Source organism: Triticum aestivum, chromosome 7B, assembly GCF_018294505.1.
Source record: "Triticum aestivum cultivar Chinese Spring chromosome 7B, IWGSC CS RefSeq v2.1, whole genome shotgun sequence".
Lineage (NCBI taxonomy): Eukaryota > Viridiplantae > Streptophyta > Magnoliopsida > Poales > Poaceae > Triticum > Triticum aestivum.
In genome coordinates this window covers 687,656,599-687,727,095 of record NC_057813.1, presented here as the reverse complement: position 1 = coordinate 687,727,095, position 70,497 = coordinate 687,656,599, and the positions used below count along the sequence as shown (strand labels likewise).

Below are 70,497 nucleotides of genomic sequence, written 5' to 3'. Positions count from 1 at the left end.
ACCACGGCGGCCACCGCCGGCCACTCAGCCGCGCCCCCACAGCGCCGCGCCGAGCAGTCGTCCACACAAGCCGTCAGCTCGAATTTTTACCGGTCAGCACCCCGTCCACAAGGACCAGCAGCCACATCCGGCAGCCATGGGGCTAGAGCAGGGGCAGCCGATGCATTTAGACGGCCGGCAGCCGTAGCCAAGCAAGCATGGAAGCAGGAGGCGTGGGGAGGATTTTGGATCTGAGGGAGAAGGAGAGAACGCAGCAGGCTGGAGAGGAGGCTGCACGCAGCCTCGCCGCCGCCGTCCGCCACGGGGCTTCGCCCGGCGGCCTCCTCCGGCGACGGCGAGGGGAGGGGTGGTCTAGTGGAGGTCGGCCGGAGAGTGGCGGCGGGGACCTCCGGAGTCGCTCGACCCGGGAGGCTCGGTATCTCCTCCATTATGCTATGTCTGCGTCCCTCTCTCGGACTCCATAAAGTACTAATAGTTTTATGCTATTTACTCCCGTGGTGATCGAGCTTGAACTCGGGCATGGAGGTGGTGCTGCGCCACGACGAGCGGACGGCGCGGCAGCGGCCGACGTCTTTGGGCGGCAGCAGCATGAGTATCTTGTCGACGAGGATCTCCTCGCACAGGTCGTCCAGCTTGGTCCCGTTGTCCCCTTCCATCACCGCCGGTGCTCCGGCCGGCCGATTGGGTGAAACAAACGAACGCGTCAGTGCCCAGGACCGGCTCGGAAGATGGACACGAGAGAGCACGAACGTGTGCTCGCCCGCGTAGCGCCGGGATGATATACGGCGGTGCTCCGGCCGGTCAGGCGAGAAGTTGATATCCAGGCGAGTGAGGGAACCAGAACAGCAGCTACATGGGCTTCACTCAATGGTAGTAACTGACGCGGACGGCGATGGATGATGGGCGGCCGACACGCCTGCGCCCGCGCGGTGCACGCCGCCTCGTTCCCATCACCGAATCATCGCCGCTCGTTGCAGATCGTGCGGCGGCGGCGCAGCGCACGGGTGCTGCGCGCGCCGCCGCCCTCCTTTGCTTCGCCACTAAGCACGCGCGCGTCGGCCGTCCACGTGGAGGCCCCAGGGGGCGCCAGCAGAGCATATTCCCGAGCCCACGTGGCGCGTCCAGATGCTGGTACCGGGACAGCGCATCATACGCACCGGCGACTATGTAGTGCAGCGTACACGCACGCCTCTTCCTCTCCTGTCCTCCTGCCTCTTCTCTCGTCTTCTCGTAGTAACAGCGCAGGCAGAAGAAGCTAGGTAGCAAACCTCGGGCGGTGAGCATGGAGGGGGACGGGAGGAAGGAGGGCGAGACGCCGGCGGCGGCGGTGAGAGGCGTGGCGTCGTTCGGGGCGTCCGTGCAGGAGTGGGGGCAGCACATGAAGGCCAGCGTGGTGGGCGTGTGGCGGAAGGCGACGGCGAGGAGCGAGCAGGAGGCGGCGGAGGCGGACCTGCGCGCGGCCAAGGAGCAGGTGGAGGCCACCGACGAGGCCGAGGCCAAGAAGAAGCGCCTCGCCGGCTGATCCAGGTCACCACGGCGCAGATAGCCCGTTTTTCAATCCATCGCTTTCGCCTGCTCTGCTCCGTCATCTGGGCTTTTTCTTTCTTCCAATCTGCTGTCTGTAGCCCTTCCTTCCACTTTGTAGTAGAGTGGACGTGTAGTTGTTTTACCCCTGATAAGACTAGTTTTATACTCCTTCCGTCCGAAAAAGTTTGTCAAGTTTCTTCGGACGGAGGGAGTACATGTGTATATCTGAAACTGCAGCATGTATGTATTGATGATCCAGGCCAATCTCAACAGCCGTTCTACTGTATGTCACGCACCTTCAGAATTCAGATGCAGAAATAGTAACTGAAATTTCTGCATGTAATGCTCATGTTGCATGTAATACTGTCTAGCCGGGTTACTTTCTGACTAAACCAAGCCAGTAGGGCATATATCAGTGCAGATTATTTCAGAAAGTACCTAGGCTGATAACACTGTATCTATTTCAGAAGTAAACAACAGGATAACAGATCATGAATTGCTTCTTGGCTGCAAGTTTTCCATGGCCTTCACCATGATTTATTGAGTTTTTCCAGCAACACCCGAGATAAGCTGCACTGGACAAACCGAATATGTTGCACGCATATCCACCGAAAATGGTCTAAAGTAGCAAAATTCCATGAATACTCGATGCAGAAGTTTCAGAGATCACCTGTAAAATCATTTAGGATACCCGGGAAGACGGTATTCTACAACAATGCAAGATTTCAGTATTCTACAACAATGGATACAGAACACAACCCAACCTTCCCGAGCGGGATAAATCAGTAGAGAATCGTCAAAACCTTCACTTCATTTGCATGCAATGTTACAACTATATGAGCATTTTCGCCTGACATTTCATATCAGTCATTCCTTCGCTTTCATCAGGATGCTTGTATACTCTATATGCCTTTATAGATTACTGGCTAGTAAACTATTTTTGGAACCTAGTAAACTTCACACTGAGCTCTGACTTTTTCTTTGTAGAGGAATTGGTCACACCTCCAAAGAATGAGAACCTAGAATCACCTTTTACTGAAGAAGAGATAAAGAAAGCAGACTCCTACCCTGATGGTGCCCCTGGACCAGATGGGATTCCTTTCTTCTTCTATCAACACTTTTGGGAGTTGATTAGGGTGGACCTAATAGCCTTGTTTAATGATTTTCATAAGGGAGAGTTGGACATACATAGACTTAACTTTGACATGCTTACTCTCGTCCCTAAGGAACCTGATGCAACTTCCATGAAAAAGTTTAGACCCATCAGCTTGCTTAACTGTGGTTTTAAATTTTTTACTAAGGTCCTCACCAACAGGCTGACTAGGATCCTCCAGAGGCTGATTGCCAGTAACCAATCTGCCTTCCTCAAAGGCAGATACATTCTGGAGAGCGTGGTCACTGCCCATGAAGTAGTGCACTCAGTCCATTCTGGGAAAAAACAAGGTTTGGTTTTGAAACTGGATTATGAAAAAGCCTTTGATAAAGTAGACCTTGGTTTCCTCCTGGACCTCCTCAAAAAAAGAGGCTTTGATGATATTTGGATTAATTGGATTCAGCAGATCACTCATAATGGCTCGGTTGGGGTCAAAATTAACAATACTGAAGGTAATTTCATTTTAGCTGGTAAAGGGCTCAGACAAGGGGATCCTATTTCCCCATTACTCATCAATTTAGTAGTACATGTGCTGACCAAGATGTTGTCCAGAGCAGCTAGTTGTAACTTGATTGCTGGAATATGTACTGAAGTCTGCAATGGGGGAATTATTTGTCTGCAATATGCTGACGATACCCTTCTCTTTTTAGATAATGACCTTACCCATGCCTCCGACCTCAAGACTATCCTCACTTGTTTTGAGCAGGTTTCTGGCATGAGGATCAACTACTCTAAGAGTGAGTTGATCCCAATTAACATGGAAGACTCTGATTTCATGCATTTTCTTACTATCCTGGATTGTAAAGGGGGGTGCTTCCCTATTAAATACCTTGGCATCCCTCTGCACCATGACAAACTTAGGAAGGAGGATATCCAACCTCTCATAGATAAAATTATGAAAAGAATTGCTGGTTGGAGAGGTAAGCTCCTCTCTTATAAAGGTAGACTCATTCTGATCCAGGCTTGCCTGACCAGTATTCCAATCTATCTTTTATCCTTCTTCAAGTTCCCTAAATGGGCCATTGAGATGATCAACTCTCAAATGGTCAACTGTTTGTGGAATGATTTTGAAGGCCATAGGAAACTTCATCTAGCCAACTGGAAGATGGTGTGTATGAAGAAAGAATTTGGAGGCTTGGGAATCCCAAACCTCCAAGATGTCAACTTGTGTTTACTAGGTTCCTGGGTGAAGAGATACTATGAGAGTGAAGGAAAACCATGAAAAATGATCACTGAGCACAAGTACATGTCTGGTAAGATTAACATTTTTGCTCCTAACCTATCCCCCAGTGCCTCCAGAATCTGGAAGGGGCTAAAAACCATTATCCAAGCACTGAAACTTGGTTATAGGTGGAAGGTTGGGTCTGGTGAAAAAGTTAGGTTTTGGGAAGACACCTGGTTTGGTACCTCCCCCTTAGCAGTGCAATTCTGACCTATCTACTCTATATGTAATGAACAAACCAAAAGTGTCAGGGAAGTATGGGATGGTATGCAACTTAAGCTCACTTTTAGAAGGAATTTTGATGGCAGGCTCATGGAACAGTGGTATCAGGTAGTGGAGATAACTAGCAGCCTGACCCTTACCAATGAAACTGATGCCCTTGTCTGGCAGCTAGAGAACAGGGGAGTTTACTCCACTAGCTCACTCTACCATGTGATTAATTTTAGGGGGGTGCAACCAGTCTTCATCCCCTCGGTGTGGAAGCTAAAAATTCCACCAAAAGTTCATGTCTTCCTGTGGCTCCTTGCCAACAACAAACTAATGACCAGGGATAACCTCAGGAAAAGACAGATTATTAAGCCACTTGAGTGTGTGTTCTGCTCTGAGGCTGAAACATGCTCGCATTTGTTTTTGACTGTGTGGTCTCTAGACAGATCTGGCCTCTGGTCTCAAATCATTTCGGGGTGGATACTGGGACTGATTTCGAATCAGTGGCCAGACTCTGGATTGCTAACAGAAAACACTCCGCCCTCAACACAGCTAACGCTGCTGTACTTTGGTGTATTTGGAAATATAGGAACTCTATGATTTTCAATAACACCTTATGGACGTCCATTAAGCAGGTGATGAGGCTGATTCTAAAAACTATCAAGAACTAGGTGATCCTGTCCTCGGATGGGGCGGCAGAAAGGCTGGAGGCCTTCACAACACACCTCGCGACCAATCTGAGACAACCACTGATGATCAGTGGCTGATCATGAAGCACGCTGGAGCACCGTTGGTGACTCCATGGGACAAGCTGAAGATCTCGGACGACGCAGTGGGCTTCTCGTCCCCCTCCAAGAAGCGTTCAGAAGCTACATCGATGCCGAGTCCAACCTCGACCCTGGTGGCTGCCTGGTCCCCTCAAGCGGTGACTGCACCGCCGCTGAAAGCGTGCAAGGCATCCCAGGAGCTGATCTGCATTTGATACTGCGTAGTGCCTGTGATCCGGTTGCGTTAACTCTGTACTGGCTTAAGCCATTGTTTTCTTTCTGAACTGCTCCTTTTAGTGAGCTGATGTAATAACTGAATTTGGTTTCATTAATATAATGGAACCGGGGAGGGCTCCCTGTTCTTCTAAAAAAACCTATTTTTGGAACGGCTATTGGTGAGCGCATGCTGCAACTACTAAGAAAGAACAGCTTCAGCACAACATATGAAGAAGTAAAGCTGAGCCTTGACACCTAAAACAACTACTCCAGATTGCCATGGCGTTCACTGGGTTTAGAACCTGCTGTGGCGTTAGTAGTAGATAAATTCCAAAGCAAATTTAGTTTAGAAGCTGCTGCAAGATTGCCATGGCGTTCACTGGGTTTCTTAGCTACCATGATTATTTATAGGTAACACTTAAGCTAAGCTCCTGTGGTGAAACTGTTGAGAGCATGTCCAGCAAAAATGATCTAACGTCGCAATATTCCATGAATAATCACATCTAAAATAATTTATGATACCTAAGAAAGTCATATTCTACATCAAAAATTTCACTACCAATATCTCACTAGTAACATTTTATTTGACAAGACTTTTGGCATTGATATGGTTCACAACCTGCCCGGACACTGAATCAGCCAAGGATCATCGAAAACCTATGTCTCATTTTAAGAATTTTACAACTTTTATTAGGAGAGTTCTCACTGGTAATTCAAATATGTCGGTTCTCTCTTCATCAGGATGCTTGGATACCCTATATGCATCTACAGATTACTGGTGAGTACATGCAGCAACTGCTACCAAGTTCCCATACAACATAGGCAAAAGTAAACTTGATGCATCACACCTAGAAGAACTAGATAAATTCAGACTAGGGTCAGGTTAGCACCCATGGAAACCCTATCTCGCAAGTAACATCGTATTTGTTTCTAAAATCTCACATGGATATAGAACACAACCTTCATTTCTCATGGAATTTACAACTATATGCACACTATCACCTGATATTTCGTATCTGCCATTTCTTCTATTCATCGGGATGCTTGTATGCTCTATATGCCTCTGCAGATTACTGGTGAGTAAACTCTTTTTGGAACAGCTATTGGCGAGTTCATGGGTACATGCTGCAGCTACTCGAAAGCACAACTTCCGCACGGCATATGCAGAAGTAAACCTGAAGTCTGACACCTAAAAGAACTAAATAAATTCCAAACTAGAGTCAATTTAGCACCTGTGCATTCTCGAGAGAAAAAAAAATTAAGCACGGTCGATGTTCATGTTGCATGTCTAGCTAGGTACATTCAAAGCAAGCACAAGCTAGTAGGGCAGATACGAGTCTAGATTATTCCAAAGCTAGCTAGGTACATTCTCTCTTCATCATAATGCTTGAATACCCTACATGCATCTGGTGTCTCAGCTGTTCCACGTTCTACCTGGCCTATTTGGGGTACACATCCAGAATTCAAGCTGGACCAGGTAGAACAGCTGAGCAATTGCTGAGACACCGGAAGTCCGGAACTCTTGCCTAACAGAAATAAACAGCAGGGCCGCAGATCATGTATTGCTTCTAAGCTGCACGCTGTGCCGTCCACTGGGTTTTCTGATATCCCCTGATTTATTGTGTTCTTCCAGCAACACCTACGCTCAGCTGCTGTCAACGAACCTGTCGAGAGAGCATATCCAGCAAAAATGGTCTAAAGTCGCAAATTCCATGATTTCTCGGTGCAGAAGTTTCAAAGATCACCTCCAAAATAATTTATGGTGCTCGGGGAGGTCATATTCCACATCAATGCAAACTTTCAGTACCAAATATCTCACAAGCAACATTTTATTTGATACTGAATTTTGGCATGGGTATGGACCACAACCTTCACGAACTCAATAAATCAAGCTAAGGATCATCAAAACCCACACCTCTTGTACATTAGTTTTACAACTTTAGGAACATGTTCACCTGATATTTCATATCTGTCATTTTCTCTCTTCATTCCGATGTTTGGATAGCCCATATGCCTCTAATCTCTATATATTGCTGGTTGTACACTCTTTCTAAAACTGCTATTGGTGAGTACATGCTACAACTACTCGAACGAACAAATTTTCACACGACCTATGCAAAAGTAAACCTGAGCCCAGACACCTAAAAGACCTAAGTAAAATACAAACTAGAGTCAGGATAGCACCCAGAGAAACCCTACTCGTCACCAGCTCAACCCATCTCACCTCAGCACATTACATGTAAACAGAGGACGACAATGAAAACTGGATACAAGTACCACAGAGGCAGCTAAGGTATAGTTCAAAGTGGGGCATTCTACATAAAAAAACTTAATCTCCATGTCAAAGACATGTCCAAAGAGTAACAATAACACATACTCCAGGGAGCAATGCTTCTCATGGAAAGTTGCTTAGATACTAGTAATCAAGTTAGATACCTTAGAAGCCATGTATGGCACTGGATTCATATACTTGTAAGATTCCTGCCTTGATTACCAGTATCTAAGAAACTTAACAAGAAAACATTGCCCATATGCATTATTGTTACCCTATAAACTACTCCCTCCGTAAAGAAATATAAGAGCGTTTAGATCACTAAAGTAGTAATCTAAATGCTCTTATATTTCTTTACAGAGGGAGTACATGCCGGATGGTAAGAGAGAATCCCACATCTGATGATGAAACTGAGCTAAGCATATGTTCCATGATAAGATCATGTCCAACGAAAGGGTAGAAGCGAGAAGCTTGGGTAAAGAGCAGGTATACTGTTACTCCTCCTTTGGCTCGACTTGTCACACATCATTTGTCATGTCTGTGCTTTCCTTCTTTGTTTCAACTGGAGTTTCAACAGGGTTATTTTCATGTACTTCGGTAGCCATGGTTATACTTTCTACTTCGGTGGCGATGCTTGTGATTTCTTTCCCAGCTGGATTTTCTACAAGGCTACTTTCATCTACACCACTGGTCATATTTATGCCGCCATCAATTACCGCTGGAATTTCTACTTCGGTGGCAATGCTTTTGATTTCTTTCCCGGCGGGATTTTCTGCAGGGCTACTTTCATCTACTTCACTGGTCATATTTATGTCGCCTTCAATTACCGCTGGAATTTCAGTACAGTCGTTTGTATTTACCAGACTTCCACAAGAAGGCAAACCTTCCTTAGTATCAGTATTTGTCCTCACAGCTTTTATCGATGTCCAAACCTTGTTTAATTTACTGTGCTTTTTGCTCCGCAGATGACCAGCCATGATGACGTTGCTATCACACCTGACTCTGCAGCGATCACACCACAGATAGTTGTTCTTCTGAACAACTTCATGCATTTCACCGTCTACTAGCATGTGTACTTTCTTAGGTGCATCACAAGGATCTGTGCTGTTCTTATTCCCAGTGGTCGCCTGCAAGCAGTTTTTGTCATCTTTGATTGCCTTGCTGGCGCCACACTGTGCCAACTTGGCCTTATGTTTTCTTCCTCCGAGATGCTCATTTAGACCAGCTTCACATGTTGCACTAACCTGGCATAGTGCACAGCTCCAGTCCTTGGCTAGTTTCTGTACTTTCTTTGGTACAGTAGCTGCAGCATTTGCAGCTGCTTTCCTCTTCATCTTTGGAACCTTCAATTTTGGTGAAAGAGCCTGAGATGAACATTCAATGCAATAGTTAACGGATGTGCATATCTACCAACATCCTGCAGCTCAAGAATAATAGCATGTTACGAGGTATTCAGATGGTTGCAAGCTGAAACTATGTCTCATGACTGAAAGTATCTCTCTACAGATACTGATAGCAATCAAATGAATAAATGGAGACAAGTAGCATCAATGGGAAATCATCAGCGTCCTTTTAAACTCTGACTCTGATCTGAGCCTTGATGCACCCAGTAAGCAATATCACCACCAAAATAACTTCATAACTTGCTGACAAGAATCAGTATGTTCACCTGTCACCCTTTTCTACAACAGGAATACTCTCTTTGCCACTCAAGTTCACACCATCTGCCTAAATCATACTCCCTCTGTCCCAAAATATAAGAATGTTTTTGACACTACACTAGATATCAAGAATTGCCGACTTATGCATTACTTGATGAGAAATCTTCTACTTCCTCTGTATCTAAATATAAGACATTTTGCAGTTCAATTTGAACTGAAAAAACGTCTTATACTTAGGGCATGTACAATGCATAGCCTCAAGGTGATGCCTCGCATGCCATGTAGGATCGGATATGACGTAAAGTAGGTTCGGATAGAGAAGCGGGATCCTCTTCAGGAGGCGGGTGCTTGAAGAGAAAAGGTGTGGTCCGGTGACAAAAGCTAAAAAGGTTGGAGTGAAAAGTAGAGATGCATGTGTACTAGAATCTTTATTTTCTATTTCTTAATGAGGCCCACTAGTGGTAGCTTGCATTGGGGAGAAAAAATAAATGTAGATGCCTCAAGTTACTTTTTGTCATGGGGCATATGTATCCATATGCCACCATTGTACATGCCCTTAGATACAGAGGGAACAAGAATTTGCTGCTAAAGTTAAATCTAATAGGACAAGTGAAATAAACGTAAAACGTACAGACAGTGTGCAGAACTCTGAAATGACATAACAGAAATGCCGAATCTGAGAAAGATTTGTGCCCACATACCACGGGTGTCCCGGAGGGCTCGATCTCAAGCAGCTGGAGCTTATGCTTCGGCTTCTGACGCGGCGGAGACCACCTCCTCTCCTCGCAGGGGAACGGCATCCTTTCCCCAAATCCCGCGTGCCGGCGAGGCACAAACCCCTGCCAGGCACCAAACTCGTCGAAAGGCACCGGCGGCGGCGGCGCGTACGGGGGCGGGCGCATCGGCATCGGCATCGTCGGCGGCGGCATGAAGCAACCGGGGGCGAGGAAGGGGTCGGGCCCCCAGCCCCCGCGGGCGAAGGCGAGGTCGCCCTCGGCCTCGAACTCGCGGCGCACCTCCTCCTCGACGAGCCGCCGCCTCACCTCCTCGCGGATGAGGTGCTCTCGCCGCGCCGCCTCCCACTCGAGCGGCGGCCGCGGCAAAGGCGAAGGCGAAGGCCCTGCTGCGCGGAGCGGCGGAGGGCGTCAGGGATTCGGGCGCTCCGGGGAGTGAATTCTGTTCCGGCGGTGCTTACCTTGCGTGCCTTGCGCACCGGCACCGGTGTAGCCGTCGCGGGGGAGGGAGAACCGTGCCGGCGGGGAGCCTCCGGGGGCTGGCGGGGAGGAGCCGGGCGGCCCGCGGTCCCCGGCGCGGAAGCGGAACTCCATTGACCGCCGCGGCGGGAACGGCGAGGTGGGGTAGATCCAGCGGCGGCGCAGTGCAGAGTGCAGAGCAAGACTGCTCGGCTTCGTCCCGGCGTGCTGCGGGGGGTGTCCACTGTCCAGGCTCTCTCGTTGGGTTCCCCTGAAATCGGGCCCAACCGAACATTTTTTTTCCTTCCATTAAGCCCTCTATTAATTTTTTTTCTTCAATGAATTGTGCATGGCTGGGGGGCCACAGCCCCCCCCCCCCAACACTACACTAAGCTCCGCCAGTGGTTGGATCCCCCCCCCCCCCACACACACACACCCAGCGGGTAACAGCGGCATCGCCTCGTCCTCGCATCACGGGTCGTCAGCGCTCGCCGAGGTACCTCGGGTGCGATAGTTGCTGTGCGGTGGGCCCTTGATTGTGCGCCGGGAGGAAGATGGCTCGCGGTTGCAGGTTCTCGGCCATGCGGGGGGCTAAATTTCGTGTTTTGACCCTTTTCCCAAACCTATTCGAGATCTGACCCTAGGTTGAAAAAAAATCGAGATCTGACTCTTTTGCTACCGCCAGAGTCCATGGCGGCAGTGGCGGAGCTTGACCCAGAAAGCTGGGCGGGCCGACTGTAGAAAATAACTGCAGGGAATATGTTCCATGGCCCAAAACGAAGTATATACTACAGAAAATAGCATGGGCTGGGCGGGCCATGGCCCATTCGGCCTTGCCGTAGCTCCGCCACTACATGGCGGTAGGGTCTAATAGCCTACCGCCAGGGACTTTGGCGGTAGGAAACATCGTACCGCCAAACGGGCTGGCAATAACCTGCATAACCCTACCGTCAAGGTGCTTGGCGGTAGGCACGAGCACGCACTGTGTTCAATACTTAGGAGGTTTTTGGCGGTAGGGCATGCAACCCTACCGCCAGGGTCCTTGGCGGTAGGCTGTTATACCCTACCGCCATGGTCCCTGGTGGTAGCAAAAGGGTCAGATCTCGAAAAAAATTCAAACTAGGATCAGATCTCGAATAGGTTTCAGAAAAGGGTCAAAACATGAAATTTAGCCCATGGGGGGGGTAGAAGACGTGTTGCATGCTATTGTTTGCGCATGCGTGGTGGGCCATAGTGTTTCAGCTACGATGACAAGGTGCGGATGCTTCGGCAAAGTGTCCAACATGGACGGTGTTGCCGCAATCCGGCGGGCGGGGATAGAGGATTGCTACAAATGGAAGTCCTACATGTCTTCGGTTGCGCCGCCGGCGCCTGTGGGTATCCTTCCCCTCCTTGGAGGCGTCGATGAGGTGCCCCCCCCCCACCACCACCACCCGCGACATTTGTGTTTGGTTCTTATCTCCGGGCGAAAGCCTAGGTTCGGTTTCGAATCAACGATGATGACATCACCGACGTCATTCCGTAGTTGGGAGCATTATGTACGCAGACATGGTTGGGAGGTCTTGTGTTGCATTCCTTTGGTGCTCGTTGCTGCGAAGGTCATGTGGTGCATTCTTTTGATGCTCGTAGTTGTCCTAGGTCGATCTTCATGGGCGCTATGTATGTTGTCGCTTATGCGTAGGGCTGGACCAAAAGCTTGTGGTTCGCAAGCTTAATGAGTACTCGATAGTTCAGCTCGTTATGCTCGTGGCTCGTTTCTTAATGAACTGAGTCAATCATCAATTTCAGCTTATTAAGCTTAACGGGCTTGATGAATGAGCTAACGAACGAGTTTCATGTGTAGCTCGTTAAACTCGTTAGTAACAACACAACACAACACATATTTTCATCTCACGTGACAAAAATTTTGTAGCACCTCAGCCCATCTATTAAATCTAATCAACATAAAGAGGCAACAAAGTAGATGGGCGAGATTAAGTTTCAAACAAACCAAATCGAGCAGGATTTTTTGCTCATTAAGCTTAACGAGCACGAGATTAACGAGCCGAGCAGCTCGTTGATCCACTCCTTGTGTGCCCAAGACGATGCCTCCGTCAAGACTAATCAAGTCCTTCCACCTACTCGCCATCCTCTTTTTAGGCACTCATGGGTGGATGAGTTTCTGTTGGCTTCGCCGGTGTTGGTCGTGACACGCTTTGTCTTTCTAATAACTTAGGGTAGGCCCTATGTGTTGTGGCTGTGAATTGCAACGTATGTGGTGGCTAGTCAAATTTGTAATACACTTGTTGCTTGCAACAGATAGTCTTTGGAATTTGTTTTCTGCCATCTATAAAAATATGATACACCTAGACGTACTCTAAAAGAAATAGTCACACAATTCCATGAATACTCGGTGCAGAAGCTACAAAGACCACTTCAATTTACAATACTTAGGAATACCATATTCCACATCAATAAAAAAACTCCTAGCAAAATATCTCACAAATAACATTGTATTTGAATCTCAAATAGAACACAACCTTCCCGAGCAATATAAATCAATGGAGAATCATCGAGACCTACACTCTTTTTTTTTCATGGAAAGTTACAGCTATATGAGCATTCTCATATGATATTTCATATCTGCGTCAGTTTATCACCTGTTTTGTGTAACATTCACAAGGTCACAATGCGGTCAGTGTTCATGTCCCATTCACAAGGTCACAATGCGGTCAGTGTTCATGTCCCATGTAATGCGCAGACAAGAGGTGTATCGAGCAACTCTCTCCGTCCGGAAATACTTGTCCGAGAAATGGATGTATCTAGACGTATTTTAGTTCTAGATACATTCATTTCCATCCATTTCTATGCAAGTAATTCCGGACGGAGGGAGTACTTACTATCTGTCTAGCTAGGTATGTTCTTACTTCTTAGTAAACACAAGCTAGTAGGGCACACATCAGTATAGATTATTTCAGAAGATATAACACCAGACCTACATGGGGTACAAATTATAACAATCCGGAATTCAAACTCGAGAAGGTACAACAGCAGAGAATTGCAGAGACATTGGAACTCTGGCCTAACAGAAATAAACAGCAGGACCACAGGACATGGATTGCTTCTTGGCTGCAAGCTTGCCATGGTGTTCACTGAGTTTTCTGATCTCCCATGATTTGTTGCGTTTCTCCCAGCAACACCTGAGATAAGCTGTTGCGGACGAAACTCTCGAGGGTATATATATATCCAGCAAAAAACTGTCTAAACTCACAAATTCCATGAATACTCGGGGCAGAATTTTCAAAGATCATCTCTAAAATAATACGTAAGATACCAAGGAAGCCCATGTTCTACATTAATGCCAAATTTCAGTACCAAACATTAATGCAAAATTTCAGTACCAAAATTTGACGTTGAAATTTGGCATGCATACATATCACAACCTTCCCGAGCAGTATAAATCAGTCAAGAATCGTCAGAACCTACACCTCATTTTCATGGAATTTGCAGCTTTAGAAGCATTTTTGCCTGATATTTCATATATGCCGGTTTCTGTCTTCATCAGGATGCTTGGATAATATATATGCATCTCACAACTATATATTAATGCTGACCACAGTCTTTCTGAAACAGCTATTGATGAGTATGCGCTGCAACTAATCAACGAACAACTTTCCACACAACATATGCAAAAGCAAACCTGAGCCACACCTAAAAGACCTAAACAAATTACAAACGAGTCAGGTTAGCACTCAGGGAAACCCTACTCATCACCAGCTCAACCCGTCCCACCTACTCACATTAACTTAAACAGAGGGCGACAATCAAAACTGGCTAAAACTACAACAGAAGCAGCTTAGGCAAAGTTCAAACTGGGCATTCTACATAAATAAGTCATCTCCATGTGAAAGACATGTCCAGGGAGCAATGCTTCTCTTGCAAAGTTGCTTAGACACTAGTAATCAACTTAGATACCTTATAAGCCATCTGTTGAACTCGATTCGTAAACTTGCAAGATTCCTACCTTGATTACCAGTATCTAAGAAACTTAACAAGAAAACATTGCCCATATGGTGGCCATTCTTTGTATTTCTTTCTGGACTGGATTTTCTACTGGGCCACTTTCATCTACTGCGGTGGTCATATTTATGTCGCCTTCAATTACCACTGGAATTTCAGTAGAGCCGTTTGTATTTACCTGACTTCCAAAAGAAGAAGGCAAACCTTCCTTAGTATTGGTATTTGTCCTCACAACCTTTATCGATGAACAAACCTTGGTTAATTTACTCTGCTTCTTGCACCGCAGATGGCAAGCCATGGTGGCGTAGTTACCACAACTGACTCTGCAGTGATCACACCACAGGTAGTTGTCCTTCCGAACAACTTCATGCATTGCACCGTCTACTAGCATGCATATTTTCTTAGGTGCATCACAAGGATCTGTGCTGCTCTCAATCCCAGTGGTCATCTGTGAGCAGTTTTTGCCATCTTTGATCGTCTTGCTAACGCCACACTGTGCCAACTTTGCCTTATGCTTTGTTCCTCCAAGATGCGCATTTAGAGCAGCTTCACATGGTCGACTAACCTGGCATAGTGCACAGCTCCAGTCCTTGGTTGGTTTCTGTACTTTCTTTGGCACAGTAGTTGCAACATGTGCATCTGCTTTCCTCTTCACCATTGGAACCTTTGGATTTGATGAAAGAGCCTGAGATGAACATTCAATGCAATAGTTAATCAGGTGCGCATATGTAACAACATCCCGTAGCTCTAGAATAATAGCATGTTATATGGTTATTCGGATGATTGCAAGTTGAAACTATGTCTCATGATCGAATGTATCTCTCTACAGCTAGCAATACCAATCAAATAAATGGAAGGAGACAAGTAGAATCAATGGGAAATCATCAGCATCCTTTCAAACTCTGACTCTGATATGAGCTTTGATGTGCCCAGTAAGCAATATTACCACCAAAAATAACCTCATAACTTTCACCAAACAGTGGTGACAAGAATCAGATTGTTCACCTGTCACCCTTTTGCTACAAAAGGAATACTCTCTTCAGATTACTGCTGCGTGCACTGTTTTTTAAATAGCTATTGGTGAGTACATGCTGCAACTACTAAGAAAGAACAACTTCAGCACAACATACGCAGAAGCAAATCTGAGCCCGGACACTTAAAACAACTAAATAAATTCCAAACTTGAGTCAGTTTATCACCTGTTTTGTGTAACATTCACAAGGTCACAATGTGGCCGTTGCTCATGTCGCATGTAATGCACAGACAAGAGGTGTAACGGGCTACTTACTATCTGTCTAGCTAGGTACATTCTGAACAAACACAAGCTAGTTATCTAAACGCTCTTATATTTCTTTACAAAGAGATATAAGAGATCTGTTGAACTGGATTCGAAGACTTATAAGATTCCTACCTTGATTACCAGTATCAAAGAAACTTAACAAGAAAACATTGCCCATATGGTGGCCATTCTTGTGATTTCTTTCTGGACTGGATTTTCTACAGGCTCGCTTTCGTCTACTTCGGTGGTCATATTTATGTCGCCTTCAATTAGCACTGGAATTTAAGTAGAGACTTTTGTATTTACCTGACTTCCACAAGAAGGTAAACCTTCCTTAGTATCGGTATTAGACCTCACAACCTTTATCGATGTTGAAACCTTGTTTAATTTACTGTGCTTCTTGCTCCCCGGATGGATTTCTTTCTTAGTATCGGTATTTGTCCTCACAGCCTTTATCGATGTCCAACCATCGTTTAATTTACTGTGCTTCTTGCTCCCCGGATGGATTTCTTTCTTAGTATCGGTATTTGTCCTCACAGCCTTTATCGATGTCCAACCATCGTTTAATTTACTGTGCTTCTTGCTCAACGGATGGATTTCTTTCTGGACTGGATTTTCTACAGGGCCACTTTCATCTACTTTGGTGGTCATATTTATGTCGCCTTCAATTACCGCTGGAATTTCAGTAGAGCCGTTTGTATTTACCTGACTTCCAAAAGAAGTCAAACCTTCCTTAGTATCGGTATTTGTCCTCACAGCCTTTATCGACGTCGAAACCTTGTTTAATTTACTGTGCTTCTTGCTACGCAGATGGCCAGCCATGATGCTGTTACTATCGCACCTGACTCTGCAGAGATCACACCACAGATAGTTGTTCTTCCGAACAACTTCATGCATTTCACCATCTACTAGCATGCATATTTTCTTAGGTGCATCACAAGGATCTGTGTTGTTCTCATTCCCAGTGGTCGTCTGCAAGCAGTTTTTGTCATCTTTGATCGCCTTGCTGACGCCACATTGTGCCAACTTCGCCTTATGTTTTCTTCCTCCAAGATCCTCATTTAGACCAGCTTCACATGTTGCACTGTCTACTAGCATGCATATTTTCTTAGGTGCATCACAAGGATCTGTGTTGCTCTCATTCCCAGTGGTCGTCTGCAAGCAGTTTTTGTCATCTTTGGTCGCCTTGCTGACGCTACATTGTGCCAACTTCGCCTTATGCTCTGTTCCTCCAAGATGCTCATTTAGACCAGCTTCAGACGGTGCACTAACCTGGCATAGTGCACAGCTCCAGTCCTCGGCTAGTTTCTGTACTTTCTTTGGTACAGTAGTTGCAACATTTGCATCTGCTTTGCTCTTCATCATTGGAACCTTTGGTGAAAGAGCCTGAGATGAAGATTCAATGCAATAGTTAATCAGGTGTGCATATGTAACAACATCCTGTAGCTCTAGAATAATAGCATGTTACTCCCTCCGTTCCAAAATATAGCGCGCCCGCGCTTTTCGAGGTTCAATTTTGACCATAAATCTAACCAACGAGACCGACTGCGACGGGAGCGAAAATTATACCAGTGAATTCGTATTCAAAAGAAGTTCTTCAATTATATAATTTTCACTCCCGCCGCAATCGGTCTCGTTGGTTAAATTTATGGTCAAAGTTGAAGCACGGAAACCGAGGACGCACTATATTTTGGAATGGAGGGAGTATGATTATCTCTACAGCTACATATACCAAACAAATAAATGCATGGAGACAAGTAGAGTCAATGGGAAATCATCAGCGTCCTTTCAAACTCTGACTCTGATCTGAGCCTTGATGTACCCAGTAATCAATATTACCACCAAAAAATAGCCTCATAACTTTCACCCAACAGTGGTGACAGTATCAGTCTGTTCGCCTGTCACCCTTTTTTCTACAAAAGAAATACTCTCTTTTCCACTCAAGTTCACACCATCTACCTAAATCATACTCCCTCCGTTCCGATTTACTCGTCGTGGTACGAGTAAATCGGAACGGAGGGAGTATGTCTTAGCTGATAATTTTGATTATCTGGAAGGGCAATATTCAGTATGATAGCAATTGTCCCGATCTATTCCTACCAGATTTGGTGTTCCATTGAACTAAGCAAAGAAATATTTGCTCTTGATAGCAAGGATTGCCCACTTATGCATGACTTGATGAGAGATCGAGATTTTCCACAAAACTAAACGTTGCTGCTAAAGTCAAATCAAATAGGACAAGTGAAATAAGCATAAAATGTACAGCAACATTGAGCTAAAGAGGAACAGGCAGTGTGCAGAACTCTGAAATGAAGAACAGGAATACAGAAGGAATTTCTGAGCCAAAACTGTTTTTAATGCCGAATCTGGAAATCAACTTCAGAACAGATAATGTGCGAGTGACTCTGAAATGACACAACATAGATGCAGCAGGTACTTCTGAGGAAAGTAAAAGTTTTTCATGCCGAATCTGGAAAAGAACTTCAGGCCTAGTAGTACGGCGACGATAATGACTTGACCTGAACAATCGGAAGAAGATTCGTTTGTGCCGACATACCTCGGGTCTCCCGGAGGGCTCGACCTCAAGCAGCTTGAGCTTGTGCTTCGGGTCTGGCGGCGGCGTAGACCCCCACTTCGCCCCGAAGAGAAACCGCGTCCTTTCCCCAAACCCCGCGTGCAGGGGACGCCCGAACCCCTGCCAGGCCCCGAACTCCTCGAAAGGCACCGGCGGCGGCGCGTGCGGGAGCGGGCGCATCGGCACCGGCAACGGCATCGGCGCGTGCGGCGGCGGCGGCGGCATGAAGCGATCGGGGGCGAAGAACGGGCCGGGCCCGAACCCCTCGTTGAGGCCGCGGGCGAAGGCGGGGTCGCCCTTGGCCCACTCCTCGGTGAGCCGCCGCGTCACCTCCTCGCGAATGATGAGCTCTCGCGGCACCGCCTGCCACTCCAACGGCGGCGGCAAAGGCGGCCCGCGGTCGCCGGCGCTGAAGCGGAAATCCATGGACCGCTGCCGCGGCGCGAACGGCGGGCTGGGGCTGACGGAGAGGCGGGCGATCGGAGCGGCGGCGCCGCCGCCGGAGGGAACTCGCGGATCGGTCGCTAGGGTTTGAGGGGGAATTGGGGAAGAGAAGAGAGAAGCAGAGGAGCAGAAGGAAGAGGAAGACGGGGATGAGAGTCTGAGATTTCTATTCAGACCCTTCGCTCATACTCCCACAGCGAGGCGGGACCCACAGTCAGTCACACGTTGACTTGTTGGCTCTGCACACAGACTCTCCCCCTTGGGACGAAAACGAGCACGAAGAGCGTGCTACCTGTAGTTCAGAGCATCTACAACTTGCCAAATCTGGCCCCCTACGCCCGCGGATGTGTTCACGCACAGCGTCCACCGGTCCCTCATATCTTGTGACCGGCATCAATATATCTCGAATCTGGACTCTTAAATCCATGCAAATTCATGCATGACTATCATACACGTCAATGTCGCACGTGATTAACAAATGTTGGTATCGAGCCATCCGGCATCTGTGACAGTACCAAGTGCAAGAATCCTCATAGCAGTCGTGCATTTCTGCTTAGCAGAGAAAGAAAATGGTCGCAACAATTCCTTTTGAGCTTGATGTGTGCCTCCACTATGATTCCCGCATGCGAAAACGGCGGCGAAACCATGGGCCATCCAGAAAAGTTGGGTTCGGAGCAAAGTATTCCTTCTGCAATAGCCGTGCTCCGGACACCCTATCCCGATTGATCACTCTTCTCACTTTGATTGAACCCTTGAAGTTGAGAATGTTAAAATACATTACCTCGTTCTTTCCATCAGTTCAAACTTTTGAGAAACTTGGCTAGTGCATCAGTTCAATATGGTATCATAGCCACAAGGTCTCGGGATCAAAGACTGACCAACACTATTTTAATATAGAAAATAGCTGCAATCTAATCTTGATGCCATGTCTAAGGTTTTCCTGTAGGTCCACAGCCTAGACGTGAGGGGGAGTGTTAAAATACATTGCCTAGTCATTTCCATCAGTTCTGACTTTTTGAGAAACTGGGCTAGCGCATCGTGCAATAGAGAATATGCTCCACCTGCCGGTCCATTTCTTTTTGCATACTCATGAGCATGAGCATGTCTACTTCTTTGTCCAAATCCAAGGAATCAAAGAACTCATCTTGAATCATTTGATCAAGCTCCGTCGGTCCATACTCCTCGTCCGACGAAGTATCAGAATTCATCGTTTTCCATAATAGAATCACAAAAAATCCGTCAGACAATGTGTCGAACACATAGAGCGCAAGGCGGAGCCATAGAGTTGTCAGACATACCGTGGTGGTGTCCGGGCCGGGGACGACGTCCTCGGCGGCGAGGATGGGAGAGAGAACTGCTTTGTCGGAGCTGGCGGCGTAGAGGCTAGGAACGGTTGCGGAGCACGCGTGGCGGCGGAGCGGCAAGACAGACGTCGAGGAGGAGGAGGAGGAAGAGGGGAGAGAGCAAATGGATCCGGTAGATCGATTTGGTGGATTTGGTGCATTTTCAGGCCGGAGCGGCTGTTGGGTCCGACGTGGCAGACACGCCTGGGGGCACCCGTGGGCCCCTATATCCGCCCCCATATTTGGGCTGAATATGAAGATGTCGGTTGGCTCGGGCATTTGAAGTTCGTATAAGGCGTCTGTCTGGGTCAAAAATTTGTGACCGGTCAGTGATCAGGCCGACCGCTCGGGCGTATAAGGCGAGTTTGGGACGCCCGTCTGTAGTTGCTCTTACAGCCTACAAATCCGGTGGATATGGTAGATCCTGGAACCATTAATACAAAAGCAGATTTTGCGGGCGGTTTTCATGCATGGGCCGGCCAACGGACTTAAATGTCCTGGGATTTCATGTGCAATCCTACCATTTAGTTTAGAAACGTTACAACCGAGCACTCTTCCAGCCTTCTCAGACTATCACCATTTTCTACCATCAGATCGGCAGACCTGGGCTATCTTGGCCGTCGGATGCACCTTCGATCCCTTCGGGAGCGGTAAACAAACTGGGACGATGCTCCCACGATAAAATCGGCGATCTGCTGCTGTTCGGGCTTTTTTTTTTGAATTAAAACCAATACATCGTTTCTGGGAAGCGTTACAATTTCACTAATAGGCTCCTCAAACCAATCCGAAGTCGAAAAAAATCTAGCTAATCTAGCAAGTTCATATGCTATTTTATTAGCCTCTCTATTACAATGTTCGAATTTAGTCATGATAAAATCACAAGCATAGTGATAGCAGTCATCGAAGATTGCCTCCGCCGCTCTCGCTGACTGTCCTCCGTCCTGCATGGTCTCAATCACCTCCAGGTTGTCAGAGTTGATGATTAGGCGATTACATCCTGCCCTTTGCGCTAAATTTAGGCCAAATTTGAGAGCTAAGGCCTCCACCATGAGAACATCCGCGCAGTGGTCTATCTTTTCATTCCCTCCTGCAATAAACCTACCTTTGTCGTCTCTCAATGCTGCTGTTCGGGCTTGTTGGGCCTGTATCATCCAATTTCCCTTGGCCACTTCGCTGGCAATAAAAACAATCGCGAAGCGGTATACAAGGTGAGCGTGTCATGCCTCGCCCGTCCAGAGTTGCGCCTGGTCCGTGGGGCTCGGGTGAGAGGGTCTGTGAGGGAGAAGCGAGCATCGTTGTAGATCGAGGCTTAATGGCGTGTGTTGTACGCCACTCGCCGGCGACGGATAATTGCAGGTCAGTTACCATCTCGGTCTGTGTTGTTTCGCTTCCATATAGTCTCCTTGGTCCGGCTGTTCAATCCACACCCCCTTTTGCTGCTTCGACTTCTCTGCTTTGTCTTCTCCAAGGTCATTCTCCATCGAATTTGGGATTTGTCTTTTATTGATGCTGATTTCTCTACTCCCAACTGAATACTAGTGCTCTTAGTACAGATTGATGTGCTACGGAGAGGCGACGACCATGACCATGGCCGACATGAGTCCACAACGGCAGCGGCGGTGGCGACTTTCCCAATGGAGCTGAGGAGAGGCAATGATGATGTAGGCCTGAGACTACGGCGGCGGCGGTGGCTCCCGCGCAGCGAGATCCTCCACTACCCATGCCGCCTTCTTGCTGCAGGTTCGATCTTTCTTTCAACCTCCATATTGTGCAGATCCATCCATGTCGAACCCGATTGTGCCAATTCCATAATTGATGGGACGAGCTGTCTTGTACAGAATTGCTGCCTCTGGTTCAGATTCTAGAGGACACAAGGTAGAAGTTTAGCACAACATGAAGAATTATCTACCTCTTTGTTTTCTAAGTATATATCACGTGAATATCAATGTTAGTGCATGGCAAATGTTAATTTGATACATGTTTTCTTGTTGTCCCAAAATTTTGCGGGAGTTACAGTGGATATAGGGACGGTTTCACATCTGAAAATCCATGCCCTGTAACTTCCAGGTTACACTTCCCCTCTGCTGCTTAAAAATTAGCTCTTCAGGTAACTTCAAGTCAAGGTTATTTTGATATGATAGCACTAGTAGAAAAATGATCAAATGTAAGACACATTAGTCCCGGTTTGCATTTGAGCCGACACTAATGTGTTCATTAGTACTGGTTCAAATGGCTAGGCGGAAGGAGATTTTCAGTACCGGCTCAGAGCGAACCTTTAGTACCGGTTCATGGCACGAACCGGTACTAAAGATGCTGGGAATCGGTAATAAAGAGGTTGTGGCAGGCTGTTTTTAGTCCCACCTCGCTCCCCTAGCAAGATTTTTACCACCTTAAATATGTTACTTCTCAAACTATCACAAGCATTTGGTCTTCATTGAACTCTATGTGTATAATTTGTGGACTCAATATGAGTCTTCACCGGTTTCTTAACCGTTGAGGACTCATATTGACAATTCAGATTGTACACAAAAATATCATTGATAATCAATGTATTTTTGATGTATATTTTTACATGTTTGCGCCCTCACTCTCTCCACTCACTCGGTCTCCCCCTCAATCCCCCACGCCGGTCCTCCCCCGCCGGCCGTCACTCACTTCAAAACTGGACGCACTTCGTGTACAAACTGGACAATCTCTTTCAGAGTATCGGGGTTTCAGACGAGAACTCATCTGTTACACAGGCACTTCATTTTTTTAACTTATTTGAACTCTGGACTTTTTTTGAGCCGGCATTATGCAGCATTCGAAGCGACATCATCAATTTCCAACACGTTCTGACATCATTTGCTGTTTTCAGTCATTTACTAATTTGTTTAGAGAGCTAAATGACCATGAAACAGTAAATCACAACAAAATGAACTCTGAAAATGTTGAAACTTGGCATGATATCATCATTACACCCGCATAGCATGTGCGAAAGAGTAGAGAGTGTCAAGGCAAAAACTGGACGCACTTCGTGTACAAACTGGACAATCTCTTTCGGAGTATCAGGGTTTTGGACGAGAACTCATCTGTTACACGGGCACATCATTTTTTTAAACTTATTTGAACTCCAGACTTTTTTTGAGCCGACATTATGCAACATTCGAAGCGACGTCATCAATTTCCAACACGTTCTGACATCATTTGCTGTTTTCAGTCATTTACCGATTTGTTTAGAGAGCTAAATGGCCCTGAAATTGAGAATCACTATAAAATGAAGCATTATACAACATTCGAAGCAACTCATCTGTTACACGGGCACTTTAGTATGCAGCATTCAAAGCGATGTCAGCATTTACCAATTTGTTTAGAGAGCTAAAGCAAAAATATTCACAAAGAAACTAAATAAAGCAAAAAAACTACTCAGAAATAAATAGAAGAAAAAAAATAAAGCAGAAAAGGAAAAACTATATAAAAACATTACTCAAAAATAAATAGAAGAAAAAATAAAGCAGAAAAGAAAAAACTATATAAAAACATTACTCAAAAATAAATAGAAGAAAATAAATAATGCAGAAAAGAAAAAAACTATATAAAAAATTGTTGGGCGCTGCCCAGTGGACCTGCCAGACCTAGGGTGTGCAAATTCAGGCCCAGAAGGGCCGACAGGCTCATAGGGCAGCGCGCCCTAGTTAGGCCCAGAAGTTTGCTATATAGAGGAGTTCGAAGGAGCAGCCGCGGCTGGGTTTATAAACCAGTGCGGCTGCCCTTCGTTCGGCGAGGTGGGACTAAACATAGTGCACCGCGGGTGGCAGCGCACAACCATTAGTACCGGTTGGTGACACCAACCGGTATTAATGGGTTGGCCTTTGGTACCGGTTGGGGTAATGAACCGGTACTAAAGGCGACCGTTTCCCGCCGCTTGGCCTGGCCAAAATTGGCCTTTAGTATCGATTGGTGGCTCCAACCGGTACTAAAGGCCCCTCCTATATATATGGCACTTACAAAAACTTCAGTTTCATTGATCACCACTTTTTCTCCAACTTCACGTGACATCGCCGCCGCCACCGCGCCATCGCCCCCGCCGCCCTCGTCGCCTCCGCCGACCGTCGTCGCCGTCCCCGTCCCCGTCGTCGTCGTCTCGCGCTGCCGCCCCATACTACGTCGCCGTCTCGATTGCACCGTCGATCGCCCCCGGCCCGCCGCCCGTCGTCGCGCCTTTCCCGTCGCGTCGCTGTCTCGCGCCGCCGCCCCCCCGCTCGTACACACACACACACACACACACACTAGACACACACACACACACACTACACACATAGTACTACACACACATTTTTTTCTTCTTATTTTCTGTTTTCTACCATTACGTGAGTTTCTCAACCATATTTATGTCTTTGATAGTGTTTATTCAAAAATAGTTGACAACTAATTTCTATTGACAACTTATTTCCATTCAATCAAACATGTCCGGTGCTTGGTAGACATGACCTAGTACTGTCTTGAAGCTGAACTAAACTGCGAGGAAATAAGTCATTATGTTTCATAGCTTGAGGATCTTTATACTGTCAAGACAAATTTTCTTCCTGCACTTAAAAATGTTAGTACTCAAAACGTGCGACCAATAGTGATCGTATTGAACTACGTCACATCTATTTAGGAATGATGGTAAGATTTTTACTATTTGTCCTCAGTGCATCTTTTGCATACATAATTTTTTTGCTAAACTTTCATTGCTAAGTATATTAATTACTATACGATATTCTTCAACAGGGACTCCCGATGATAGTTGTGCTTCAGTGGATCGAGATTAAAGGCCGCATGTCAATTGTTAGTTTACGACCAAGATATCCTACATTGCACATGAGTGCATTCATGATTTCTAAAAGCGATGAATGCATAATAGTGAAAGATTGGAGCAAAATTGTTAACGATCGCAGAGAAGTATTAGGGGGCAGCAATGAGAAGCGCATCCCACGATTAGGAAACAGGTTCATCTGCATGCTCCAGTATGATGAATCAGGAGAACTATACATGTTCTATGCTATTTTACCTGAGAGAGAGCAGTAGGAGTGATTTAGCTACTTCATGCTCTTAGTACTTGTCCTTTCATGTCTGTGTTCTTCGTCCTGAACTTAATCTCAAAGAGTGATTTGCTTTTGTGGTGTTATGAACGCTTATAATATCATTACCATGTTGAACTCGATGATATCTTTGCTTCTGGTACAAGTGAATGTTTCTTCTTCAAACTAGTGTTGGTGGTGATTAGATAGCGGTAATGACTATGATGATTAAATAGTGGTAATGATGACTATGATGATTTTTAGCTAGCTACTATAATGTTGTTGATGATATGATGCAAGAGTTTTTATATTAATATGATGATGATGAGTTATTATATCATTTATGAAAGAAACCACATATTAGTTTCAGCTGGATAGATCTTAGCTAAGTGATCAAGTATATGCCATATGGCATATACTTCTAAGTGATCAAGTATATGCCATAGCTAGGATCCACATGCATCCAGTCGAAACTAATCTGCGGTACTTTCACCTAATGATTTAACAACTCATTATAATGTAAAACAATCACTAAATTAAATTGAAAATACAAAATTAAAGGAAAAATAAAATCAAAACACGCCCAAACATTTAGTGCCGGTTGGTATTATCAACCGGTACTAATGTCCTACACGCACCCGGACCTGGCTCGTGCCACGTGGTGGCACTTTAGTGCCGGTTCATGATGAACCGGTACTAGGGGGGACCTTTAGTCCCCACTTTTTAGTGCCGGTTGCTGAACCGACACTAAAGGCTGTTACGAACCGGCGTTAAAGCCCGATTCTGCACTAATGTAGCAACAGTGGGTCGTTTGAGTGGTGCAGGAACTAACTCTTGCTTTTCCAATGCATTTTTTTCGGTTCATGCTATTATTACCTGGATCCTAAGCATGCCATCATTCAGGTTACTAAAGTAAATTCTTTAGTGTGCCAATGAACATGAAGCAGTTGGGCATTCACGCGCTGCTTTCGAGTGTTATCAGTAGTCCACCCAAATAGTTCTGAGCTAATCCAGGTACACATGCAAATTCCATGTAATGTTAATCTAAGAGGAGAAGAGAATATTGTTTGGTTGACTTGCGTATATTGTAATAAAGCACACAATATTCAGTTCAAGTATCGAACAGTAAAGATTATATTGTTTTTTTTGCGAGAAATCTTCCGATCTATTCATCTTCAATCATGGCAGTACAACGAATACCAAAAATAATAAAAATAACATTCAGATCCATAGACAACCTAGCGGCGACTACAAGCACTGAAGCGAGCCGAAGGCGCGCCGCCGTCATCGCCCCTCCATCGTCAGAGTCGGGCACAACTTGTTGTAGTAGACAGTCGGGAAGTCGTCGTGCTAAGGCCCCATAGGACCAGCGCACCAGAATAGCAATCGCCGCAGATGAAGAATAACATAGACTGGAAGGATCCAATCCGAAGACACACGAACGTAGACGAACACCAACGAGATCCGAGCAAATCCACCAAAGATAGATCCGCCGGAGACACACCTCCACATGCCCACTAACGATGCTAGACGCACCACTGGAATGGGGGCTAGGCGGGGAGACCTTTATTCCATCTTCAAAAAGCCGCCGCCGTTTCGTCTTCCTGAGCAGAACACAAACCCTAACAAAATTGAAAGAAACGACTAAAAACGAAGCCCTCCCGCCGGCCTTTGGCAGGATCCACCGCGCCTCCATGGCCCTAGGGCCATCGGAGACGAGGCGGACCTGGGTTAGAGCCGGCGAGAGGCAGAAACCCTAGCTGCTTTTTTTAGAAGGAGGAAGAGGCGGCAGTAAAGATTATATTGTTGTTGTGTATGAAGCAGATGCACAAATGACATTCCTACAATTCCTGAAGTGACCGTATCAAACAGTAAAGATTATATTGTTGGTCCGTATCGAATAGTAAAGATTATATTGTTGCTCCGTATCGAACAATAAATGAAGCTTGTTGACGTTTTAATTGCCGACGATTCATATTTCACACCATTTGCCGGCTCTAGAGTAAGCACACTCCTACAATTCTCTGGCCTCAACATGTTGTATAATCTTTATTTTCAGTACTTTGGTTATCAAGTTTGGCAGTGGGGTGAGCCCCCAAATAGTCAATTCTCTCTCTCTCTCTCTCTCTCTCTCTGAAAAAGAAGAGGTTGTCTGTGCGGATTATTGCAAAAAGATGAAGTACAGATTACACAATTATAACTAGATCGGAAGTATTAGAAATGTGTATTTTAACTGGCTCCAACTATCAGAAAAGAAACAAGACCAATGAGGCGCTAGCATGTGTGGCATGCCGACCACCAAGGGGGTTCAGAACTCAGACCTGCCTGTGACAACTTTTGTAATAGTCAGAAAATCGGTGTGAAATGAGTTCATGCACTCAGCCATAAGCTTAGGAGTCATGATAAGTAAACCATGACTTTATCGATGTCTCTTGAACGTACTACCTTCACCATTTCATGAAAAAAAAACATAAAACATGTGTGTCATAGCCTTCCTTAAAGATAAGATAGTCCTAAGAAAGGAAAATATGTATTATGCACAAACATAATAAATAGTTCTAGAAATGGATACAGCAGGAAAACAGAGTTGATTGATCCAACTTTTAGATCTTATCAGTTATTCAACCAAATGATCAAAGAACTGCCGAGCTTTTGGTTTGGTGGTGCTTTTTCTAACTTATAGTTCAGAAACTTCTCAAGAATCTAACAACATGCATGATTTCAGGTAATCAAGCAGAGGTACAATGTTGCTTTTGTTGACAACGGCTGTTAGCGAGCTGGATTCTTTTGATGTACTAAACGAGCTGATGAAAATACATGTAAGCCGGGTAAGATGATGATATTTTTTCCCACATGCATCTATTAGTAATATATTCTCTTTTCGAGGTCTTCCTTTTAAAAGCGATAATGTCGTGATTCATTCAGGTGATCATCAAAATGCTTACTTTTTTTTGCGGGGGTCATCGAAATGCTTACAACATGATGCCAAACTTTATTCGTTTGATACAGTCTGAAAGTGTAGGCGTGCCATGCTCCTCCATGGGTGTCTTACATTATAACTATGTGGTTTCGGTGATGGTGTCATAGTTATACCTATGACTTCAGTAATGTTTAACAAAGGTTGTGCTTGTAACTGGTTATGTTGGATTTAGAGTGTTATTTTTGCTGTCACATTTGTAGTCACATAACTTTATGTCTTTAACATTGCGTTCTAAAGTTAAAAAAATAGAAAAAAAATATAGCAATGGGTTAGATAACATTTCTCTACATTTTCAGTGTTTTGTGTATATTTAAATGGTGGCTGCAAGCTCACAACACACATATTTTACCATCAGCCGTCCTAACTGAAAACTCTATAACTCAGGCGTAAGCTCAAACCAACTTGAAGCCCACTAGACCTAAGCAGAAGAAAAAAAATCCTATAGGCACACTACTTTATAGCAATCTGGTCAAACTACCTCTTTGATTACGACCAGTATACTTCATTGCAAACTGACCAAATTACCTCTTAGGTTATACAATATAATGTAGGATCTCCTTCCCTATAAGTACAATAGAAATATATGTATGATCTTCTATACTACTCCCTCCGTTCCAAAATAAGTCACTTAAAGTTAGTACAAAATCGAGTCACTTATTTTGGGACGGAGGGAGTATTATATTGTAAAAATGGATGGGCGAGGCAACGCGCCCCTCTGCTGTTTTCCTGCATTTTTCTTTCCCTCTCCCGAGCTTGAGCAATTGAATGAAAACCAATGGCTATATATGCTGGAGTCAGCGAATTATATAACACACTATCTCTGTCTATCAGCATCTTAAACTTATGTTGCTATCATCGCCATTCTGAGTTTTTTTTTTACTATGAACCACCATCACGAGTTTACTCTTGATAACAGTGCATGCTGATTTTTAGGTCAGATTGTGGATCCCATCTCCAAGTTATGCAATATGGTGCTACTTAATTCTAATATCTCATATTGTATCTATCAATTTTTTTAAGTTGGGTATCATTTCATCTTTGAGAATGTGATGCACCACAATTTTTGTAAATATTATGGTTGGCATTGTGTTCTCCAAAGTTGTAATCGGTAACAAAACTTGGTTCTTATGATGGCCATGATTTTAGAAATGCAAATATCTAAGATTTTTGTTGAGATCTCAGTTCTTATTGTTGAAGCTTGCTCTTGTGATATTTGTTTTGTTTCGTGTCGAGATTGTTTACACAAACCCTTCGACCTTAGTTTCCCTGAATTTTAACCTACAGAAGCTATGGTAGTACTCTAAACATATTCTAAGGCATCAACTCCGAACATTTCATGGCACAAAGAGACGGGCGCAGCAAGGCGCGCCATCAATTATCTAGTGGGTTGCTATAAGCAGGTACATCTAGACCCCAATGGAGATGTCTTTTTTCTCGATGGCAGGATCGGGCTTGGGTATGAGTCAAGGGTGAACAAGCATGTACTGGTGCGTCTTGTGTACCGTGAGAGGGACTTGAATAGTTGGGGTTACCATTTGGGGTGCTATGTACGTCGTATGGACACGGAAATGTGGAGAGAAATCAAGCCTCCGCCAAGGCCGGTGGCTGAGATGCAGTCTATCCATGTCGATGGCAAACTCTACTGGATGGTAGACCCTGATATTTGGACAGAGTCTTCTTCGGGGTGGGGAAATGTTGGTGTTGGACATTACCACGGAAGAGTTCACTGTGTTGGAAGGGCCCGAATGTTACTACGATCAGGTCAAGTCCATTGTCGAGCTCCAAGGAAATATTTGTGTTGTGTGCTCGGATGAGGCCATGAACGCCATGGATATATGGATGCTGGAAGGCGGTGTATGGTCTATTTGGTGCCGAATAGAGCTCGGAGAGTTATCGGCGGAGTACTCGGAGGAGACTGCGGTGTTGGAAGTCGACCCTACAGATGGGAGGCTGCTTCTCAGCACGGGCAAGGTGATAGGGTATTACGACTCCGCGACGAGGACAATAGAGACCATTCACCGCCTCGTAGGGCGCATGCGCGCCTTGAAGTTTGCTCTGGTGCTCTGCCAGGAAAGCTTGATCTCCCCATACATTCGTGTAGCGATGTCCATGTTACTTTAGTTTTCCTTCAGGAAATTTAAGACAGTGGCAGTGCCAGGATCAAAACCTTGTGATGTCAAGTTTCTGTAGTGATTTGTTTTTGTAGAGACATCCATGTTACTTTAGTTTTCCGTCAGGAAATTTAAGGCCTTAAGCACCTTAATTTGCCCTAAATGAAAGTGTCCACGTTTCATATTTTTTTTATGTGTGTTCAGAAAAATAGTGGTGCCACATTGGTTAATTTGATTACCTGGAACAACAACTCTCACGTCATATGATCGCATTTCTTTCGGGGAAAATGGGAGTTTTATTCCTTAAAAAATATACTTACAATCAACTCACAAGAACTCCTCAATGCAGGGAAGACCTCTCTGAATCCAAACAGCTATACAAGATTCAGTACGACTGTCATGATTGTATTGTGCAGCTTGTTCTTAAGCTCATCACAAGTTAAAAAAACACTGCTTAACTTGTGTCTACAAAAAGAAATTGGTATCATGTGTGTGGATCAATGTAGAATGAACCCGATTTTTCTAATTTTGGAATTGCCATGTGATATTTTACAACTTAGAAACCTAGTTGTAACACCCACTATCAATTGTAAGAGGCCTTGTTCGTTATATAGCTCATTCAAAATTCTTAGGTGTTTTAGAACAAAAGAATAAAGGTCTAAATCATACAAATTAGCTTAATCATCAAAAGTAAGTGTCCCTATTGTATACTGAATTCCACATTAATCTTTTGCTAATCTCCTTCAACACTCTTTTGATTTTCCAATATCTTTTTCGCAGTGTGGAAATTCGCAGGGGCACCGCAGGTGCGGGAACACTCACTTGGCCAGCTCTGCCCGGCCGCACGATTGTTTCGCGATCTGCGGAGTCGTTGAAATCCGCACAAGGTCACGCCAAGTTTTAAGTTCTAATATCTGAAACTTGTTGATTTTCAAGCTTGTTCATATCAAGTTTCAGCACTTGAAACTTTGTGCAGTTTTAAAAGCTCATCAAAACCTATTCAAAAGTGGTCTCATTTGGAAGCCCTCGTCATAAGAAATACAGATATGCAAAAAAAAATTAATTTAAACTTTCGGTTCAAAAGATACAAAAGAATCAAAATAGGAAGTACAAAGAAAAACGGGGTCGGTGCCCCGACTGCCATAAATCCTTCTTTAGCAATCACCAACCTAATGTACAACTAGGAGAATTGTGGCGAGCTACAAGGTATTCGAAATGGCCGACTTGGTCCTCCTATCTCACATCTCCTCTTCGCCGATGACAACATCTTCTTTGCCAAGAGTAACACACGAAGTGTGGATGCATTGTGTTCAACTTTGGATGAAGTGTCTAGCGGGGTTGTACCGAAGAAGAAGTGTTCGCTTATTTGATGTACTTTCTTCCAAACCCTTGACTGGAAGATAGGAAATACTGCCTTGCTATATATTTTTAGAATTCCTCCCGTAGGTTGGAGAATATATTTCTTTGTTGACCGACATGCGGGTTGGGAACATACGAATCTGACCTTCTGGAAGGTGCCATGGCAATGTACCAATTCCTAAGGTACCGATCCAACTAATCTTTATCTTGGAATTCACTCATCTTTATTTTGGAATACAAAGGCAAATTCCCTGTTCCCTATGGCAGAATTGGGTTGAATAAAACTTGCATTATGAAGTGTGCCATGTGAACTAGTTCCATTCCAACTAAACGGAGGGGAATTCTTCCCTTAGGCAGGAAACTATTTTTATTTATGGGGCTGAACTTATTGATACAATCTTATTTAGGTGAATGTGCATGAAAAAGTGCAATGTATGTTTCATATATCCACTCGCTGAAAAGATGTAATAAAAAACAAAGGATCCTTCTTCTCATATGCGTGATCACATATGTATGTGTCGAAAATTATTGCACAAGGCAAGTTACAGTTGGACTTGGTTTTTGACTGTATGTAGACAGAGTAGAAGTTGTCCTATAGAAGACTTGTATCATAGGCCTCTCATATATAGCGGGTGTAGATACACGATGTAACCTATGCCAACATAATAGCACGGGCACGCGGGGGAGCCGGCGGCGTGTGCCGGTGCCCGGGCGGCTGGGTGCGCTATTGTGACGGTGTCATGAGGAGGAGCGCCCGTAGTTAGGACCCGAGGATGTAGTCATGATGGTGACCCTCGTTAACAAATCTCAGTGCCGTGATTGTGTGATTGCTTGGTCTCGGATTTATTCTAACAAGTGGTATCATGAGCTATGTTATTTGAAGGTCGCAACTGCGTTGTTCTAGAGGAGAGGAAGAAAATATCTATGAAATTCTGCGGGGCGATCGTTGAAGCAGAAGGAAATCGGCGTGGCATCATCGATAAGTTGATGCAGGCACGATCTAGAAGCAGATGGATTCATGCTGATATAATCTTGAAGGAAGCAGGCAACGACGGCAGTATATCCGCCCTTCGGCCAGCAGATCCGATGGCATGGAAGAAACGGCCGACAGCCAAGCGCCATGGCTGGCGCCGTAGCCATTCACCAGCAGCCATCGGGGATGAGCACAAACCCGATCTGGACCTCCATCTCTCCCCTGCTTCAACTCCACCATCACGGCGACCATAGAAGCGAGAGAGGGAGCGGAGCACCTCCAGAACAAGGAACCAGGCGAGCTTATTGGTGGAGTAGCCGACGATGCGCTCCAGTCAGCACCACCATGAAGACCACCGCCATAAGCCACCAGCCGCTGCTCGCCCGCGGTGGCGGCGCTATCCACATCGGCATACCGCCATACGCCACATGGGCAGAATACCACCTAAAACTAGACGCGCTATTTACAAGACTACTCCGTGCACCTCTCCCTTCTCTGCTCCGGCCGGCTACGCCATCGGAGAAGATAGGGGATCGGGCCGGGAACGGTTGCTCGCTCTCGACTCTCAACGGGCTCTCTCGAAGGCTCACTCAGTCCTCGCATCCACGCATGGCAGTGTGGTTGGACATGGAAGTCGCTAACTGTTATCAGATTGATTTGAAGTGTGATTAAAAAAGGAAATAAGAAACTAGTCAGGTGGGTCACGTGGTGTTAGGTTGGGAAGTGGATCCTCTGACTTACTAAGGAAAGTCAGGGAAGCTACAGGAATCTGACTTTACTTCACAATAGTTTCATGAACAATGCTCTAAAACAGCGATTTGACAACAGTAATTGGTGTACAGTAATCGTTTGTCTACAGTGGTGTGTTCATCGTGCTAGTTCTCTCACTTGGCTTCTTTATTTTACTAAAGGAGGATACTGTAGCACCCTGATTTCCCTCCTGCAAGTTAGAAGATCCACTTCCGGTAGGTTGTGGAGTTGAATTTGCTGGTTGCTACACCTACACGAGAAGACTACATTTGGGTTCTTTGATTTGTACACTAGTCAAGGATGACATCATGGTAGGGATGTTGTTTTTCAACAGAGGCAGTCATACGGAAACTGAGAACAACAACGTGAGTATAAGGCTTGAACAAGTCTGGAGTGCGTCGTGACAGGGATCATGCATACACAGGGTGTCAAGACAATGCATAGATGTGCAAAGCGGACACGATACAGGGTGGAGCATGGTGCAGTCGGATAATTTCGGCGTGGTTGGATTGGACAGTCCGATGGATCGGCAGGCATGTCGATCAAAGTAGAAGACGACAGTGATTTCAGCGACGACGATATAGGAGCGCGATGCTGATGGTGGTCGACTTCTGGGGCGTGGAAACGCGTGGTGCAGGCCCGAGGGCTTGTGCGGCTTCCACAAAACTATGGTGCAGGGTAGATTTAAGGCAGTGTACACATGAGAGCTTGAAGTCGACAGGGCGCGGGGGTAGCATAGCGTAGCTACATGGAGTCATGTTGAAGGTGGAGCCGGAGTCGAGCGGAAGACTTCACTCTGTGCTAATGAAGGGGCTACGGCGTAAGTGCACGGAGAATTGCAGCCTATTTCAGCGGGATAGCGAGAGACACGTGGGTCGGACTGGGTACCAGTGGTTTGATGGAGGCGTGATACTCGACATCGGTCGGTGATGACCGATGGTTCTCTACAGTAGGGGTTTGAGTGGTGTGGGTCCGCGGCCCTAGAGACTCGACCAGGATAGCAGAGGCTTGACGCAGTGATAATAGTGAGGCGTGCTGTAAGCACGGGACACAGCGACAGGCCAGGGCACTGGTGGTCAGACAAAGTGTGCAGGGGTGCTGAAGCAGTGTTGACGAGTACCAGATTCAAGTTGGTGACTGGGTCTATCGGTGCCGGAAGATGGACAGGAGTTGACCATGGAGAATCTGAGAAAGTGGCGAAGAGTCTGAAATTGTCAAAAAGCTGAGAGAGTACATGGCCGTATATTCTATAGTATTCAGTGCACATGGCAAAGTGCGGATGAAAAATACAGAAGGAGGCGGAGTGCTATAGCTGTGGGACATGCCAGAGACTATCCGGAAGAAGGGTGAGACAACTGCGAATTTGACTCGGGATGACACAGGACGATGGTGAAATTCCTTCAAGTTTCAGACAAGCAGTCAAGAAAGAGCGGTGACGTTGAGTTCAGGTAACTTTTATATGTGGCGTCCAATATGTGAGTTGTTCACTTTCACGCAGACAATGGTCGGTGTGTGATGGCGTTGAACAAATTCTTCGGAAGTTGGGAGCAGAAAGTAGAGTAATGAGGAACTTAATTTTGCTCGAGTGTTGACCGTGAAGAAGACGGGACGGAACCACAGTTGCAGGTGGAGTCACACAGAGTTTGGGAGTAGCAGCGGTGCTCACGGCGTATCTCAAGTCCAATGTACATGGAGGTTCGACGCATGGATGAATTCAAGGTGGTGAAGATTATTCGCCAAGGTGAAGTTTGTTAGAGTTGTGTCGAATATTATTATACAAGGTAGGTTACAGTTGGACTTGGTTTTCGACTGTGTGTAGACATGGTAGGAGTTGTATCCTAATAGAAGACTTGAATCCTAGGCCTCTCATATATAGCGGGGGTAGACACACGATGTAACCTATGCCAACATAGTACCACGGGCATGCGGGGGAGCCGGCGACGTGTGCCGGTGCCGGGGTGGCTAGGGTGCGGTATTGTGACGGTGTCATGGGGAAGAGCGCCCGTAGGCAGGCCCCGGGGATGTAGCCATGATGGTGAACCTCGTTAACAAATCTCGGTGTCGTGCTTGTGTGATTGCTTGGTCCTCGGTAGATCGACGATGGCCTCGGATTTACTCTAACAGTATAGATTAGTGCATCGAGTAGTAAAGATCAACTGTTATTAGAATAATGGCAACATTTGTGAAGTTGATTGAGGAGTCTTCTAGTGGAACAAAGGGCCATAAATTTGGGCAAGGTTGGGTTTGGTCACCAACGAAAGACCAAACTCAAAAATTCCCATTATGTGTTATAGGGGAACCACTAGGCATCAGACTACTGATGCCTAGCATTCTATCAGACCAGTAGAGAGGCGTTGGATTGGATCCCATGCAACCGTTGGATAAGCAAGGCACCTTCCGTTGAGTGTTCCCAAAACTGAAACTAGTTAATGCTGATTACCTGTGATACCGCCGCTGGATTTCAGCAGGTTGAATGCTAGTCCTTTTAACGTAGGTCTCAATAGTATGTAGCTTGCTTCCATATACATCGATGCTTCCTACACATAAATCGGTGCTTTTTTGCGGATTGCTTTCTCTATGCTTCAAAATCTGCAGTATGTGAAATGGTGCATGTGGCAAACAAGATGCATCTGACGCGTTCATCTTCTATTAATAGTGGAAGCATATCAATTCATTTTTCTTTTATCGGCTAGCAAATTTGCTTCCATATCAACTGTATATTATTTCAGTTTGTCCAACGTGACAATTTATTTTGCATCGTCTAGGCTCAGTGCAGATGGCTTGCTTCCAACATTACAAATACATGCTTCCATCAAACATATTTTTTTAACATTGTTTCAGACTCTTTCAAACAAATTAAATTGGAACTTGTCCTCAGAATCTAGTATCTGCATCCGAATAAAATAGAAATTTGCTTCCACAGAATTTCTAATTTGCATCCAAAGAAACGAGTATGCTTTTTCTCTGACATTGTTACAGACTCTTACAAAAAAAATTAAATTGGAACTTTTTCTCTGAAGAATCTGGTATCTGCATCCGAATATATAGGAATTTGCTTGCAAAGAATTTGAAATTTGCATCCAAAGATATGAGTATTTGCATCTATAGGATTTGGAATCTGAATCGAAAGAATTCAAAATTAGTTTTCTTGCAACAAAATGGATGCCTTGCTTCGAGAGAGACATACGTTGCTTCTGAATCATTATGATACTATTTTCATAGACTAGAAGAATTGCTTCCATACAAATATAGATTTGTTTCCATTAAAAAGAAAAAGAAAAACCATATCATATCAAATAACATGGGAAGTGCTTCCATGCTGTGATCATGTGTCTCCGTTAAATATAGAATTTTCTTCTATGATGGTCAGTAAGCTCCACACCATCTCCTGCAGTGACACGAACTGCAATCAAAAGTGCGAGGACCTTGTCCCTTGCGCTATTGCGATGCGGACATATGTGATGCTTCTTCCTAATAACTTCTTATGTGCTTCCTACAACCAGAGTACATAAACATGTGACGTAGTTAGCAAACTTTGATGGACAAATCCAAGAGATGAAGAAGAAAGAACTCAAGAACTACAATGCTTCAAATAATGGAATTATTCCCTACATGGGCGATTGACACATTAACCTTCAATCTGGGCTCTTCAAAGAGGGGATCACCGGAGTCCACTGCTTGTTGTTCCGCCTTCTGGTGCTACTCCGACCTGGGAGGTAAACCGTCGAAGCAGCAATCACAGAGGGGAAGTAGGGCTCGGCCATCTAATGACAGGAAGGGTCATCGACGGAGAGGAAAAAGGGAGGAGCAGTGGAACGGATCTGGGCAGTGAGGTGGAGCGGAGCGGAGGAACAGATCTTACCAAGTGATGGGCGGCGCAATTGTAGAGAAGACAAGTAGTGCGATAGCGGGCCAGGGAGCTTCATGCGAGGGTGTCTTGGGATGGATGAACAGGTGAGTGATTAGCGGGATGGGATTATGCGCCAGATGTGGGTGGTTGGTTAGAGGCGTTGTGCTTTTTTTATTTTGATGGAAACGACTAAAGAGGCCGTGGGATTCAGCTAAGAATGGACGGTGGCCCATCGGGCTGACGCTGTGCTTCTGATCAGACTACAGATTAGAAGTGTTTTCCTATAGGTTTTCATTTTGAGACCATGCATACGCATCGCCTCATCGGTTAGTTATTGAACCTTACAAGAGCATATCTATCATTATTAAGAAGTTGTTCTCCACTACTCCCAATTTTTTCACCATGCATATTGTCCACATCAGCGGTGTGCCACGTCATTATTCAGTTTTCAAACGCAGCCAATCAGCCCCGCCACATAAGCCTTCAGTCACGTCCCCACATCCTGCAACAGTTCATCTGCCCCATCGTAGCCTTCAATTATGGCTTTTATCAAAGACACAGGTTCTTCTTCTCGAGCTACGCAATAAAAATCTGAGATTTGTTTCGGAAGCATGGACGAGCTGGTTGCCGTCTCTGCTTCCCCTCCCTAGCCGACTCCTCTTCGCTTACAGAAAAATCAAAGGAGAACACAGATCTTTCAAGAACAACCAACTCATCAACAATCGATCTGACTGCTCGCCATTGTCGTACAATTCTAGGACCAAGCAACGGTGAGTGCTCCTACATGTTCCAGTATGGATTATCTGAACCTCACATATCCATCTTATGATCACATTTATAGTTTTTTTATGCAATGGTGAATTGTTTTTATTGCTATTATAGATTCATCAACGCAGTCTTCAAGATTGCAGCTTTGATCTGAATTTGCAAAAGGAAAAAAGTAACAAGTAAGGTGCTCCCAAATTCATATGTGTAGTATGAAGATTTGTTTATGCATAAAATTATGAATTGGTTTTGTTCCTGTTGTAGATTCATCTTTGCATTTGCCCATATTGCATCTTTGATCTGAATAGCTAAAGGGAAAGAATTAGCAGGTAGCAAAAGGAAAATAGCAGGTAAGGGGATCTAAAGATCACATGTGTCGTATCACATTTAGATTTTTTTTCTACATACAATTATAGATTACTTCTGTTGCTATTGTAGATTCATCTTTGTATTTTTCAAGATTGCAGCTTTGATCTGAATTAGCAAAAGGAAACATTAGCAGGTAAGGTGCTCTTACTGTGTTTTTTTTGCAGGTGCTCTTACTGTGTTTTTTTTGCAGGTGCTCTTACTGTGCTTTATATGGTCAGTAACCTGATGGTTCAATGAGATATAGGATTGCCTTTTATTTTGCATGGCAATCTAATTCACTATTCATATAGTGATGTACATACACGTTTATTACTCAGTTGATACATTAATAGCAAAGCTTTTCGATATACTACATGATTCCTCGCGCGTTGCTGCGGGAAATTTTAGCACGTAAAGGTAGAAGTTAAATTCAGCAAAATTATATGGTTCAAATATTCAATAGTAGTTCCCTAAAGTATAGTAGAAATGAACGTTTTTCCTTTTGCGAGGAAGAAAGCAAGTTTAGTACAAGCAAATTAAAATAAATAAATTGAAGAGATATCCTGACAAAAGAAATTCAAACATGCCCTGGTTCGAGGAGGCTGCTGGAATTTCAGATAATATTCTCCGGTCTTATTCTTATGTATATCAATTAGGTTTATAGCTAATCTGGTCTGACAACATGCATCTCTCACAACAGAGTCCAATGGCTACGGTTTTTTTTAGAAAAGGAGGATGACCCCCGGCCTCTGCTTCTGGGGGATGCATGGGCCACTTTATTGATTATTCTCGAGAACCTTATAAAGTATTACAACAATATGCCTGAATCCGCCATCTTGGCAACATATGCCATTACTCCTATCCAAATGATGAAGGGGTGCTAGCTGGGCCAAATACCCAGACCACTCACCTACGCCTATCATCAAAAGCCGGAAGCCCCAGCCGAGCCACATACCGGGTCTGGGGCACAAACCGGTCTGACACACTCACAAATGTCGTCGCCGCCATCTTCCACATGTTCTTCTTCAGAGCAGATATTGAGGCTTCTACCTTGTCAGGCCACTCTGCCATCGACGCCACCATGACGCCAGACAGCTATCTCCTCCTGCGCGAGTCCATCTTCGCGCATCGGACGCCGAGTCACCACTGCACCACGCCGCCGAGACCTGCTGCCATCAATGTTTAAGATGAAGCACCGCTCCACCAAAGAAGCCGCCCACTGGTCCGTCGATCCCGTGCACACCTCCAAGACTGACGCCCCCAAGAGGAAACGACACAATATAGCGCCGCCGTCATCCGATCTACTGATCTAGGGTTTCCTCCGGAGATAGCAGATAGTGGCCTTGAACTTCTCCTCGGCGATGCCTTCAAGAAGGGAACGCCGCATAACAGCGCCGTCACCGTCGGCCTTGGCAGCTAGCCAAAGGCAGGTTTTCACCCAGATCTGTTCGAAGAACCTCCATCAAGCATCGCGTGCACGGATCGCCTAGCACCGGGCCGTGGTGCCTTGCCAGATCCATTGCAGATCAGCACCGCCACCACATGCCCGCTGTCCACCTCGCGCCGCTCGAAGAAAACACCACCCGGAACGCCGGATTGCCGCTGCCACGAGCACGCCACGCCCACCGAAGCTTGTCAGGCCGACCCCCTCCTGCTCCCAAGGACGCGCTCGTCCAAGGAACGCAGAATACTGCCGTGCAGGTCGCCATGCGCCATCGCAAGCAGCAGTACATCACCGAGCGGGAACGGCCGACCCCTCCGCCACCACCTACAACCCCCCGCCGAGACCCGCCACCACGCCGCCGGACGCCATGGGCCACGCGCCCGGGCCACCACCAGTTCCCGCCGAGATCTGCTGCCCCAGTCCCAACGGGAGCCGCGAGGAGTCGCCCCGCCGCCGCCGTCAGCCGCACGAGCTTCGCCCGGCGGCTTCCTCCGGCGGCGGCGCGGGGCTGGGGGCGATTGGCCCGCGGCGTGCTAGGGTTAGGGAGGCGCCCCCGAGTCGTCCAATGGCTACGTACCTAGGGTAGTTAACAAAGAACTAATCATGATTGCCTACATACATACGTGCGCATGCTAGTGACAGAAGTGGCATGCACACATGCGCATCACTCCGGCTGGTGAGGCTGTCCGCTGTCGGAGGACATCGTAATGGAGATCCTGGTGCGCGTGCCCGGCTTCGCCAACCTCTTGCCGTGGCCGTGCGCCGCCGCACGCAAGCGCTGGCGCGCCCTTGTCACCGAGCCATCTTTCCTGTGCCGCCGCCCGCCGCTGGCCAGAGGGCACCTAGCGGGGAAGGTTGGACGGTCTCGATCTTCGTCCATGCAGCGCGGAAGGCTCAGGGTCCGGACATCCCTTCCTTGTCTCCTTCGTCCCAGGCGCCGACGGCCCCTTCGGCTCCTCGTGCACTTTGGCGGCAGTGCGGAGGCGGAGCCGTGCGTCGACCGCCTCGCCGTCTGCAACCTGCTCTCCCGTGGATGCCATGTACTCTAGGAGAACAGAGGCGTACCCGTGCCGCTGCGCGTGCATGTGCCCGACGCCGGCCAGACCTCACCATGAAGACAACAGGGAGCGCTGAACATAAAAAGGAAAGTGTGTGAGGGTCAGCGGTTCACCAGATAAACCATGCAATCGCAGCCGAGAATAGAGGCGACCACAAGCTTGAGTCATAATGGGAGTAACTTAACATAACACATCCCAAGAAACAATTGCTTATGTGGCATGAAGTTAATGAGGAAAGAGATGCTTGTGGTAACATAATATGTTACTGTAACATAACACACCCTAAAACAAAATGACTCTATATCTCAATTAATGAAGGCTTGCATGTTACCATCCATAGTTACTTATCCACTATGAAGGTAGTAACATAGACTAATAACTTATGCATGTTACTAGTTTAAGTTACTCCCCACTATGACCAGCCTGAGAGAAATGCTCAGTTCACACCTAAGAGAGGGCTCGAACAGAATGCATGCGGTGGATTGATAATTGCTGATGTGGCACATTGCTGAGGTGGATAGGCTGCATGTCTAGATAAATAAGTTAGTGGGGATGAATCTTTTAGGTATACTAGTTGATGCCCCACACATTGTTGCAAGAATATTTTGCAATATATTTCAAAAATATTACTTCTATGGAAATAGGAATATCCAGAGAAATAACATGAGAGCTAAAATTGAAAATACATATGGTTTATTGTGTTTGATCATTGTGTTTTGTGAAATATTTATTAAATATATCATGTACATGTTTGCATGTTGAGGTGAACCTTTTCCTATGACACATTGAATGTTGAGGTGTGCCTTTTTTAATGCATGTTGCTTGATGAGGTGTCATGCTTGCATGTTGAGAGAAATATATTAATGGGGGCTAACTATTTAGATATAGAAGATAAGATGACCATCTCATCGAGTGACCGGTAGGATTATAGATTAAAAGAGATATCAACATCCTCAAGGGCAAGCTTGAGCTGCAGTTCAGCTCCGAGACTCCTGATTATATCTGGCCATGGGCCGGGCCGGGCCGGGCCTAAAAAAGCCCACGACAGAAAACTGAGGCCCAGGCCCTCCCACGCCCTACCATCGGGCCTACTTTTCAAGCCCAAGCCCAGCCCATCTGGTAAAAAGCCTTCAAAAGCCCTTAGGGCTTAGGGCCGTGGGCCAGGCCTCTTCCTTAAAATGCCAATATACCAAGCCCAAGCCCATCCAGGCCCTGTTGGTGGGCTCAAAACTTGGGCCCAAGCCCGGCCCACTAGAAAGCCCATCGGGCCTAGGCCCTGGATTTTAGGGCCGACAAGGCCGGGCCTGAGATGGCCAGGACTACTCCTGATGCTCTACATGTGAGTTGCCTCCGTCCCCGCCTCCCTTTGGCCATGCCTTGGCTAGGCATGATTCGGTCTGATCCCGTGCTGGTGTAGGGTTTCCACCCCTATATGTCTCTTTTTGTCATGCAACATGATATAGTACAACATGTGCATGCAGAAGGCCCCACACGACTACTCGCAGCAGCTCCACGACAAGTACCGCATGTCCTTCAAAGACTATATCCGGGCCACGATGAGCTGATTCTCCTGCTCCAGCTAATGCGTACATGCCATGTCGTGTGTTCACATTCTCTTCCATCTGAAGTTGGCTAAGAGCTTTGATCAAATCGTAGTTTTGATCTGAATTAACATATCTAGAGGGGGTAAAGGGTGCTCGCTGTGGGTTGAATCACCGGTACCAACTTGGTACGATGGGTTTCAGTATTGCGGTATTGCCTCTAAGGCAAAGCAGATACCAGTGATTCATATACCGATGTTTCCATACTGTATATATCAAAACTTTTTATTTGCATACATGTGTGCAAGTTAATTCCTAAAGGCATGTGCTCTCTCTATTTATTTTCTCTGTTTCCCCGTTAAGATAATATTGTGTGTTATGGTGTTTATCTTTTCCTCTGCCTCAACATGCATTCCTTTTATCTGTTATTTTGCTTACCTTCTGTCTATCTCTCTATCATAAATCATGACCATGTACATCTTACCAAGTCATTTTGTTAATTATGATTAAAAAATCATTTTGTTAATTTGCTTTGTGGAAATTTGATTGTATAGCTAAGTAGTTTGACAAATTACATCCTGGATTGACAACCATTGCATTTTCTTTAGGTGTTTGACATGCTATATTTCCCTCTATGAATGTAAAAATATGCCTTTGAATGCCCAAGATGAATTATTTATAGTCATTTGTTAACATTTAAAGTAGGAGCTGCACTTCCATAAAGATATTATTCTCATTATAGGATACATAAACAACATGCAAATTTTCTTGCATGTGTTTTGCATCTTAGATTATGTTCATCATTTTTTGTTCAGGTTATGCAATAATAGAGGGCTATTTCTTTTTACCCTTTTGAGGAATATGACAGTTAATTTGCATTGTGCAATTGCTGCCCCCCCCCTCCTGGTGACGGAATACTCGACTGGAATTTGTTAGTTTTGTTTGATGTTGTTACCTCGAAGCAAAAAATATGTTATTTGATGCTTCTTTTTTCCGACTCTACATGTCCAATGAAATATAGTATCCCGCAGCAACACATGCGGCATCATCTAGTTTTCATAATGATAGGACCAAGAACTGACAAATGTCGATGCAATTTCGAGAAGGAACTAGTTCTAGATATATTGAACACCTATATTCTTTTTTCCTTTGCGAGAAAAACACCTAGATTCTCAAGATACATAAACATGAGCTAGTTACAATATAAACATATACATTTCTCAAGATATTTGTTAGATTCTTATCCCAGAGAACCCTCTAGCTAGATATTTAAAAGAAACTAAGTGACTATGAACACATACAAACACACACAATACACATGGAAAGAAAATCAAATGAAAGTTATTCTGTTTTACCTCTTATCCATCTCAAAATTTGGTTATCCCGCAAAATGTTTAGAAATAATTTAAATAAAATGTTTAGCAAAATGTAATATTGATACTTATAAACACTGAAACATAGTTAGTTACGGAAAAAAGTAAAATAATTTAGTATAAACATGTGAGTTTCATGGATCCTAATTTTCTCATATCCTACCGATAGTCTATCTCAAATCCTTGTGTACACACACACCTACTCTCTCTAACAAATGCTCCAATCTTGTATACACTAAGAACCGAATTAAATTGAATCAAAGTAAGCAAAAAGAGACAAAACATAAGAAGGACAAGAAACAATGAGGCGAAGAGGCGACACAGAGTGGAAAACAAAAATGTCACGTAACAAGAAACCATTATGAGGCAAAAGAACATGGAGTGGAATTTTTTATTAACCCAACAAGAGCAAAGAATATATCTGGGCATGCAACTCCATTATCCGGCCATGTGAGCGGCTGGCCCCCTCAAACATGTGGTTCCTCCTCCTTGTCGAAGACTAGAAGTGGGCCTTGTGGAGCTTCTATGAAGCATCTCAACCCTCATACACGAGTGGGCCACTGTGGAGCTTATATGAAGCGTCTCAACCCTCATACACGAGAGTCCGCTGATATATATTGATGTAGCGATCGTGGTTAGCGATCGAGGGTACATGTTTTTGTGGTTTGGAAACAGGCCGAGAGGGAGATTTACACGGGAGGAGATAAAGAGATATAATAGAGTTAAACTACTTCTATCTACTCTCTAAACTTGGTACACAAGATATTAAACAGGCCCAAGGCAACCTATGGTATGTATCAGGTCTAACTCAGTGAGTGTTGCTATCCTACAACAGTATTTTTTTTTAAATCTCAACTCTGAAAGTCTAGCCGGGGCATATGATTTAGATTGTCCCAAGCCTCATAGACTAGCCCATCAGTTTACAAGCCCACCAATTGCTGAAACATAGTACACATGCAACAATTCATATATATATATGTTTGCCCAGTGCTTTTTCACTCTTAAAAAATATGGCAAGTTCGATGGCACAAGTAAACTTACCAAAGATTGCTATACACATTTGGCTAATGTGACCCTTTAGGGTGGCGAGCTCTTGAGACGCTAGCTCCAGCTTTGACTCGGCCTCTTCTGCACGTTTCAACGGTGTCTTTTTCTCCAAAGCGAAAGAACTCTTGGTTTTTCTTCAAATGTGTCACTGCGAGATAACACGGACTCCTGGAAGTCAGATGAAAACTTCTCAGCAGTCTATTGTTTCTCCTTTTCAGCCTTGATTTCAACTCGGCTATTTCATTGCTGGCTTGAGTCAGCATAGCCTGCACACATAAGAATTGGATTTATGACAATATTTCCAATAAGGTCCCAAGTCACCGCAGGCTTGCGACCCGGCACTTGGGGGCTAGGGAATATCAAAAAGTCAACCATATCATTGCCGATCTAGGCAAATACACACGATCGTGTTAAGATGTCACCTGGTCCCGTTCCAACGCTCCATGATGTAGACTCATGACACCATATCCATGCAATGTTATTCCGCTCTCATGATCCTTTTGTCGCCTCCTATTCTATATGGTGACTAGTCAAGTTCTAGCTGACAGCTTGCTTCTCATTTTCAGCCTAAAAGCTCAATTCCAATTGTTTCCTAAGATTTAAAAAATTCTTAGTTTATTGCCATACTAGAGATTAATTGGTTTTAGTTCAATTCAATTAATATAAACAGGCGATGGAAAGGGGTCAAGAGGCACATGATGCCATGAAAGTGTTCGTATTTTATATGTATGTTGCATTTAAGGACTTCCCTTAATTTCATATCAACATTTCCATGTTCAGTTGTGATGCACTTCGGTCATTCTATGGGCCAGCCCGCGGGGGGGGGGGGGGGGGGGGGGACTGCTGGTAAAATAATCCTGTAAGACAACCTGAATAGCCAAATGTTATAACATTACATGGGAATACCAAAACTAGAACAATTCAAGAGATTCCACATGTGAAGCCAATCTTGTTTTATAATGTGCAAGTTAAGTAGTATGGATTATGTTGAACTTGTGATAAGCATAATAACATAGTCGCTCCGTAAAAAAAAAGACCATTTAGATCACTATACAGAGAGAGTACAAGACAAAATGATCTTTCGATGTTGCTCTTGGTGCAAGAGTTGTTGTTCAAACCAATCTAATTAACTTGTGGGACACTATTGTTTTTCTGATAGATACAAAAATGAAAAGTTAACACTTCAATTGATCAATTTTTTATTTTCTGAAATGACAAATTGTTTTAATGAGAACATCATTTCCATGATATAAAGATTATAGTGGTTATCATAAAAATGTCAGAATAGATATCGGTAGACAATCCCGAAAAAAGTAAGGGTGATCTCGTACCCTAGCCGCCGGCTCGGTAACCCTCCTCTATCTTATCCCGTTGCCTCTTTGGCGAAGGGAGCAGTGGGACCTACTCCTTTTGTTGTTCTTTATTCTTGTAGGTTTTTGTTCCCCTTAATTTTTAGTTCTTTGGCTGCATTGGCGAGGAGGTGGCGGCGATGACGCATTGGGGGTAAAGTCTCCGCGGCCTCTCCCTACCTCTACGACATCTGATCCAACGTGGATGAAGGGCCTATGAGGATAGGCATTACCAAATCTGTTGGCTCTCTTCATGTCTTGCTAGTTCGTGTGTCATGCAAGGAAGCAGTTGGGTGGGTCGTGCGGCGGCTTCGACCTCTAGTTTTCAATTTGTTTTGTGGCAAGTTTGTCCAGCCCTGCTTTGGACCGGGCTGAAGAATTGCAAGCCTGTGCTACGCCGTGTGATGCCCCAACCGATGTTCCTTCAACCGTCACTATATCTCATTTCTAGTGGCAAGTGACTATTACGGTCTTCAGAGCCTGGTATGGCAATGACATTTGTAGGTGTCTGTTTCTCTTACTGCTAGTTTGGTGTAATGTTCGAGCTCCCATGTGCGGCTTACAATCGAAGAAAGAAGACTGCCAATATGGTTTGTGATGTAATTCAAATTTGTGTTGGTTTTTTTGTGCATTGTTGTCCTTATATATTGTATTGTCTACCTTTTTCCATATAATTTATAGATATTTTATTAGTTAATGTTTTACTTGATAATTTTCAGATACAGGACGCTCGTTGGTGTATTTCCTCAAAATAAAATAAGATGTCAATAGACATAGAATGAGGTCACAAGTTCGTGGTTAAAAAAAAGGTTGAGGCCACACATCCTGCTGTAGTGACACTTGTATCCTGTTGTACCGACACTTGTAAGTGCTTCTTGTGCACTCTTTAGCGAATGAGACAATTGATTCAATTTTTTATTCCCAAGTTTTACACCCAGTTGGTGACGGACCTCATGCCAACCTGAAAGCACTTCTCTCTCTCTCTCTAAAAAGCTGAAATTCTTTCGAGGAAATTTGTGCGGCAAATTTGCAGTGCAGAAACATTCTCATGTACAGAACTTCCAACCACATATCTATCAAGAGTAGAAGTATGAGCAACAAATTGTAAAGGAATATCCACAAAGTGACTTTGCACCTCCTTTGCTCAATGTTTTTCCATCAGTTGTTTTGCTGATATACTGTTTTATAGTACCTTAAGAAAAGTCTGATAGACCCCACACACAAAAAAAATCTGATAGGATAATGTTTGCTTTTCACAGTCACAGATCAGTCGGCACGTAGACAAGTATGAAAGCGAAAGGAATGTGTAGCTCCAAGAAACCTTGCCTAACCTCTGTACAGTTGCTACCCAAAACTGCAGTCTGCAGATCACCACATGTGAGGCCTCAAGGGTCGTTCCATATGCAAGAAAAAGATGAAGATATTGCTCGTGTTGGCAAATTATCATCACATCATTCAGTTCAGCGATTCCGACAATACGGACTGCAGATTAGAAACATTTTCCACCAAATAACTATTTACATTCCCATTGGCTTGTAATCTAAAGTCACATTTCTACTTCTCAATGCTAGGCGTCTTGTACCCCAAAGGCCTTACGAATTTCAGCGATGACGCGGCCGGACACGTCGGGGCCAAACATCCTCGGCAAATTTGCGGTCAGGTCGACCTCGATCGACTTTGATCTCACAGTTCGGTCCCTCTTGACCATGATCTCCCTCTCGCCCTCTTCCATTTCCGAGGTGCCAACGGCGCAAGTATCAAGCCAAATCTGAAGAACCGCCTTCACAACTGACGCAAGATGACCCTGCACTATCTCCTCCAAGACACTCTCCCCTCCTTGCCCACAGTCAATGGTGAAGAACACCGCCGTCGGAGAGAACGCGCTGCGCACGAAGAGGGACGGCGAAAGGTACGGGCGGGCTTGCGGCAATTCTTCGATGATTTTGCGTTGCTTGTCCACCTCAGTATTTTCATAGTACTTCTCGATGTACTCCGGGTGGAGCGCGAGGTCTTTCCGTGGCAGCAGGTCCAGAAGCACGACCATTGAAGTTGGGCTGCCCTGTATGAACTCCATGACGAAATGCGGCGCGTCCGTCGAGGCGTTCAGGTTGATGAAGAGAGACGTGATGTCGATCGCGCCATTTGGGACTTTGCAGTGAAGCGACGACTGCAGCATGAAATCGATCTGTAGACAAGAAAGAACACTTGAATTGTAACTGTTGTTCCTTGCTGCTGTTATATGATCACAAGGAGCAAACAAAATAAGCAAAATAACTTCAATTTCTACTCTCTGTTCGATTGGTGTGTTGTCATCAGAGAGCAAATTCCTACGAATTCTAGTCGAGCCGTGGTGAATTTCTATTCTGTGAGTGAGATCTACGTAGCTAAGAACAGCTGCTACGAGTTGCTCGCGAGAGAAAAATGGGCGCCAAGTAAGTAAATCACGCGATCGCGGGGACGAGGGGAAGTACCGAGGAGCCGGGCGCGCCGTGGCGCACGTCCAGGGAGACGAGGGCGGTCCCGTCGCCGTTGCGGAACTCGGCGACGTCGGCGGGCACGGCCGAGGGCAGCAGCCGGGCGCCCAGCCGCGCCTCCGCCTCTCCCGCCACGGCCCGCGCCACCTCCCGGTGCGCCACGGACGGCATGCCCGCCGGCTCCGCCGGGCCGGCCGACGCGCGCAGGGCGCTCGACGTTTTGCCCCTGAGCGTAGAAGCCGCGCGGGGGAGCCGGAGCGCGCCGCGAGGGAGGCGGGAGACGGCGGGGAGCGCCGCCGTGGAGACGGAGACGGAGGCGCGGGCAGGGGCGGCCGCGGTCGCTGGCGGCGCGCGGAGGCCGTGATCTGGCCGGAGCAGCATGGCAAGCGACCGCGTGGACAGCGACGAGGCGTGGAATGGGAGTAGTAAGCAGAGGTGTGCGGTCTCCAGCCACTGGATGGGCAGAGAACGAAGGTGGGGCAGGGTTAATGCCAACGAGTCACCGCGTGTCCGTGGCGTGGAGTAGGCGGGTAACCGTGCCGTGCTATCAGGATAACGTTTCCTCGTTGCCGGGGGGAAGCTCTCTCGTGTCCTCCTCTGCTCTTCCTCGACGAGAGTGAGGCCGGCCACCGGCGACAGGGCGGCCATGGCGGCGGCGCTTCTCTCCCCGGCCTCTCCCCTCCCTCGCTCCTCCTCCGCGGCCCATCCCAGGTACTTATCGTTCCATCCACACACATCCTGTGTACATCCCCTTGTTCCACGGCCGACATAGCTCTTGTTCTGCATGCTGATTCTTGGGAACTCTGTAGGAGCAAGGGCGCGGCTGGTGCAGCAGCAGGGTGCGCTCCGCCGTCCAGGAGGAGGGCCGTCTCGTGCTCGTGCGCGCCCGATTCGTGGAGCCTCGGGCTGGAGAGGAGGCAGCTCGTGCTCTCCGGCCTCGTCTCCTCCTTTGCAATCGCCCTCCCGATTACAGGTGGGGATACTCAGTTCACTCACGATCTCTCCTAAGTTGTAGATTTTCTTGTCCTCGGATTTATTCGTGGACTGTGGATGGCATTGTGAGCGTCTTCACATTGTGATGATGGTTTGTGATACTGTTTTTCCTTTCTGATGTGAAAGTACTTTGGTCATGCTCATCCAGTAGTACAATCGTGCGCTGCTGCCACTGAGGTTGAGCTTGACGACGGCGTGAAGATGGCCATGCTGGTAGATGAGACCAACGCCTACTCTTTTCTCTACCCGGTTCAGCTGCCAGGGAAGAAAACCTCCTTCAGATGGTACTTATTTTACCAGTCCCCTGTCTGACACTTCCTATGAAACATGATTTCTTTACATGCTCTGCTTCCTATGAAACATGTTCTGTTTACATGCTCTGCTTTCCAGGGTGGAGTCCAGGAAATCGGAGCGATATTCCTCTGCGGCGCCACTATCTCGTGAGTAGACCCCGGTATAGCAATGGGACATTTTTCAGAGTCCTCCTCTGTGGTTTGAAAGGGAGGTGAAGCTGACAAACTCTTTGCAGCTGATGCAAGGCAACGCATCGTATCGGAGCGCCTTGACATGATCAACAATGCTGTCATCTCAGTCTCGGTAATTACTAAAATACTATCTGGTACTAATAGATGCCCAAATTTGTAATGTGCTTGGTTTTTTGCTCTGTGCTTGGTTGTGGTAATGCAATGGGATTCTGTTAGCAATTTGGTTTTAATATATTGTTATTGGTGGTTTAGTGCAAGATGCTGTTTGAACAGATTTTGTAGATGTTTTTGTGCCGGTTGAGCTCCAAAAAGTACAATACATTGAGCAATAATGCAGCACAATGATGCTCATCCGTTTTCTGGTGCAGATCGGGCCGCCAAGCTCACGCTTTCTACCTTCGAAAGACAAGACCACTTGGGCTGCAAAGAATGTCGCTGATTGCGTTTTGTCTGACAAGTCTTCATTGGTAATTATTCTTGTTTTTATGTAAATGAAAATGGTCTCTTTCTTTTTGTATAGAGCAATCACATACCATATTTATTTCAGAAGATTTTTTTTCTAGCTTAACTTATCGTCCTTTTCACATATTGGTATAGCTATAAATAGCAAAGTTCAACCAAAAGGATGGCCAGTTTAGATACTTACACATACACCTATGGTCAAATGTTTATTTTGTGACACACTACATCCCTCCCTTTGCAGAAGGTAACAACAACCCAGCGAATGGCAGAGAGTTCTGTCCTTGATGCACACACTGCAGATGTAAGCTCTGGCCACTTTTGTCGGTGACCTCATGATGATTGTAGTCATCCTTTATCTTCTGGAGTTGACATGCATCTGGCACATACTAAATTTTTTGTTAGGTTGATGGAGAGCCATACTGGTACTATGAATACATTGTTCGGAAATCACCAACAAAATCGGTAAGCTTTTCGTCACCTATATTTATTTATTTTGAGGAATTTGCCACCTATATATTTCATAAAAAAAACATACATCTACAAAAATAAGGGACAAAATTTTGCGTCATAATACTTTCTGAAGCATTGTGTTAACTGGTTGATGGTGAGTTGGTGGTGAGATTGTGCAAGAACATAAGGGTAACCTGTTATCTTTGTTGTCTCAGGCACCAGAACCTAATCTGTTTCGGCACAATGTAGCATGTACTGCTGAGCGAGACGGTATTGTTTTATCTTTGCTTTCTTTAGTCCCTTATATTTACAGGATGGCTTGTTCACTCCCGTTTTTGCACTAGGTTTTCTCTACTCGTTAAATGCCTCCACTCTCAGCAAGCAGTGGGAATCTGTAAGTTCTACACTGTTTCTGATAGTTTCTATTTATGTTATTACAAAAAAGATAGTATGCACGGGTTCCTTTTATTATTTTCATTAAACAGAAACACCTATTTTTATTTGAACATATCTTATGTAATTTCATCTTCTTGCGAATGATTAAGCCTCTCTTTAAACGCAGATGGGACCATTGCTACAGAAAGCTGTGGCATCCTTTCACCTCCTCCCCCCAACAGAGAAATATGTGCCTCCTTACCAGGATCCATGGAGGTTTTGGTGATGTGACCGTTCTTCATGCATTGTTGGCGATCCAACGACTTCAAGTTTTGGCCACGTTTCTTGTAATAGATGCTTCAGTATCACCTTCAGGTCTACGGAACGAATTCTAGATGCTTTAGCTTTTGCCAATCTACTACAAATTGGTTGTTCTTAGTAAATTAAATGGCAAACGTACCCGACGGCAAAGAATGCAACCACCGCCATTTCTGCCGAAAACCCTTACTACTTTATTCCACTGAGAAAAAATGCATCGCGTGACAGCCAATATGTAGTGCAGTTTAACGCAGACGTGGTGAAAATAGTCATTGCAATTTAATCGCATAATTAGTTGATTACATATCATCTTATGATCGCGTGTTAGGATCTTACTAGTCAGCATTAAGTTTCTTCTCAGTGTAACAATTTACATTTTGACAGCTTCAATTCTTTTAGCTGTTTGCATGTCTCCTCTCGTTTATAAAACTGTATTTGAATAATTACATGATTAAATTGATCGGGTCTCTTTATCCCGCCTGCCTGGAATTCGATGGAACTTGGGCTAGGAATTCAAAATTGGTAGAGGATCCGCCCAACCACCCACCCCTCTATCCACATACACACGCAACTCAGCCTCCGCCTTAGTTGTTCAAATCCTAGCCAACGAGAAGAAGAAGACGATGACGACTATTTAAACGTTACAACCAATCAATGGGCCCAATTTGGGCTTGCAAGCCACTGGGAAGTCTTTTGGGCTGTTGCCCAACAACTGTACTTGAATTGCTGTTGTCGACAACGTCATCTTCAGGTGCAGTGCTCTGAACTGCATCTTCAGTGTTGCTTCCTTCAGGTTCGCTGGCATCCCCCATCCGTTGAGAAATGGCTTGACCCCAAGCTGTGGCACGAGAAACTGTTGTTTGAGTGAGTCTAGATCTTCCCAGGTAGCTTCATCAAGCGATGAATCACTCCATTGAATCAACCCTTGGGTGATCATGCGTCTGCCTTTCTGGCGCTCAGGCACCTATAGAGAAGTATTAATTAGGAGAAGGAATCATACTGCGAGCAGGACAATCAGGATGGACAACCCTGTTTAGCTGTGAGACATAAAAAACAGGATGGATTTTGCTGCCAGGAGGTAATTCCAATTTGTATGCAACTCCTCCAATTTTGTCAAGGATCTTGTAGGGACCAAAGTACTTGAAGGCCAATTTGTGGTTAGCCCTGTGCACAACAGAGGATTGTACATGCAGTTGTAGTTTCAAGAAGACTTACTCTCCTACAGCAAAAGCTCTTTCAGTTCTGTTTTTGTCAGCCATCTGCTTCATCCTTTGCTGAACTCTAAGTAAAAGTTGTCTGACAGAATCTACTATGACCTGCCTGCCATGCAACCACTGTTGGATATGTACAGGAGCAACAGTATCAGAAGAAGTGATACCGAAATACCTGGGAGGGTGCCCATATAAGACCTCATATGGTGATTTGCCCACTGCTGAATGCCAGTTTGTATTGTACCAAAACTCACACATTGACAACCATTTGCTCCTTTTGGGTGGATGAGAGTTGATGAAACTTCTCAAGTAGCACGCCACTTGCTGGTTAACTCTCTTAGCCTGACCATCAATGGCAGGATGATAAGCAGAACTCATGTTTAACTGAGTGCCAGTTCTATGAATTAAAGTTTGACAGAAGGTGCTAGTGAATATAGGGTCCCTATCTGACACAATGTATTCAGGCATCCCATGCAGTTTATAAACATTGTCTAGAAAAACTTTAGCTACCTTCTATGCAGAAAAAGGATGTTTCAAAGCCATGAAGTGGCCATACTTTGTAAATTTGTCAATGACCAACAATGCAATCAAATTGGCAGAACACTGGTAAACCAGTAATGAAATCCACAGTGACAGTTTCTCATGCTTTACTAGGGACTGGCAAGGGAGAGAGAAGACCTGGGTATTTTACTCTTTCTGGTTTAGCTTGTTGGCAAGTAACACATGATTGCACCTTGTTCTTGATAAAACCCTTCATGCCAGACCACCTTAACAGAGAATGGATCCTGTTATAAGTAACGGGAAATCCAAAGTGGCCACCAACATGACTGTCATGGAAGGCAGAAAAGATTTTATCCTACAACTCCTTATTATTATGAATCAAAATATAGTTCTTGTATCTAATCAAGCCTTGAAGCACTGATAATGAGGTTTAACAGATGGATTGACTCACAATTGCTGCAATATTTCAGTGGCCTCTTTTGATAGTTATAGCATTTAGCATCATGTAATCAATCTCTAATCCCCATTCCCCTCCCTTTTTTGACTAACATAACTTGAGAAGAAAATGGACTTCTACTAACTCTGATCATTCTAGACTACAATAATTCCTCAATCTGTTTCTCTAATTCATCCTTTAGATGTGGCACAATCCTGTAAGGTCTCATAGCAATAGGTCTTTCCCCTGGTCTTAATGGAATTTTGTGATCACAGTGTCTTCTTGGAGGTAGTTCCTTTGGAGTGCCAAATACATTAGCAAGTTCTTCAATGATCTGTTGCATTTCAAGAGGAGCTAGAGTCTGTTACTCAACCTGTATAGCACACACAGAACACAAAAACGGTCCTTTGATTGGTCCAAGAGACCCTTGTGTGTGGCTTCATGTCACCTCCACTGAGTTGTTGTAGTACTCCACAATTCTCCCCAAAAAATGGTCCTTTGATTGGTTCATTCCAACCGTTGCATCCATGGAGATGTTCATGCAAGCATAGCATAAAGCAACATCTTCAACTTGGTTGTAGTTGTGAGTTCTAATCCTTGGTTGCTTCATGCTTGATTGGGTCCGGTTTCCAACCGTTGCATCCATGGAGATGTTCATCCAAGCATAGCATAAAGCAACATCTTCAACTTGGTTGTAGTCGTAAGTTCTAATCCTTGGTTGCTTCATGCTTGATTGGGTCCGGTCTCCATTGGATCATCAAACTCATCTTTGACCACCCCCTCAAGTTCATCCTCTTCGGCTACTTGATGATCCCACACCGAATCATAATTGTGATCATCAAGCCCAAGCGTACGAGAGGACTCAAAAGACGCCAAGAATTCGGCTATGTTCATCTCCACACTACGACAACAACAACAACAAACTCCATCATCCATCGGCCACCAACAATCACCGCAAAATGCATCGGCCAAAATATTTTTTTTTTACCTAGTAGGCATATTTTGGTAGGCATTTCATCAAGCACTTGGCGATCGTGGCCCTTGTTGCCGGCTACTGCGGCCAGACACGCCGGAGCACTGGCCGTAGGGATGGTCGGAGATGAGGGGTCGGAGTGGCTTTTTTCTTATTCTTCTTCACCGCCTCCTTGGCGACAGGGGACAACGGGGCGACCATCGGTTTCGTTCGCTTGCCGTCGCCGGGAGCAGCGGGAGGGCGGCCTATCGTCGCCGAAAAGGTAGTAGCCACCCCGGAGGTGGCAGCCGGTGTACTGAACGAGACAAGATTTTTGATCCCCAACCTTTTTTTGTCGCGAGCGATTGCGGGGGTGTGGTTTGCGGCGGTGACGGCTGATGGGGTGGCGGAAGGGTCTTGGCTCCCCATTCCGGTCGGTGCAGTGGTCATCGGTGGCGATGGCTGTGCGTGAGGAGGCGGCGGCAGGAATGGCGACGCAGCGCGGGGCTGAGTGTTTTTAGGCGCCCCGAAGAGAAATCCGGCCGAGGAGTAAAAATGTTACTCATCTAGGATTTAGGACTTTAGGTCCGATTTAGAGGAGTAAACTTCAAAATTTTACTCTTCTATAGCCTTTTAGGGTATCGGCTAGAGATGCTCTGACACATATCCCATGCCAAATGACACATCTCAGATTTGCAGAGCATATGTGATCGGGAGCCATTTGGCTCTATGGAGATTGATTTTTCTTTTATGATTAAAAGATGCAAAATGCTTGAAATAAAAGGGCATCTTGCAAAGAATGCTGGAGTGGGCCCACTCCAGCATTTATTTATATATTAAATAAATGCTGGAGTGGGCCCTGTTAGAAAGTGGCGAATACGGATTTTTTTTGCTCATGGTCAGCTGCAGCTACACTACGAAGAACCTGTCGCCGTCAGAATCAAATGGCAAACAGTAGCCAATTAATAATACATCTACTTTGCAAAATAGAACAATCATACACTCTTGACTGTTGAGTCTTGAGCCGTCCAGCGGTCACGGTCGCCTGTTGGGGGCAGCCCGTTCCGTGTCCGGGCCGTAAAAGCGACAGAAGAGGTATGGCGCCATCGTTTCACGCAACACGAAACAGCCACTGAAACCCGGAAAAGCATGTGCCAAACCTGCACGCCAGTCCGTCACCTGTGCTGTCGAAATCTAATGATCCCCTTTCTGTTTTTAACACGAGGGAACGTGATTCTGTGAGCGCTTTCTTCAGAATTCCCCTCTCTACTTTCCTCTCTCTTTGGCTCGTGGAAAGAAGACGACCCAACCCGATCATTCTCCCACTTTCTCCAAGAAAAGGAAGAAAGGGAGTCTTAAGAAAGGAGCAGAAAGAAGGTGCTCGGGAGAAACCTCTGCTCTGCTCTGCTTCCTCCCCTCCAAAATGGTACGCAGATGAACTGCTGGAAAACTTACTTTTGATTGCCGAATTTTCTCTCGCTGATTAGTTCCTGCTCCTCTTCGCTGCTGCTTTTGATTGATTACCGATGATGTATAGGAAAGAAAGAATTCAGTTACTCCATTGGAGAGTAGTACGTACGCTGAGCTGAGCTGAGCTCTGCTTTTTGTTTGGCATGTAGACGAGCTACTTCAGAGGGCAGCGGCAGGAGGCTTCTGCCGACGCCTCCCGGCCCGGTTATCGGAGGGACAGGGGCGGGCGCAAGCGGCTGACGGCGCAGAAGAGGAAGGAGATCAAGGAGGCCTTCGATCTCTTCGACACCGATGGCTCCGGCACCATTGATGCAAGGGAGCTCAACGTTGCAATGAGGTACGTACTACTGACTACCCTTCTTACTTGATTCCAGCGTCGTCAGAAACCTGTGCCTTTGAATTTTGATTGCGACTCAGCGAGTGAGTCCATCATCTGATTCGTATGACTTGATGTGTTGCAGAGCGCTGGGGTTTGAGATGACGCCGGAGCAGATCCAGCAGATGATCGCGGAGGTGGACAAGGACGGCAGCGGGACCATCGACCTGGACGAGTTCATACACATGATGACGGACAAGATGGGAGAGAGGGACGCCAGGGATGAGCTCCACAAGGCCTTCCGGATCATCGACCAGGACGCCAACGTACGCACGCACGCACTCTGGCTGCTCTCATGGCTCATGACCACAATTCTTCAATCTCTCTGTTGATGCATCCATCCACAGGGGAAGATATCGGACATGGACATCCAGCGGCTGGCCATCGAGGCCGGCGAGCACTTCACGCTCGACGAGGTCAGAGAGATGATCCAGGCCGCCGACGAAAACGGTGCGTGGCTCCGTGCAGACTGCACTGCCCATCTCTCTGAACTTCAGTTTTCCACGTTTCCGGCCGTCTACGTTGCTGACGCTGGCTCGATCGGATCATGCGTGTGCAGGTGACGGCGAGGTCGACATGGAGGAGTTTATGAGGATGATGAAGCGGACGGGCTTCGGCACTGGATTCTAGTAGAACAGAGCAGAGGACAAGCTGAATGAACCGACATAATTCGCGGGTTGTACTTACTTGTACATGTACCTACTCGATCGTGCTGCATACCTACATGTAGTCACGCATGTTCGCACCTGGGATTTCTTTTGCGAGGTGTTTGCGTACATGTACCAAAATTACCTGGCGCCGACAAGTGGTGCTGTTCTGCTGCCAAAAAAAAAATGGGTTTGCTTATCTCATCAGTACTTGGAAATGTAAAGATATCACTATTAGTCTAATACCTTATATTTATCTATAGTAGAGATACTAAGCTGCCATGATTTGAAGCGTTGTGGTGCTTTGAGGGTTGTGGGGTCGCTAAGGGCCCCACATGGAAGGTTATGTGCTACGTATTTCGTTTTATTTCTTATTCTCTTTTTTCACATTCTTATTCATGAGAAATTTTGTGATTATTAAAAATATTTTAAAAAAAATATATTTTGTTCAGATTCATTATTATTTATTAAATTCGTGGATATTTTCAAGTTCACGGTCATTTTGATGTTTGTGAACATTTTTAAATTTGAAACCTTATTTATTTTGTGAATATTTTTTGAAATTCAAGAACTTTTTTTTCTAAAATCAATGATTTTTAAATTTGCAACATTTTTTAAATCCTTGAAAATCTTTTAATTAAACTAACACTTGCAAATAAAAAAAGATAACCAATTATTATAGAGCTGGCAGTAGGACGAGTGGAAAAAGAAGCTAAGCAACCGAGAGCTTTATGGGGCGGCCCATATGCAAGTGCTATAGCACCAATTCCACGGTTTTGACGTGGTATAGGAGCTCCCAAGAGGCCCAAATACCACCAACGACTGATATCGAGGTCGAAACATGTAAATACATCATAACCACAGACAACTCCACTCTCCTCGCGAAACAAATATTGTCTGCAGAGGCAACCTGACATGAGATATACGAACGAGAAAAAACACCACCAAACATAACTAAAGCACAAGCCAACAAGGATAAAATCCAAACAAAACAACCGATCACAATAATCTACCAGGTACAAAAGAGTTAATCATGTGTGTGAAGAATGGCGCTCCGAAGCGCGCGTTAGCCTCTAGTTTTACATGATACCACAATTTCCTGATGAAGAAAGTTTTTACCCGACTACCCTTTTCTATAAAGTATTTTCCTACCAAACAATAAAACTATGTTCTCACTTCCTCGTCAATACCCCCTCCCGCGCTAAAGTGGGATTGGGCGTGGTGCAGCAAGAAGCAACTCTGCATGGGTCAGTTGAGGACTTACTTGGTAGGCTACATCGAGCCCAACCAGGCCCACACGGTGCAAAAATTGGGCATTTGGTAGGCTCAGTTGCATGTGTGCTCGGCCCTGACAGAACTTAAAGCAACTCTGTGCTAGGCTGAGTGAGGAATGGCCGATTCGACAGTTTTTGCGAACCAAGATCGCTTGAGCCACACGTAGCTCTTGCTTGCATGCATTGGGAAGCGTAGGAGACAATGGGACGTCTCAAAACCCCTCCTCTCTCTTCTGTCACCACTCACTCCCATTCACACCACACTGCATCACTCTCTCTAACACCGCCCCTTCGTGTTCAACCACGACATCCCACTCCCATGCTAGCCGGCAGCAACCCCATCCAACACTGTGGGTGGCCAACATGGCCTGACAAGGCATTGACCTCTTGTCAGCTATCCCGGCCCCCTCCCCCATCTATGCCAGATCGCATTCAGCGGCCACTGACCCACCATCAGCAGTGTGGGGAAGCACGTCGGTTGCAACGGCGATGGCTACAGGAAGCCCATTGCCAGTGCGGCGGGCAAGGCATGGGTGTTGTTGTTGTGCCTTACAGACGGATGTTGCAGACTGTTCGCATCGCTTGGACCGGCATGAATGCAGCACCCAAAGCGGAGGCAGGGTTGGAGAGGACACATGGGAGAGGGTTTTGGGTGGGACCCCATTGTCGAACGCGTACATGGCATGAGTCTGGACGCCCGCGAACCTCCCCCGGGTTTAGTGCGGGTTTGCGGGAATTTAGACGTGTGGGCGCTCCCGCGAAGCATATGCAACACATGTTTGAATGGTAAAAAAAAATCCGGACATGGCGGTTAAAAAACTTGTGGGCGATTTGAGGCACACCGTTGGAGATGCCCTTGGTAACTTACAAGATGCAACATACCGATGATATCTGCAATGTCATTTCTTCTCCTTGCCAGCCCGTTCAATCAACTACGATGCATTTTTGAGAAAACGCGGTTCAAGAAAAGGATATCAACCAAACCGGGTGACGAGAGGCACTTCCGCCGCCATCGCCTAGCCCTCCTCCCCACCCCTCCTTCTTTCCGTCTCCAGAGCGAAGCCCCATGCGGTGGACCACGGCGGCGGGCCACTTCGCACGTCCCCATCCTTTAGCACAACTCTTCCGTGTGGATCTCATTCCCACATAGCGTCGCTCGTGCGCCTCTTGACCCGGTCGGGCTCTGTGCTTTTTCTGGCTGCAGGTTGGGTGGCTCAGGATCCCTCTCCTACTGTTGGGTTGCGGCGGCCGTCACAAGTGTGGCTGCTGCTGTCGATGGCTACTGGGACCCGCCGGTTGTTGGGTCATCTCGTCCAGTGGCGAATCTTGGATGAAAATGAAGGGCAGGCTCAACTTCTCAGTACAAGGGTTGGAACTGGTAAACAACAGGCTAGACACTAGACAGTGGGCTGAGATGGGCTAGGAACTAGTAGTAAATTTTTGTTTTTCAGTTTTAGAGGGCAGGCTTGAGCCTGTTGAAGCATGCCCACTAGAATCGTCACTGATCTCGTCCCCGGGCTTCGAGCATCATAGCCACTGGGGCTGTGTTGCCCCTACCCTTGGTCATTGTTGGAAGTTCCCTTATCGCTGGGAGCCACCATTGGGGTGGATCCTCCTTGATCTGTGGTGACTACGACGGCCTGTAGTGACATACTCGTTGCAGATTGTATTAGCCACCGAAAGGTCTTCGTGAGGGCTCATTTCGCTACATTCGGTGGTTGACTTCAATCGGAAAGTGCAAACTATGGACGACGGCTTGACATGGAGGAAAGAATGTAGTGTAACGACGGCGGTCGCACATCGCATGTAACGGTTGTGTCACGGAAAAGTGGTGGTGAAAAGACATAAGTGACACTGATGGTGGTGGTGCTCGAGCACCCAGTCTCGAGCTCTGGGATGAAACCCTATGTCTGACCCGAATTGATTATACTTGACAATGGCAATGTTTTTACGTCGTTACCTTGTTGAAGGTGCTGCTCGGATATGGTTGGACTGGTTCTTTAGGTGAAAACCTAGATTCTGGCCTTGGATGGTTGGATCCAGTGATGGCGGCGCTTGACCGTCGCTCCCTTCTTGAAGGCATTACTGTTGAAGAACCTTATCATCTATGTGGTGTTATGAGATGGTTGGTGTAGCTATGATCATTAGTATAGTTTGTCGATCGCAAATCTGTTCGCTTTTGGGTTTATTCCCTTGCCTTCACATAGTTTTGGTCTTCTATGAATTTGATATTTGTTGGCTTGTATTTTGTGGACGTGTGTTGATGTTGATCGTTACATATGCAGAGGTCGGATGCCACCTCATTATGTTTGTATTCTCTTAATACCTTATTTTGGGCCAACAAAATCCACCCTTGTAAAAAAAGTATATCGCATCAGGATCCAGGAGTCATTCTTTGATGCACATGTTTACCCCGGCCGGCGTACAATTGTCATGACTGGCCAAAATTCGTAAGGAAAATGGACTAACGTGGGCAATTTCGTGTGGGCATGCCAAATTTTGGGGCATGGTCCGTTTTGGTCACCAAACAAAAACCAGTTCAAAACTCCCATTATGTCATGAAAATGTAGCCCTTCTACATAGCAGATATCGCAAGCATTTACCAGTTCAAGCATTTTTTTTACTGGAGTAGCATGCACAGTCGTCACCTTATCAATTGGTTATTTAACCTGGCATGACCATATTAGATCATTGAGAGCATCTACAACCTGGCCCCCATGCCCGCCCCAAATGCCCGAGCGGGCTGTCCAGTCAGTGTCCGGATGAAAAAATATCACCCAACTGGTCTTCCCATATCTGGCCCGAACGCTCGGACAGACAGGCACTCCCCATATCTGGATCAAATCTGGGGCAGATATGGGGGCCCCAGACATGCCCGCCACGTACGACTAATCGCTGGAGCCCATGCCAATTCGGTCATATCCGCCTCCCCTCTCCTTGTCCGGGTAGCACTCTCCTCTTCTTTGTTCGCCCTCCTCCACACTGTCAGCACCAGACTTCCGCCAGCATCGGCGCTCCGCCACCATCCCCAACTCAGGGCTTCGCCACTAGATGCCCCTACTCACACTGTTGCCGACCAGGCCGCCACCGGACGGCGTCCCGGTACGTCAAACTCCCACATATTTGCACCCCACGCTCTATGTGTTCGATGAAATTCCAAGCCGGTTTTTAATTCTTTCGTTCATTACTTCTAGGTCACCAATAGATTCGGCATGGAATGATGACCATGGAAATGATGATCGAATTCATATTCAACGAGTTCATCGCGTTGTCGGATTTGGACGATGAGGATGTCAAAATGATGATGATGATGATGACGATGATGATGATGATGATGATGAGCATCCAAGAGGAGTTTGAGAAGGTAGAGGAGCATGTCCTAAACTCCAAGTATTCCATCAAGGGCCATAGAGTGATTCTGCGTGATAGGATTGCTGGTGCAGGGCTTCTGTTCACGGACTACTTCATAGTTGTCCCAACATTCCATGAAACTTTCTTTCGTCATCGCTACTGGATAGGCAAAAACTTGTTCTTGCGGGTAGTGGAAGGCGTGGAGAAGGCTAATGACAACTTCAAGCTGGAGAAGCATTGTTGCGGAAAACTATCTTTCTCTTCTGCAGAAATGCACTACTGCTCTTAGGATGCTTGCTTATGGTAAAGCAGCAGATGCAACTGATGCACAAATCTGGATGGGGGAGACCACTATCTTGAACATCACTATGCAATATGCACGCATTGTGGTGAAGGTGTTTGAACCAGAGTACCTGAGAGAGCCAACTGTGGAGGATAAAGAGAAGTTGTTGGCACTTGGAGCAGCAAGAGGATTCCCTGGTATGTTAGGTTCAGTTAATTGCATGCATTAGCAGTGGAAGAACTACCCAAAAGGTTTGAGTGTGCAATACCAAGGTCACGTCCAAGAAGTCGCCATCATACTTGAAACAGTGGCATCACAGGACTTGTGGATTTTGCATGCTTTCTTGGTACGCCAGGTTTGTTCGATGGCATCAATATGCTCCAATGGTCTCTTTTGTTCAAGAGACTCTGTGATGGAAAAGCTCCACCGTGCAACTATACCGTCAACAGACACAACTACGCCATGGGGTACTACCTTGCCGATGGTATCTATGCTCAGTGGGCGGCGTTTGTGAAGACCATATCTGAACCCCAATGCAACAAACAAATCCGCTTTGCAGCAATGCAAGAGGCATATAGGAATTATGTGGAGAGGGCATTTGGAGTGCTCCAATCTCGTTGGGGCATTGTTCGTGGTGTTGCGATGATGTGAGAATCAAAGACACTTTGGTAGCTCATGACATGTGTTATCTTGCGCAACATAATTGTCGAGAATGGAGGTGAAGGGGCAGAGCGCATGCTCGAGAACCCGGTGTTCAGGTCCTCTTCCTGCAATAAGAGGTAGCGAACATTGCCAACTTTCTGGAGATGCATCGACAAGTGCGAGATCAGTAAGTGCATATGCAACTTCTGAATGATCATGTCGAGCATATGTGGACGCACACCGGAAATCAGTAAACGTGTCTTCTATTTTATCAATTATGCATTATGAACAATATTTATGTTTGAGTTATATTTGGATCGTGTACTATTAAGTATGAACTATTTGTATTTGTGTGCACCAAAGCTATGTTAGCCCAAAAGAATCGATGTGCATGTGTTTGCACGGGCTTTCTGTTTCGAAAATAGGGACTGTGGTTGCACATGCCAAGTTTTGATGTCCGTCGAGTCACTGTCCGCGGGCGTATACGTGCTCGGATTAGTATTATGGTTGTAGATGCTCTAATAGAACCCAGAAAAAACGACCAAATGTTTTGAGAACAAACTAGCTATAGATATTGCAAACACTTCATAATTCTCTACCTAGTTACAGCATAAACGTATCTCAAGATATTTGTTAGATTATTAACCTAGAGAAGGCTCTAAAAGTGATATCTAAAAGAAACTAAAATGAATTTGAACACATAGAAACACAAAATATACTAATAAAATAAGATAACTGAGGAAATGCTATTTTGTTTCACCTTGTGTGTCTCCCAAAATTTTGTTTAGCAATACATCTCTAACTACATATCTAACTTTGAAAAATCAACATAAATTTTGCCAAAATGTGGTTCGAGTTTTTGAAAAAATGTGTTTGCCAATGTTTGTGTTTAAACAAAATGCACCCTTGTTAAACATAGTTTGCTATTAAAAATTATAAGAGCTTAGTATAAATATATTAGTTTCATAGATTATAATTATTAAAAAAATTAAGTACATCTGAGTTATCAAACAAATAGAAAATTATTTCCTGATTTACTTTTCCGGCGTCGTTGACGGCAAGACTAGAGCGTTACAGCGGGGGACGAGCCGAAGTTCCTTTGCGTGCGGAGGCGGTTGTGAGATAATTATCTAGCTGAGATCTGTGACCCATATAAAGGCATGCGGGTGTGGCTCGGCACTTTCAATGCCAGCGAGGAGTTTACCATGGTGTACAACACTTCCACGGGCCATCTGCAACCACCAATTTTCCTACACCACCTACCGACAATCCCATTGTTTTTGTTGATGTCCACGATGATGTATGTAACCTCCTTCACTCCACGTTTGAGGAGTCCAGTGACGAATAACAGTTCATCGGCCCGACGGTTTCTTTGTTAAGGACATTGAGATGTCGTCATCCTTGATCAATGGCGGCAAGCATGATGAGAATATCGACCTCATTAGTTTGAATCTTTCAGTCAACACGTGTCGGAGCATGATATCTTCAATGTATCCATAATTTTTTACTGTTTTATGCTATTACATTATCAATTTTGAATACTTTATATGCGTCAATTTTATATCATTTTTGGAAATGACATATTAGCCCAGTGTCTAGTGCCAGTTGTCATTTTCTGGTTGTACTTGGTTTTCGAAAAAATCAATACCAAATGGAGTCCAAACGTTGCGATTTTTTTTACTTTTTTTGTAGACAGAAGAGACTCTAAAAACTTCGGGAGGCGACTAGACGACAAACGAAGAGACGGCAAGGCAACAGGGAGGTGAATGTACACACGCACTCTAGCTCCTCTCATGGCTCATGACCACAATTTCTTTGATCTCTTTGACTGTTAATATATCATCCGCAGGGAAGATAGTATTTTCCCTTCATTTTTGTAGTTACGCCACCTGATTACGGTCCTGTCCTGTAACCTGTGGTTTCCCTCTTAATGAATGAAAAGCAGAACCTGCTGCGGTTCGTCAAAAAAGATATCGGACGTGGACATCCAGCGGTTGGCCATCGAGGCCGGCGAGCACTTCACGCTCGATGAGGTCAGGGAGATGATCCAGGCCGCCGACGAAAACGGTCCGTGCACTGCACTGCACATCTCTTCCTCTCTTTGATATCGTCTATGTTGTTTTTTTTGGTTCAAGTCCGGAATTTACGCTCGCTCGATCGGATCATGCGTGATGGTGAGGTCGACTTGGAGGTGTTTATGAAGATGATGAAGCGGACGGGCTTCGGCACCGGATTCTAGAACTGATGAGCAGACGACAAGTTCGGGGTGGAAGGAGTGCCAAGCACAGGGCCGACAGAGTTGGTCGGTTGTACTGTACATGTGCCTACTCGATCGTGATGCATACGTACATGTAGCTTCGCATGTTTGCACCTGTGGTAGGTCCTATTGGAAATATGAGCAATTTACCGAGTGATTTTATTAACAGAAATACTAGATAAAACATGACTAGTGTAGCAGTGATAAAACAAGCCATGCAATTTGACAAAGAGAAGGTAAACAATATGTTCATATAAGAACCATAAGTAACATATCTAAAGCAGACAGCATAGCAGGTTGCATATATGAAATAGAGTCTAACATATCTAGGGCAAAAACTAGAACAAGGAACTGTAGCATAACCTCCAATAGAAAGGGGAGAAACACATACGTGACAGTAGCAGGAGCAGAGGCACTGGACTTGGGGTCGGTGTCCTCCATGTCGTCGAGGAGGTAGTCGACGTCAGGGAAGTAGTCGTCGTCGGGGAAGTAGTCGTCGGCGACCGGATCGTCCGTGACGAAGCAGCCAGTAGTCGCGCTGAGCACTCTCCAAAAACCTTATCATCCTTCTCCCGTACAGGACTCAAAAGGTGCGGTCTCGGAGGCCTACTGTCCCAACCTGCGGTGCACGCCGCAAGCCGGGATGAGGAAGAACGTAGCAGCAACGCAGTGCTCAGGAACTTGTGGCGAGAGGAGGAAGAGATTCTGGTGCGTCTCTCTGGGAGGAGCGACCTCCCTTTTATAGGCGCAAGAGAAGAAGGCGAGAGGCTGCGCTGGGAGCTGAAGAGAATGAGGGAGACGAAACGAACAGGCAACAGGCAAAGAGGTGCGCCGTTCGTATTCAATCTCCACTACAGCAAAACGTTTCAGCTTTCGCGTGCCCTTTCGTATACCCGTAGTGCGTGGCAAAAATTTACATCGGCTCGGCTCATTCCCGCAACCCGCAACCCGCGTCGCGTCGTGGCGAGGCGAGGCATGGCGAGGCGGGCGGCGGAGGAGGAGCGCGTGTGGATGTCCCTCTTGTTCTCATGCTCATACAAGTGGGGAAGGAGCCTCCCTTATAAAGAGGTCCATCTCCCTCTAAACTAGCAAGGTGGGACTAAACTTTACTTCCACCTCTTGCCTTGCACGAATGGGCTACGTGGGCCTCTAGGATTTATTAGGAATTTCTGAAACTACTATTGGGCTAGGACCAAATATACAAAATTCCAGCAATCTCCCACCAGATCCCATAGGCACACAAAATTTGCCTTTGGTTCCAAAACACTGTTTTATATACCGGTACTGCAGTGGAGACTGTTAAGTTGAACTTCCACCTAGAACTCTATGCTACACTAGTAAGCAACTTGAACAGTCGACTGGGCCTTGAACTGCAAGTTTTCTGCGAATCTAGCTTCACATAAAGCCTTGACCGATACGTGGCTACCGTGGGTCTTCCTCGCGGGTGGAGCTTATGCGTCATACTCCGTGATCTTTCATGAGTTTACTAGAGAGAACCCTACTCTCATAGATTGCGAGTTTAACAATCAGACTCATATAGGTGCGTTCTTCAAAAGATGTTCTACAGGACGACATCTCTGCTTCAAAGAGCCACTTAGAACATATTAAGAAATACATCAACCTGCCATGCAGATTAGGAGAGTATTGCATCTTCATGGAGTGGTATTTTAACAATAGAGATACTCTCCTCCCAGTTGACCAACAGCTTGTCTTCCACATCTAATTCACGGGATCTCCGATCACAAAGAATAGGTTACCACTGTGAACAACTCATATTGTGGGTCTCATACCCATCTCCCTCGATGCATTATCTATCACATTACGTGATAGGCCCTTAGTAAAAGGATCTGCCGGATTTTTAGACGTTTGGATATAATCCAATGCAATAACTCCATAGTTTTTCATTTTTCTGTCAGACTTTAACCTTCTCTGAACGTGTCTTGATGACTTCATGTTATCCTTTGAGCTGCTCACTTTAGTGATCACTGTTTGATTGTCACAGGTCATAAGGATACCCGGTACAGGTTTCTCAACTACCGGCAAGTCATTCAAGAGCCGGCGAAGCCAATCTGCTTCGACCGTAGCTGTATCTAGTGCTGTGAGTTCTGCTTCCATTGTTGACCTCGTTAAGATGGTCTTCTTGCAAGACTTCTAAGAAATAGCGCCACCTCCATGAGTGAATACATAACCGCTCGTGGCCTTTATCTCATCAGCATCTGAGATCCAGTTTGAGTCACTATACCCTTCAAGCACCTTTGGATGCCCAGTGTAGTGAATTCCATAATTCGCAGTGCCTTTCAAATAACGCAAAACTCTCTCTAGAGCTTTCCAATGCACATCTCCTGGGTTTGAAACAAACCGACTCAGTTTGCTAACAGCAAAAGAGATATCAGGTCTTGTACCACTTGCTAAGTACATAAACGAGCCAATAATCTGAGAATACTTCAATTGATCTCTAGCAATTCTTCGATTCTTTCGAAGCAGCACGCTAGCAGCATATGGTGTTGGAGAGGGCTTGCAGTCACTATAGCCAAAGCGACTCAAGATCTTTTCCACATAGTGAGATTGAAGCAATGTAATCCCACCATCATCATCTCTCAACAACTTGATGTTCAGAATGACATCAGCCACTCCTAAATCCTTCATCTCAAAACAGCAAGATAGGAAATCCTTGACCTCCTTAATAACATTCAGATTTGTTCCGAAAATTAGTATGTCATCAACATACAAGCAAAGCATAACTCCCTCGCCCCCACCATGGCGATAGTACACACATTTGTCAGCTTCATTCACAACAAAGCCTGCAGCTGTTAAAGTTCTTTCGAATTTCTCATGCCACTATTTGGGTGCTTGCTTGAGTCCATACAAAGACTTCAGCAACTTGCACACTTTCCCTTCCTGACCATCTATTACAAACCCATCTGGTTGTTCCATATAAATTTCCTCATCCAACTCTCCATTTAGGAAAGCAGTCTTAACATCCATTTGATGAACGAGAAGACCATGTGAGGCAGCTAGTGAAAGTAGAACTCGAATAGTTGTCAGTCGAGCCACAGGTGAGTAAGTATCAAAGAAGTATTCACCTTCCTTTTGGGTATAACCCTTTGCCACGAGCCGAGCCTTGTACTTTTCAATAGTACCATCAGGCCTAAGCTTCTTCTTGAATACCCATTTGCATCCTATAGGTTTGCACCCGTAAGGACGATCAGTTATCTCCCAAGTTTCATTCGCCAAGATGGAATCCATCTCGCTACGAACCGCTTCCTTCCAGTAGTCAGCATCTTCAGATGCATAGGCCTCTGAAATAGAACTGGGAGTGTCATCTATGAGATACACAAGAAAATCATCACCAAAAGACTCGGCAGTCCTCTGTCTCTTGCTCCTAGTAGGAACTTCATTGTTCTCCTCCACAGGACTTTCAAAGTGTTCCATCGAAATGGCAGGTTCAGTAATTGTAACTGGTTCCTGATTCGATGAACTAGGCATCTATTGATTAGATGAAGTAGCCGTATCCTTCATGGGAAAGATATCTTCAAAGAAAGTCGCATCATTCGAGTCCATGATCGTACCGACATGTATGTCAGGTACCTCAGATTTTACAACCAAGAATCTATAGCCAATGCTATGAAAAGCATATCCCAGGAAAACACAATCCACAGTTTTTGGTCCCAGCTTCCGCTTCTTTGTAGTTGGCACATTGACTTTCGCCAAACAACCCCAGGTTCGTAGATAAGAGAGCTTTAACCTTTTCTTCTCCCATTCCTCGAATGGAGTTATCTCTTTGTTCTTTGTGGGAACTCGGTTTAGGACATGACAAGTAGTCAATATCGCCTCCCCCCACCATGCCTTGTAGAGACCCGATGTGTCTAACATGGCGTTAACCAAATCAGTTAGAGTACGGTTCTTTCTTTCGGCCACCCCATTTGACTGAGGTGAGTAGGGAGGCGTCCTCTCATGGATTATACCATGTTCCGCACAAAAAGCATCAAATTCATTGGAAAAATACTCTCCACCACGGTCGGACCTAAGCCTCTTGATTTTTCGATCAAGTTGGTTTTCCACTTCAGGTTTATAGATCTTGAAAAAGTTCAAAGCCTCATCCTTAGATTTCAGAAGATACACACGGCAGTATCTAGTGGAGTCGTCAATTAACGTCATGAAATATTTCTTTCCACCTTTTGTCAAAACACCATTCATTTCACATAGATCTGAATGTATAAGTTCTAGTGGTGCAAGATTTCTCGTCTCCGCAGTCACGTGAGACTTACAAGGTTGCTTAGCTTGCACACTCACTTGACACTTAGATCCCTTGACAGTGGTGAAACTAGGGATTAAGTTCAACTTTGCTAGTCGCGACATGCAACCAAAGTTAACATGACAAAGACGTGAATGCCACACATTTGATTCACTATTGTTGCAAATATGATTAACAACTTTATTGCAAACGTTTGATAAGGATAAACGAAACAGACCTCCTGACTCATAGCCTTTACCAACAAAGGTTCCATACTTGGATATTACAAATTTATTCGACTCAAAGACAAGCTTATAGCCATCTCTACACAGAAGAGATCCGCTAACAAGATTTTTATTGACGAAGGGGACATAATACACGTTCTTCAGCCGCACGATCTTCCCCGAAGTAAACTTCAGATCGACCGTGCCAACACCACGAACAGAAGGACTTGAACCGTTGCCCATCAGCACGGTTGAAGTCCCTGCGGTCTGATAGGACGAAAACATGGAAATATCACCGCATACATGCACATTAGCACCCGTGTCAATCAACCAGTCAGGAGAATGACATACTGAAAGAATAGTGGGAAATATACCATACCCAACATCCTTCATGTGAGTGTCTCCAATGACAACATTAACGGTCTTGCCGCCTTTCCTAGGATGACGCTTGTCATAGCGATTAGGGCAACTAGGAGCCCAATGATCAGGATCTCCACACACATGACAAGCACCTTTCTTCTTGCCATTCTTCTTCTTGAAGTTCGTGTGTTGCACAACCTTGTTCTTCCCATCAAACTTTGCTTTACCATCAAACTTGCCCTTGTTCTTGAACTTGTGGGGCTGGAAGTTCTGCTTCTGTACCACATTGGCACTAGATCCTCCCTCAATACCTCAAGCACGTGTGTCCTTTGCTCTCGCCTTTTCTTCCACATCAAGAGTACCAATGAGATCCGGAACGGAAAACTCATGTCTCTTATGTTTCAGTAAGGTAGCAAAGTTCCTCCATGAAGAAGGAAGCTTAGTGATGATACCCCCGGCAACAAACTTGTCCGGTAGAATGCAATTGAAGTGCTCAAGTTCTCTAGCAAATGACTATATCTCATGAGCCTGCTCAACCACGGAGCGCTCTTCAGTCATCCTGTAATCATAGAATTGCTCCATGATGTACAGCTCAGTGCCGGCATCCGAGACCCCAAACTTGGCCTCGAGTGCGTCCCACATATCTTTTCCATTATCAATTGACGCATAAGCATCAACTATGTTCTCTCCAAGAACACTCAAGAGCGCAGCCTTAAGCAAGGTATCCATTTTCTGAAAAGCTTCTGCCTGTTGGGCATCTTGCTCTCCTTCAGGTTTGCCTAGAGTGGCGTCATAGCAACTCATGGTTTGAAACCATAAGACTGCTCTCACGCGCCACCTCTTATAGTGGATATCCTCAAACATAGGAGGTCTC

General features: G+C 45.6%; 5 protein-coding genes and 1 long non-coding RNA gene across 8 annotated transcripts; 2 read left to right on the top strand and 4 right to left on the bottom strand.

Moving 5' to 3' along the window:
- Positions 1-1,189: 1,189 nt before the first annotated feature.
- On the top strand, positions 1,190-1,833 carry LOC123161539 (uncharacterized). The gene has a single exon (XM_044579352.1). The coding sequence runs from the start codon at positions 1,283-1,285 to the stop codon at positions 1,520-1,522; it is 240 nt and encodes a 79-aa protein (XP_044435287.1). The 5' UTR covers positions 1,190-1,282; the 3' UTR covers positions 1,523-1,833.
- Positions 1,834-7,294: 5,461 nt separating this feature from the next.
- LOC123161538 (zinc finger RNA-binding protein) lies at positions 7,295-10,597 on the bottom strand. Of its 2 annotated transcripts, none has more exons than XM_044579350.1 (3): positions 10,221-10,597; positions 9,727-10,148; positions 7,295-8,728 (listed from the first exon to the last, which is right to left on the bottom strand). In XM_044579350.1, the coding sequence occupies exons 1-3, from the start codon at positions 10,351-10,353 to the stop codon at positions 7,883-7,885; spliced, it is 1,401 nt and encodes a 466-aa protein (XP_044435285.1). In that variant the 5' UTR covers positions 10,354-10,597; the 3' UTR covers positions 7,295-7,882. The 2 variants fall into 2 exon arrangements, with proteins under 2 accessions (XP_044435285.1, XP_044435286.1); XM_044579351.1 differs by having other exon boundaries at positions 9,727-10,145.
- Positions 10,598-13,888: 3,291 nt separating this feature from the next.
- LOC123161537 (uncharacterized) lies at positions 13,889-18,698 on the bottom strand. Its single transcript, XM_044579349.1, has 3 exons — positions 18,054-18,698; positions 15,803-16,882; positions 13,889-14,902 (listed from the first exon to the last, which is right to left on the bottom strand). The coding sequence occupies exons 1-3, from the start codon at positions 18,495-18,497 to the stop codon at positions 14,246-14,248; spliced, it is 2,181 nt and encodes a 726-aa protein (XP_044435284.1). The 5' UTR covers positions 18,498-18,698; the 3' UTR covers positions 13,889-14,245.
- Positions 18,699-36,314: 17,616 nt separating this feature from the next.
- On the bottom strand, positions 36,315-37,073 carry LOC123155542 (uncharacterized). Its single transcript, XR_006477489.1, has 3 exons — positions 36,936-37,073; positions 36,686-36,837; positions 36,315-36,566 (listed from the first exon to the last, which is right to left on the bottom strand). It is a non-coding gene; the product is annotated as an uncharacterized lncRNA (long non-coding RNA).
- A 10,190-nt stretch (positions 37,074-47,263) lies between these two features.
- Positions 47,264-48,970, bottom strand: LOC123156544 (red chlorophyll catabolite reductase 1, chloroplastic). The gene is made up of 2 exons (XM_044574693.1): positions 48,320-48,970; positions 47,264-48,033 (listed from the first exon to the last, which is right to left on the bottom strand). Exons 1-2 carry the CDS (start codon positions 48,968-48,970, stop codon positions 47,416-47,418), a joined length of 1,269 nt encoding a protein of 422 aa, XP_044430628.1. The 3' UTR covers positions 47,264-47,415.
- Positions 48,785-57,260, top strand: LOC123156545 (probable calcium-binding protein CML8). Of its 2 annotated transcripts, XM_044574695.1 has the most exons (13): positions 48,785-49,033; positions 49,132-49,295; positions 49,464-49,599; positions 49,706-49,755; positions 49,845-49,912; positions 50,169-50,267; positions 50,504-50,563; positions 50,665-50,735; positions 51,010-51,106; positions 56,125-56,312; positions 56,437-56,617; positions 56,699-56,801; positions 56,911-57,260. In XM_044574695.1, the coding sequence occupies exons 1-13, from the start codon at positions 48,969-48,971 to the stop codon at positions 56,979-56,981; spliced, it is 1,353 nt and encodes a 450-aa protein (XP_044430630.1). In that variant the 5' UTR covers positions 48,785-48,968; the 3' UTR covers positions 56,982-57,260. The 2 variants fall into 2 exon arrangements, with proteins under 2 accessions (XP_044430630.1, XP_044430629.1); XM_044574694.1 differs by lacking the exons at positions 48,785-49,033; positions 49,132-49,295; positions 49,464-49,599; ... (4 more) ...; positions 50,665-50,735; positions 51,010-51,106 and adding an exon at positions 55,663-55,931.
- The last annotated feature ends 13,237 nt before the right edge of the window (positions 57,261-70,497 follow it).

Bases quoted from the DNA above. Each gene is read 5' to 3' on its own strand.
- LOC123156545 (XM_044574695.1), top strand. From the start codon at position 48,969: ATGGCGGCGGCGCTTCTCTCCCCGGCCTCTCCCCTCCCTCGCTCCTCC. The intron at 49,756-49,844 runs GTGAGTAGACCC...AACTCTTTGCAG, and splicing joins CTCTGCGGCGCCACTATCTC to CTGATGCAAGGCAACGCATC. The intron at 51,107-56,124 runs GTAAGTTCTACA...TTTGGCATGTAG, and splicing joins TCAGCAAGCAGTGGGAATCT to ACGAGCTACTTCAGAGGGCA.
- LOC123161537 (XM_044579349.1), bottom strand. From the start codon at position 18,497: ATGGATTTCCGCTTCAGCGCCGGCGACCGCGGGCCGCCTTTGCCGCCG. The intron at 16,883-18,053 runs GTATGTCGGCAC...TCTTCATCTCAG, and splicing joins AGCCCTCCGGGAGACCCGAG to GCTCTTTCACCAAAGGTTCC. The intron at 14,903-15,802 runs GTAAATACAAAA...TGTTCATCTCAG, and splicing joins TACCTTCTTGTGGAAGTCAG to GCTCTTTCATCAAATCCAAA.
- LOC123156544 (XM_044574693.1), bottom strand. From the start codon at position 48,970: ATGGCCGCCCTGTCGCCGGTGGCCGGCCTCACTCTCGTCGAGGAAGAG. The intron at 48,034-48,319 runs GTACTTCCCCTC...TCTTGTCTACAG, and splicing joins ACGGCGCGCCCGGCTCCTCG to ATCGATTTCATGCTGCAGTC.
- LOC123161538 (XM_044579350.1), bottom strand. From the start codon at position 10,353: ATGGAGTTCCGCTTCCGCGCCGGGGACCGCGGGCCGCCCGGCTCCTCC. The intron at 10,149-10,220 runs GTAAGCACCGCC...CGCTCCGCGCAG, and splicing joins CGGTGCGCAAGGCACGCAAG to CAGGGCCTTCGCCTTCGCCT. The intron at 8,729-9,726 runs GTATGTGGGCAC...TGTTCATCTCAG, and splicing joins AGCCCTCCGGGACACCCGTG to GCTCTTTCACCAAAATTGAA.
- LOC123161539 (XM_044579352.1), top strand. From the start codon at position 1,283: ATGGAGGGGGACGGGAGGAAGGAGGGCGAGACGCCGGCGGCGGCGGTG.